The following is a 50,723-nucleotide window of genomic DNA, read 5'->3' on the forward strand; positions in this document are numbered from 1 at the left end:
TTAAACCAGGCGTTGGTTTCAGGTTTCTTTTTTGATTCTTATGAGATTATATGTGACTTTCACACCAGCTAGGGGAGGAGCTCGACACATATATGATCATGCTAATTGCTGGATTCATGTGTGTGTCTACATTTTGTATGAAACAACTTATGGACACTCATATCAGTCATTAAGGACCACTCAGAACTCAGTGCAATTTCAATCAGTCGACATCAGACCGGCTTAATAAGTCGTGCTGAAGTTGACAGTTGGTGAAGTTCTTGCTGCAGTTTTGGAAAGCCACACGGACGATGCCTTATGGATTTGATTTTGATGATGATGATAATAATTAGGATCCATTTGAAGATAAGTGTGTATTTATTTTACAAAAACTTTGTTTTGCATATTTGTGCATAAAATATGATGGTTAAAACTGCACATATGTAAAATTTAGTGTGCATCAATGGTCATGAACTTGAACAAATGAACAAAAATGACTGTCCAGTGATTATAAGTTTATTCTCTAACGTTATTTCGTTATGTAAAAAATTACCTTCACTTACAAATGGTATAGATTGATGGACATTGCCCATTGACTATTTTATCATATTGTTTTGTGTAGATGAGACTTATCCTCATAGAATCTGTATATCAAGCTTACTGGAAATCACTGTTCAAGTGTATTTAGCATTTTGTTTTTTACAGAGAGGATTCACAGCTGTCACCACCTTCTTTTCCTACCAGCCGCTAGATTAAAGACCTGTACCCCCTAATTCTAATGTTTTAGGTGCCAAATTATCTCTTTACACAGTGCTCTAGGACAGTTGCGTGCCTCATTGTACAGAAGATATTTTAACATTTTCTTCTAGAAGACATTAAATAGAGCCTGACTGGTTGGTCTATTTTATCGCTTACATGTGCTTATCACTATATATCAGTCAGCAAAACATCTGTGCATGTTTTCCGAATACACAGATTGAAACCTTTTTTTTACAGACATATGAGGCAGCAAAGGATACTTGGGTGTGATTGACTTGGTGTCATCATGTAGTTTGCCCAGCAGAGTGTGCTCCTACTCCATTTGTGCAGAGTGCTCACAGTCAGCTCTGTCTGCACACATGTAGCAGAGTGCATCACAGCTGAGCAGGCAGTAGAGGGCGAAGTCACAAAAAGTTCTAGGTGTTTGGCTTCATTGGTTTGCTATATTTCATGACTAGTTTTGAGTTTTCTGTTGATTAATAGTCCTGAATCTCACAAAGTGTGGCTGTCTCATGACAATTGGAGAATATGTTGTTCAGTAGAGGCAGTAGTGGAATGTACATTTATTGAAGTATTGTACTTTTTAGTACAATTTTTAGAGGTAGTTTCATTGTCTGCTTTTTTTATACATATACACAGTCCACTGCATTTATGATTTCTTGCTATTGTTACTAGTCATTTTTAGATTCATATTTTAAACTTAAAATATTGATCAGTTAAAATTAACCCTAGATTAAAAAAATAGAAAAAAATGCCCATCTTAAAAGTTCCCATTTAAATAAAATGCTTTTTTCTCATCATCTGCAGATGGCTGAAAAACGACAGTGAAATTACCAACATAGTAAAAGCATGAGATTGTGACATGCCAGGTCTTAGCTGTAGCGTCCACACACTTAACTGGTAGTACAGGATGGCCTTGCATCACAGAGGGCTGTAGATATCACTGGTCACTGGCAAGCTTAAAAGATGTGCCACTCTCTGGGCACTATCTTCAGCCAAGCAGAGGCTTGAAACGATCCAGGAAGACAGTGGCCTTCCTGATTATGCAACCCCTCAAGCCATCCCAACAAATTGGACTTCAACGTTACACATGATCAAAAGACTCAGGAAATGTTTGCTGATTGAGACACATCCCTAAAGAGTTTTTACACTACTACGACCCTCTACTTCATATTTTGGTGAAAGGGTTGTGCTTTTGCCACTGTAGAGCAACAGCCTCTACAGTGGCTGGCCTGTGCATATCCCTGCTGCATTTTTTTTTTAAATTTGTTTCAAGGGAAGAAGGTAGCAGAATTTGGGGGTGCTTAAAAGGAATACCCCAAAAGATTCTGTTTTAAGGAGGTGGGCAAGTACTCATTTTCTTCAAGCTTTGAAAATGGCTTTGAAAAGTTTGTGCTGTAGGTATCTTCCTCCTGGAGGACAGCAGCTGAACGATTGTTTTTAAATTTAAATTGCAATAGAGAGTTATATCTTTAAATAAACAGAAAACAAAAAATAAAACTGAAAAATTCCATACACAAATTATTATTATTAGTGGTAGTAGTAGTAGTAGTATTAATTAGGCCATAATCGTGCAGCCCCAAATCAAACAGGACACTGGATATTTCTAGTTGTTTTCCTAGTATAAATGATTAGTCGATACTGTATAGAGCAGGCATGTGCAAAGTAGGGCCCGGGGGCCAATCATGGCCCGCAGTCAGCTTTGTTTTTATAATATATTTATGGCCTGCTAGGATTGTCAGATACTGTATGGCTGTAAGAGTTGGCTTTTTTTTTTTTACATTAACTGCTGGTGTTATGTACCTGTAGATGTGACACAAAATATTACTTTCTGAATGATCTTGTGAAAGAGAAGAGCAAGAGTGATACGTTTTAAACTTAAATGTTAACAGACTTCATGCATTACTCATAAAAAGTCATGTTTAAAATGAACATGGAGGTTAATATTTGTATCAACTTCATGCAAACTTCATGCATTTATGTAACAACTTTATTCACCCAGAAGCCATCATTTTTAATACATTTCAAGAAAATTCAGCTGCATAAATGAAGCCTTTTCTAGTTGTCAGGTTGATCAGTTATCACATCACAACATCACCTTTTGTCCACATTTAAAGACACAACAACACTGTGCAGTCAAAGACAGAGTCCTCACCTGAGCTATAGCCAACACCTGTTGACACCTGTAAAAATGAAGTGAAGCCAGCAGAGCTTGCTCGGAAAAGTCTAACTTGAGTCAGCCCATCAAACTAAAACCTGAATTAAACCGTTTAGAGTGCACACCACGGCGGGTATGTCACTTCATACACTCAACAAAAAGAATGGACAAAAACACAATGAACAAAACAGCAACTTACCGTTAGGCCCCTGCTGACGACGGTTTAGGGACATGGGAAAACTTTAAAGTGGAAACTTCTTTCTCCAAAACGTGTCTTTTTCTTTCTTGTTTTTAACTTTTTTTATATTTGGACAAATATTCTTCATCATTATTAGACAGTTATGTACTTTCTTCGTGTTTCAACTGCTGTTGTAACTACGGCAACGACAGAAGCACCTGGCTAACGGTCACCAGTTAACACGGTCGCTCGTTAAACGGAAACACCGGGGCTGATTTATTGATGAATAAAGTTTGTTTAATCCGAGTGTTTGTGACAATATCCACAATTTGTATATCACTAACTACACAGCTAGGTTGAAACACGTAAATCCACACCTGCGCGGTAAATAGGTATATCCAGGTGTGTGCACGTGACGCGGAAGTGGGTCGGTTTGTTTTTAATATTATTATACCTCGTGCAGGCTCGGTCAACTAATTCAAGCAGGTTGTTCTGTGAGTATGTTGCAACATTTGTAAATAAATAAATAAATAAATAAATAAAAAAGAATCAATTGGACATACAAGAGAGGAAGAAGATGAAAACACATCTGTTACATCTGTGCAAATTGGGCACAAGGGAGAACACGCTGCCTGGTGGTGAGGGATGGACACACAGGTGTAACTAATAACAATAATGGGTGCACCAGTGCCAGGGCCCTGCTAAAGTGCATGCTGGCTCATTACCATTGCTTACTGGCACACATCTAAATGGAGCAGAGCTATCATTAATGTTATTAGTCACACCTGTGGTTTAACTGCCATAAGTCAAAATATCTGCCCTGAGAAGGTTCTACAGCAGGATTAAAAACAAAACAAAGCTCATGCATAAACACATACTGTACATACAGGTGTAACGTGTTTCAAAAACTCTGATATGATGTGTTTTGTGTGAAATAACATGTCCTCATTACATGCGCTCATACACACAGGTGCAATAATTAAATTTAGAGTACATTAAAGACAATATGTTTGGCAGCGTCGTCATTCCTGTCAGCAAAAGAGGGATTTGGAAATTATTATAGGGTGTTTCTTTACAGCTCCGAACATATTTCTTAATCATTAAAGAAACACAAATTGAAATTATTGAAATGTTTAAAAGCTTAATATGTCATAATGTTGATTTCTAGTGTTTGCTTTTGTGTACATTGTTGTATTTAGTTCTTTCCCTTCTCACTACAGTGAGTACATTTGTACTTAGTGTAATGTATTTTATTAGGCTCTTGTAGCAGAAATGCGGCTGGACTAAGGGGATACAGCAATTTTGTTAATAAATATTTATAGTGGTCCTGGTATTTTTTATTTTTTTATTTTTTGTTATCTAACTCAAGGATAAGTGGTTAGAAAAGAAAAATAAATGAAAATATTTTGGTTAATTAAATCCAATGTGAGCATAAGGAACAGAAGCTTAGGGAAATGAAGATGACACTAAAAGGATACAACTATGATGATAATGCTGTTTTTAGTCCAGGAATCCAGGAGCTACTTGAAAAGCATGACATGTGAAAATGGTATGATCTGCAACATTTTTTTAAAAACTATTATGTTAGTTAATAGTATGTTTCATTCCGATGGTGTGCAGCGTTTTGCAACAGCCTTGAGATCTTTCCACATTTTTTGGTGGCTTGGGTGAGAAGCCAATGGAGCAAGAAAGTGTATAAACAGAACACAGTTCTAAACACCCATGAATGCACCATGGAGTACAATTTGCACCATAAAACCTTTAAAGCCTTTACTTTCAGTGCTTTCTGATACAAGACACATTGCAAACTATTCATTAGTGCTATATTAGCAACTAATACAAACACTTTTTACTACTGTTTTGCATCTACAATGCCAATGCAAGTTGTGGACCAATTACACTGTCCACATTAATGATAGAAAACTTCATGTAACTAATGGCCTGTTTGGGTCTGCTACAAGAATGTAAACATGTACAAATTAATAAACTGTTGTTTTGTTTTTCCAGATGATAGAGAGGACAAATACAGCCAACCTGAACTCATTTGCTTGTGAATATCCAAGCTGAATGTGTGTATTTCTATTACAGATATATTATGTTTCTATCTACTTCTATTTCTATTATTCTGGGGTGTTAAATGCATATCATGTTTTGTTTGTTTTAACAGAAAGATCATCCACACAAACATATATAGTTTTACAGGGTTTGGATGTCCTATTTCAGAATTTCCAGGACCGTTTTAAACTTAAAATGAGCTTATTTTATGTTTAAAATAATAACATAAAAGTACTATCAACTATCAATTTGAGTGACCCTACATCAGAGCAAACTGATAAAGATGAAGACATCACTCATGCTTAAGCGTAGACCAGTATCTGGAACAATACTTCATCAGCCACAAGGGGGTGCTGCTAACCACACTTTTAATTTTGACAAAACTGTCAACTTTGTGTTGCTTTTGAAGATAGATGAGATCCTTTCAGACTTTATTCCAGGTTATCATTTAATATGTGTGTGTTAAATTATGCCACTCGACCCCATCCCAATCCAAAATAATCTGATGAGTAGAAATGATGATATTGTATTTTTATTATTGATTTAACCTCTGCCTGTTGCGGGAATGACTCTAGTCTCTACTTCTAGAAAAAGCTTGTCTAAAACAGTCTGGATCACAGACTTAAACATTACATTTTGTTGCACATGACAAGCAATAGACACAATACTATTTTCACCCACTTGATGGCAGTATAGACCAAAAGAAAGCGCTGACAATGAAGCGGTTCAAATTTCACCTAGCAACAGGGCTGCTGCTTGTTCATTCACACACCTACATGGTTACACGTGATGCCCTTCCACTTTCACATGTACAAACAATCCATCACAAGTACACACACACAAGCACACTCGCTCAGGTACAAATGCATATATATACAGGACGATGATTAGTACATAAAACCTTATTCGTCTGCAAACACTAACATGTATAGATAAACAGAGGGCCTCTGCATATACACACGAACGATAAACAATGGAATTCAAACAGGTGAAAATCATTATAGGAAAACAGAGCAGGCAGCAGTCTTAAGAAGAAGCTGTGTCCATGTGACACCAGGGCTCTGTCATACAGCCCACTGCTACTGTCAGCCCACATAAAGCCACTTTCAGCGTGAATGGAAACACTTTGATTTGGCTTTCAGGCCACGGTCAGAGTCAATGCAACAGGCTCTAATAGTAGAATTACTCCCACCACTTTTCCCTTAGTCTCCCACTCTCCTCCATTCACACTTGCCCACATCCCCCTCTTTTTTTCTCCTCCCTTCTCTTCTGTATTCTCCAGTTCTCCTCCCCTCTCCCCATTCCAAATAAACACACAGACCCTGTTTATTTGTCCCATTTTAGCGAACAGTCCAGTGATACTGGCGCTGTGCAAGAGATCAAAAAAAGAAATGCAAAAATCAATTGACTCGGCAAGTCCCAAGACTGCCATGCAGTAAACTGGCTCTAAATGGTGGCACTATGTGGCCCATCTTTTTTCATGGTTCTTCTTTTGAAAAAAATAAAAGCAAACTTTGGTGAATTTAGGAGTGCACGACTGTTGTCTGCCTTTCTCTAAAATAATGTCAAGGGACTTTTTGACTGAAAGCATGTGATTGGTTTTGTGGTATTATAAGTCCCAAATGGCCAAACTTACAGAAACCAAGCTTCTGTGGTTCTTGATAATGCTTACGGGAATGAATAATAGTTGTGTTAAATTGACTCCACTTTCTGGACAAATCCATCCAAACATCTTTTCATACATTTGGCTCCTTAGAGAGCTGAACTTCATCACGATAGTCAAATTTGTCAGGACCTTGAAAAGCCATACCCGCTGTAGGAAACAGACTAATTACTCCCGATCAATTAAGAGACCTAGTTTTCCGGTCTGCATGTGTGCTGGCGGGTGACAGACATATAAACCATAGAGGCCAACTTCCCCCATACTTCTAGGCTCTTTAATTAACTCTTTGATCTGAGTGCTACATAGTGAGCTCAGGCCAGAGGCAGCTCTGAGGGCCAAGGAGAGGATGGATAGCATTTCATATACAGTACACCACAGCAGGAAGAGAAGAAAACGCTGACATACTCCTGTTTGGATCGAAACGACAGTTTATATTCTTGTTTCAGTTTGGTATAGGGTAAATCCAGGAGAATTTTGGGGGGTTTACACTGTTTGTTACACTGTATAAAGCACTAAAGGTCAGCTCTATGCACGCGGATAGAAGATATAATGCAACTGTTTGTTTCTGCAGCGACATCTGCATTGTGGTAGCATCTTAAGTTTAAATGTATGTGCTATACACCTAAATTACAAGGCACTAAATGGGTTGCTCAGACGCTGTGTGTTACGGACATGACCGTCAGTGGAGTGTATTGGGATTTCAGTGGGTTGAAGTGAAGGGGCAGCAGATCTGGCAAGTTTTAAAAGAAGCAGTAAGCTCACTTTGTTGGTTGGAATTTGCAGCACCATGGAACGACTTAATAACAATGCGTGAAGCAATGAAAATTACACAGCTCCTGCTCGAAAGGAAAAATTAATTGCTCTCAGGTTGTACTCTAGAGAAGTTTGTTCATTGAAGCATGTGCGCAGAGACACACACACACACACACTTTTGGGGTAAGGCAGGAAACCACTTTTACAACCCCCGACCAACACACACACACACATATGCACACAGACACACAGGTGCACGTGGAACCTTGGCTGCAAGCGGAACCAGGCCTTAGGACTGGATGTTCAACCATGTGTGTGTGAGAGAGTGAACCTGTAGGTCTCCTGTGCTGTGCAGTGAAGAGAAGAATAGGGCCTGGGCCACATTCCAGCCCTGCCTCCCTGGGCGAGAGACAGTATTCAGCATTCCTCTGCCTGCCTATCAGGCCAGGTGCATTCCAGAACACACACACACGCACACACATTTAGGCAAAAAACACATAGTTTAACAACACACGTTTACGCTCAATCACAAATACAACCTGTGTAGGCATGTGCATTTGTACCTATGTGTGCATATAAGCACTTACAGGTGATCATACGGTATAGCTATGTGTATATATTGACTTAAAATAAGCAGCATGACAACCTAATATGAAATAGCATCAACTACCTCATTAACATTTTGCTAAACAAACACACACACATGTAAATATATGTAAGACTCACATATAGAACATACTGTACATGATCTCTGTACATACATACCTCACTCACATGAAACCATGTAGGCTTAAAACCAAGACAAACCAGCCCTGTATGTGCAGTGCTGCTGTTGTGCACAATATTATGTGAAAAGATGTTCTCTGCCTCTTTAATTCTTGTATGATTCAGTCATTTTTAATGCATGGATTTTTTTTTCCTGTTTGGAGGAGGCTGAGCTATTTAAAGAGCAGGGGTTGAATACACTGTGAATGTACAGCCAGCCTCTTTTTGAAGTTCATACGGTGCTGCGATGCACTGTGAGTCACACATGACAGTGCAGACGGGGGTGGAGTATGTGTGTGTGTGTGTGTATGTGTGTGTGTGTATGTGTCACCATCCGGGTCTTTTCTTTCATTTATCAGGAGATTTGCTTAGGTTCTTTTCTCTCTAGACAAGATATAAAATAGAGAATCCCGGGTTGTCTTCATGTGAACCAACAGGAAGAATAATCAAATCTTCTCAAGGGTGAGGAAAGTTAAGGAGATAAAAGGATGGTTACTGGGAGACAACTTCAGGAAGGAGAACCAAGATGGATTGATGGGAGAGGGAACAGGACCTCAAGCACAGCCAGTTTCATCTGCAGGCTTGGTCAAATGTAAAGGCACAACAACCCCAGAACAAAAGCTCCATTCAGTGTTAACGCGCTGCTTCCCTTCCACACTCTTCCACCATCAGACAGAGGAAAAGGTTGTTGGTTACATGCTATTTGACAGGCACGGGACTCCATGCTTGACAAGCCCTGAATCAGACCATTACTCTTTGGCATTCCTCCCTCACCGTTACGCTTACTTCCCCTATTCTTACATTCCCTATCGCTATCCTTATCCTTTTTCTCTGTCCTTGTCTCTCATCCTTCACCTCCCTCCCTTTCTTACCCTTTACATCCCCGTTCATGTCTGCTGGTAGTGCAAGCCAATTCCCGCCCTTCTCCCACTCACCCCTCCCCACACAGACAGACACACACACACACACACACACACACCCCAACCACCCCCCTCTCAGCCCACTTCTCATCCATTTCCATGTGGCGACTTTTCATCAGTGAAGTGCCTTCCTGGCCTGACTACCCCCAACCCACCTACTCCCTCCACCACTCACTGAATGGATGCAGCATTAAAGAGAGAGAGAGAGAGAGAGAGAGAGAGGGTTGAAACCATCCTTCCTTCCTCCTACAAGCGCCACCCCTTTGGCTGTCGCAGAAGTGGTATGTTCCACAGCGAGGACTGCAGAAGTTGAGAGAGCACATTGTTTGTAATCGGGCATTGCAGGGGTCACTTCCTGACTCGTGTGTCCGCTCCCTGAGCCCTGTGCCGATCCCTTCTCCACCCCCCCTGTTCTTTGTCTGGACAAACCCTGTTCTTCCCCTTTTGTGTAGGAAAGCTTCAACATCTGAAAACAATCAAATAATCTGGGCACAATGCGTCTCTTCATGGAGGGGTGCTGGTGGTTCCCAGATGAGCGGGAGGATTAAGTGGAGGAGGCCATAGGGGAGAGAAAGAGAGGGATGGGGGCTACACAGCTGACAAGGAGAGGGGAGGGGGGGACTTATTGTTACTAGATTTTTATTTTTAAAAATGTGTATATGGTTGCAGGTAGTTTTGAGTGAGAGGGATGTTTTGGGAACAGGGAGGACATCTGAACACTCTTCCGAGGAGTAATATGAGGAGTCATGTCTGACTCAGAGGTTTTACAGTCATTGATTCCTTCTCGTTTGATGCAGGATGGAAACGTTGCAGTGAAAACAACACAGTGAAAATTAATCGTTGTCTTCCCTCTTTTTACCACAGGAAGAAAAAAAAAACATGAAAGCCTCAGTGTGAAATTAATATTTGCAATGTTAGACAATCAAAGCATGTAAATGGTAACAAAAAATGATATTTACGACACGGTGCAGCGAGTAAAACTAACTTTGTAACCTCTGCGTGTTTAAGGATTACTTAAAGGACCAGTGTGTATAATTTATTGTCATCTAGTGGTGAGGTTGCAGATTGCAACTGACTGAATATGCCTCACCTCCCCTATCTAAGTGGGGAGAAGCAGGCCACATAACTTGTAGGAAAGATGAATGGGCCTGTCTACAGCCAGAGATTTGTCTGTTCTGGGCTGAAACATTGTGGCACAACATGGTGAAAGAGGACCTGCTCAGTCTGTAGACAACAATTCTTATTACACAATTAAATACTTGAATATTACATTCTATTTCTACAATATTCTGTTAACAGATTACCCTAAATCCTAAACACACTGGTCCTTTAGAGGGACTAATCAAAGATAGAAGGTCTATTCACTTATTTGCCTTGTTGCCGAGAGTTAGTTGAGACGATCTCTTGTCTGTACTCTAGTGTAGCTTTGCAAAAACTCTAAAAAGTGGGGGAAACAGCTTGCCTTTGCAATGCCTACCAGCAACTCAAAAGCACCCTTATAAACACATTATGTCATTTTTAATCCGTACAAAACTATACCAACAATACATTGTGGCTTTTACGGTGGGTTAATGTCTGGTCTGATTCTTGGCTGCACTAGTTGCCTCCCCCTGTTTCCATTCTCTGTGCTTAGCTAAGCTAACAAACTGCCATTGTGAGAATGGCATCAATCTTCTCCCGTAACTCTTTGCATGAAAGTGAAGGAGCGTGTTTCTCAAAATGTCAGCTATTCTTTTAGTGTAAGAAGAATAACAATATGATAGTAAAACACTGTGTCTCCAGCTCTGTTTCTTTGCTCTCCTTTTTTATATACATAAATGCACACAGACACAATCACCCAAGCATGCACGTGCCCACACACACACACACACACACACACACACACACACACACAAACTTCTTCTCCTGCATCTCTCATGCTGTTCCTTCTCATCCCCATGAGAATGGTAAATAGTCATCTGTAACTTCCCCTCCAACATATTCATTAATCCTTTCTATCCTGTGGGGCTGGATGATGATTACAGGGAAGCCAACTGAAGCCGCCCAAATAAACACCCCTCAGGCAGCAACAAAGGCCTGTCCACCTCACCCTAAACACAGCTTCCCCGGCTAGATCAGGTTTCAATCAAGCCCACGCACAACATGCAAACAATAGGAAGTAACAGAGTCTCGAGCACTGAAAAAGCTAACTGCGGCTGAAACCAATTTAGTTTCCCATTTTTGTAGTTGAGACGTTAGCGACTGGTACAGATTTACTGTAAGGCAGATCTCAAGCTTTAGCTGTAATCAAGCCAAGTTTCAGAACTAACAGCAAATGCAAAGTGGATTGACAGACGGCCATAGCCTCATCACACATTTAATGTGCAATATAAAATTGTGTAATAGTGATTTACCTTAAAGTACAGTGCTAAACTTTCAGTTTCAGTTCACTCTAAGCAGAAGCATTGCACACAATGTATTTCCTCCTCTAAAAACACGCTCCTTTGTGTTTTGTGCTCACATAGTTCAGATTCTAACCATTTACAGAACTTAAACAATTCCAGAGATGTGTGTTTCCATCAAGGGCTTTGCAGCCATAATGACCTTCCATCTGAACCAACATCCTTGCGCACGGTCACAAGACCAACTCTTTAAGCTTGACACACTTCACTCATCTAGTTATCCACATCCATCGCTCTTCTAAGACATTCTTGAAAAAAGAAAATCCCTTCATGCTGCTTAAATAACATCAAAGATTTCTCAACCAGTATTCTGAGGACGATTTAGCTACAGTATATAATAAATGTTTGTATCTTTAGTTCCACATCGGCCATATGCATACACACACACACACACACACCCACACACACACACACAGTCATAACGAGAGAGAGTTAGAACACAGCACATAGTCAAACATGCCTGAAGGCCCTCACACTTCCTTCCCCTCTAGCCACTACACCTTTTCTACTCACCACCCTACAATTAGCGTGCCTAAAAGTTGCAGGCTTCCGAGGCCAGGCCCACACTAATCATAGGTATGCATTGTTGTGTTCAGCTGCCAGGCCTTTAAAAATCAGCACCTCTTGTTTAAGCCACACCTCTTGGCCCAGACTGCCATGAGTCCACTGCTGTTGTCCGAGGTGGTCCCACAGACAAACTGGAAAAACTCTAGGGGTGTGTGTGTTGTTGAAGAATGGAATGAAACAGCATTGTGCCACAAATTCCAAGAACCTAAACATGTTTAAAAGTAGCTAATGGGGAGAAAAGAAAAGAAAGTAAATATAAGGCAGAGGATCCTGAGATTAGGTTATTTACCAAGAGCTGTCATCAGCCATCTCCGGTCCATTAGAAGCCCTGAGGTCTTTGCAGACTGTATGGCGGCAACTACACAGACACTGAATTTCCTCTCCATAGCTGCTGTACAAAGAGAGGCCTTCACTTCTCCTCTCTTGTGACCAGAGGCTGCCTGAGCTGGTGATCACATCACCTGTGTTTTGAGGTCGTCATCTGATTTCAGTCATCATGGTTCAATACTAGGAATGAATCTCATGTGTTATTTTGAAAAGAAAAGTAGTCATAGAGAGATGTTTCTGTGTGTGTGTGTGTGTGTTTTTTAATGCCTCGTCACTATACATACTAAATTTTCAGTTTCAGTTACTGACAAATGAAGAATCATGACCAGACATCAGATCACAATCTGAAAATCATTTCAGCCATCTTCCTACAGGTCGAGAAACGTCCTGTTTGTGCTGGACTCTGCTGAATGAGGTTTGTGTTGAACTAAACACATCCTTTTTTCTGCGGTTGCTTGTTGGCAATATAGGAATGTTGAGCTTGTTTACTGTCTTAAAGAGAATTGTGATGACCCTGATTGCACTAAGTGAGGGAAGCCAAGGGATGCCTCTGTTAGCTAAACATCCTGTTGCCTTGTTTAAGTACACTACAGTGTGTTGTGTTCAGTGTGTGAAAAACACAGGAAACGCACTAGGGCCATCCACATTTATAAGATGAGAAAGAAGGTTGGCTTCCTGAACTCTGAATACTCTAAAGAATACAGGCATGCTAGTGGGAAAATTCATGGTCATTGCTTTTTCTGCTCTGTTTGAAACAAGGGACACTTTATTTTGGCTTCTAAGCTTGATCATGTCAGCGGTAACCCAATTCAAAAAGGAAGAAGTGATAACAAGAGGCCGCATTTAGTTAAATGGAGACAGAGACGCTTTTCTGCAACTTAAATAAATTAGATTAAATAACATTGAGATCAGGCTGACATGTGTGTGTGTGTGTTTTTTTTTTGGAGAAAACAATCCCATGAGACATTTAACCACTGCTGTCGGGCAGTCATCAGGGTAGTAGCACACACCGCAGACAGAAAATCTAATCAGATATTAAAGGGAGTGTACAATATGTGTCAGGGTTGCACATGCGAGGGTTTGGTATGCACTGGATATCTATATACAGTGACACACAGAGGGATGTTTTATATGCTCTGCAACATAAGGCTGTGGCACAAGCTGTATGAAAGCCAGAGAAATACAAAGAAACTTCTCACACAACATGCTGTCACTATGACAACCAGGCAGAATCATTTAGCCTGATCTCTTGCCATTCCACACAGCACAGAAATCCAATAGCATTTAAGTCTTACGCAACCAGGCCACCGATTCGCTCTGCAAGGCTTTTAACACATTTGCAAATAAGATTCATAGGTGCATACATGGATTTTGTTTTTACATTTTTTTTGGTTACTTCTAAGGGTGTTTTATTTTGGAGGGGGTTTGGGGGTGCAAGGTGGGGCAGCTTTAACTACAGATCTACTTGTATGTATTTTAGTCCCCCCCTCTTTAGGCTAATGCTGAAGCTCAAAACCTCTATTCTTATTCTAGTACCTCATTTTTTATTCACCAATATAAGCTATCGCGTTACTGAAACAATACCACAATGTGCCATTTCAAACCAGCCCTTCAGTTTCAGAAAATATTATTTCTGAATTGGCTTTTGGCTTGAAGATATGAATGTGTTATAACTGAAGGACAAAAAAAAAGAAAAAAGAAAAAAGAAGACTCTGTGATAGAAATACTACCTTGGCTTAAGCCACATAAATCATGAAGGGGATCTAATGTAATTCCACGTGCTGCAGCGGATCGTTACTGTGTGTTATTTAAAGCATTTCCCCACAATTTCACATCATATATATATAAAAAATAAAAAGCGTTTCGGGGGGGCGGTCGATCACGGCGAAGCTGCTTAATGAAAGAAAACAACAGAAATTGTTAATGGCCGAGTCTGTGTGTGTGTGTATGTGTGTGTGTGTGTCAGCCCAAGTCCTTCCTCCAGATTATTTTCTACTTTGCGTGCTATCACACAGACTCTTCCCTCTTGTATCAATGCGTGATTGAAGGGAAACTTCTTTTGGGAAGTGCGGGGACTACTTTAGGTCAACTTTGGAGAGAAACGCAACCATTTGTCGCACACGGCGACACGGGAAGACAGCTTAGCTCAACATACGCCACTCTTTGATGAAACCCAACAAACTGCAGCGCAGCTCGGCGATGTTTTATCGCAGGAGTGTTATGTTTTTACTACGTCGCGGAAGGATCTAATTTTCTCAAGCGAGGGTCGACACATCCGCCCAGTTTTCCGATGTTTCATTCCCCCCGAGTTGAAAATGGAGTTCGATTTAAGCAGATGTCCACCAACTTCTCAAGGAAATCTCAAGTGTGTGCGCGTTTACTTCACGAGTCATCAGTGTTAATACTGCAAACAGTTGAACCCTCTTCTTCTTTTTTTTTTTTTTTTTTTTTTAAACTCTCCGGCTTTTTGGATGCCTTTACTGCAAATTACTCGGACACGTTGACGGAGCAAAAAAAAAAAAAAAAAAAAAAAAAACCGCTGTGTGTGTGTGGGTGTGTGTGTTGCTGCTGGCTGTGTGTGTGTGTGTGTAGCGTTTTTTTTTTTTTTTTTTTTTTTTTTTTTCTCTCAAGTGTTGTCCTGGACCTGAAGTTGGCGAATGGATGCTCGACAGCCAGCCCCATAAATAACCTGCCAAACGGCTACTACAGTCTACATTTTTTTTGTTTGTTTTTTAAAAGGATCTATTCAATTTTTTTTGTGCAAAGCGAAAGGATCTGTGTGCGAAAGAAGAAGAAGAAGATGATGCCGATGGCCTATTTGTTGTGGTCGGATTTTACTTCCAGGGAGGATAAAATGAATCAACGGTTGTCATTCCTCCTCGCGATTTAACGTTAGTGTTCCAAGGCAGCGAGGCTAACGTCTGAGCTAGCTCCTATCTTCCCCCTCCTCCTCCTCCTCTTCCTCTGCTACCCTCTCTTTGGTACTCACAGGGACGCTTAAGTTAGGCATGCCCCATCGTATATCGTCTACTTATTATCCGAAATAGGTGGTAATTCATACATGTGAAAGGGGGACAAAATGGTGATATTTGTGGTATTTTCTCCCGCCGTCGCTGCGTCGTCGATGCTATTGCTAGGATTTGGATCCCCGTGAGGAAAAAAATGAGTGAAGATTCAACAAATCCAAACAACGAGTGAGTACTTTTTACTTTTATACATTTATTATTACCACACACACACACACACACAGCTGCCTATCTTACATATCTTTTTTTTAAAGGTGTTAACACACACTTTTTACTTTTAACAGCCTGGACATTTCCAACCAAAGCGACGCTGCTTGTTTTCATCATCTTACTTTTCTTTATATCAAAACCATAAGACTCATAATAGACCACATAACAGTGGTAGTGTATGGATTATAATGTGAGTTTATAGGAGGATAGTGTCTGGAAAGCAATAGCACAGGCCCATAGTAACAAAAATCTGTTTATATAATTCAGCTAACTAACATATATGCCGTGATAATCAGGCCATATTATATAAATATAATAGGTGTATTAATGCTTGCCTGCTTATAATTGATTGAACATGCTCAGGATGTTTATTATTGCTCTATAGATGAGGGGATGACTCGTCGTAGACATGCACCCATGTCATAATCAAGTCTATTTTTTTTATATATATATACACGTCTGTTCAGTCCACCATAAAGCAGAAATGTATTGACAGTCCAGATCTGTATGTATGTAACTGTTCGTCCGCCATGATTTTTTTTTCGGAACACAATCATCGATTTAAAATCGTGCACATCATGTTTGCATTTCACTCCAGCCTCTATCTATCTATCTCTCTCTGAGGGCGAAAAACCTTCAGCTTCGAGCCGATTGCGGCAATGTCAACGTTTGGTTGGGGGGGGAAAGGAGAAAAAAAAAAAGCATGAAGATGCCATTTTTTTTCTCAATCACACTCATTTACATATCACAATCTCCATTCATAAAAAAAAAAAAAAAAAGACGCTTAAAAAAAAAAAAGGCGTCACACGCACGCCCCAAAAACATCCACACGATCGGCTGGTTATCAGTCGTGAATCCGTACGCGTGTTTTTTGTTTTTTTGTTTTTCGTGCACGTCGCGCCCATTTTAAGTCTGATTTTTCGGTATTGTTTTAATGGGCTGATCCCTTGTGTGCGCTTGTTGACAGTCAGTGAGAAATATCTGCTTCGGGAGGTGCTGCGGTCACATGATCCCCTCCATTCATAAAGTACCTGCCTGCCCATTCACAGCCACTGTACACTGTTTCGCATTGCACCGACGATCACACAATGATCACATTTCCTGCATCTTAACTGTACAATGCATCGCACGTAAACGCCAGCGCTCGTCTTTATTAGTCGTTTTATTTGACATAAGCGACGAGGTTTTTTTTATTTTTATTTTTATTTTTTTTATTCAAGCGACGTTTTCTTCACTTTATCTCCGAGCTTTCTTCTTCCTTCTTTTTGATAATGTATTTGTCACAGAGGAAGTCATATGCTCCCTTTCAGCCATTTACAGTGTCATGGCTTAATGTTAGAAACACACCCATGTTCCCCCCACCCCCCACCCCTCATTCCTTCTATCTTTCTGATTTAATGCATGGAGGCTTTGTCCTTGAACTACACTTTTTTTATTTTTATGTAACATATGTCATGCAGTTCTTCTTCCTCACATCAAGCCACAGCAAATAGATTACAATTAAACCATTCACGCTCAGTCGACTGCATATTGTTTTATGGAAATCTTTGCTTTTTTTTTTTTTGCAATTAAGTCACAGTTTAGCTTCAAATGTGTCATAACCCGAGCATAGTTGATGCCGGTGAATCTGAAAGGAATGACAACCTGAATTTGCTGGGTCTCCCCTGCAATAACCTCAGGGACTCCTTTTTTTTTTTCGAGGCCCCCCCCCAGGTCCCACTTTGGGATCTACTGCCACAGGCTTACAGATCATCAGTGGTGTGTGCAAGCCTTTACAGTGCATGCTGGGTTTGTTCCACACTGCATGATGGCAGCAGCTAAGATGGCGAAGTGATCCAAACATTGTTGCTATGATTCCACCACCTTTCTGGCTGTTGTATGATTCATAGTAATGGAGTGAACAGAATACAGAGCGTTTGCTCGAGAGAGTCTTCTTTCTAATCTCTTTCTAATGACACAGCTATTCACAAAGAAAGTCTGATTTATTATTATTTTTTTAGCCTCAGGGATAATAATCAAAATGTTTTTCACAGTTGTGTTTCCTTTTTCTTTTTTTTTTTACATTGTGACATTACACTCTTTTCCATTGATAAGAAAAAATCAGTTCTTTGATGAGTCACTTGCTAAACCCTAAAAAAAAAAAAAAGAATACGTGGAAATTATTCTGGTTATTTTTAAACCGTATGCTTCCGTGTACGTGCGTAATTAAAGGAAAATGTGTGTAGCCTGCATTGTAAACATTTTTGATTTGAAAACCTCCCCCAAAAAAACGTGTGAAGAGATAGTCCTGAAGTGGTTTTGTCTGAATGATGGGTGGTAAGCCAAGTTGGTGTACACACAGCACACCCCTTTGGCTGAGAACATGTTCCTTGGCCTTGGTGCAAACTATGTTCACAAGGCCGAAATGACAAGAAGGCACATAAAGCCTTGTCACATTTTGGTTTTTGCGTCTGCGCCGGGGATGTGTGTTTGGGTGTTTTTCAAGAGTATGGCGTGATGTAAGGCTAATGTGATTTTTGCAGACAAGGACTATGGTCATGCTGGGAAAGAAGTGGGAGATTCATGAAAGTATGTGCACGAAGCTTGCCTAATGTCTCGTTTATCTGAAATATTTATCTCAACCGAGGCAGTAGTCGGTTGGAGTGCAAGATACCGACACCTTTTTATTTGCGTACTGTTGATACTCTTTTACATAGGCATGCAAATGGCTTGTTTTCTGCTGAACTCCTTCAGCCTGCACCCTAAAGAAATGACAATCCAACAGGTGATCGTGTCGATTTTAGGTTGTATAGGCTTTTGCTCAAAATAGCCAAATGAATCCCTCATCCATTTTTATCAGCGAAGGTCAGTTGCCTCGATATTCCACTGAGCAAGTATCATGGTACGGCTTCGTTGTTTTAGATTCCTGCAGTACTGTGGTATTGTCTGTTGCCAGTCAGGTGATCCTCTGTGATTCCTCTCTCTCTCTCTCTCTGTGTCCTCTTCCTATCTGCGTGATTGATTTGACAGCTCAGCGTTTTATCTGCCAATGTGGGTGTCGTGATCTTATCACCTGAGGGCTGTTTTGCACTCCCATTCCTGTTGCAGAGCTTTCCAAACACATTCCTCCTAAACAACCCCCATCATGTCCTGAAACGACAAAAGGGAGACAGCTACTTCAGCTGTTAGGGCTAGTGCTTTATGGCCTGGGTAATTGCCTATATCCTGTGGCCCTTATGTTAAGCTAAATAATTTCCTGGAGCCTTTTTTTTTTCTTTTTTATAGATAGTATTATTTGGGGTTATTGCCGGTTGTTGGATATGACCTCCCTGAAGTCAGCTTTACTAGCTGAACTAGTCTAATCGTACAGATGTATCTTACCTTTGACAAAGTCTGCTGAGCTGAACACATCTTTGGTTTTGCTTCTGTATTATTTTGGGGAAGTGTCGCTTGTGACCACAACGCCTTACAGAGACTAATGAAATGTGTTATTGGAACGAATATACATGAGGGTACCAGCATTATACCTAACTGGTTGTTAGGTATGTTAGGTGTACGTGTTAAGGTGTAGTAGAGATCGAAGAGTCTTTACATGACATCTCTCTCAGCTTTCACCTTATTTATTAGGTAACTGCAAGATCCTAAAAGTTATTTTGCATAAAGAAAATGTATGCTTGTTCTATTAGAAGTCGTCGTATTGTTTGTGTGATTAATGACAACGATCCTCTGTATAACCAGAGGGCTTGGACTGTCTTGTAACCGAGACAAGCCAACAAACTGAACAGGCCTTGTATAGTGGTGGACTGTTCCATTCCCATGGCCAGATTTAGGCCTGGATTCTGTGTATTTTAAACCCGAGCCACTTCCCTCTTATAATTTTCATTTCCTCTTCAAGTATTTTAGGAGCGAGCATAAACTGGCGTAAATGTCAGCGGTGTATTTAGAGCGTATTTCAAACTTATTTGTAAGACAAAGACCTGGTGTGGATGTATCCTGTGCATGTAGGCTGTGAAGTCAGCCTACACTAAAAAACTTTTTTTTTTTTTGCTTTATGTGCGTCTCCATCACAGCATCCAGATAGCAGGGCTTGTCTTTATTTCTTTGTCAGGACGTGCCTCTGATGTTCACAGACCATATCTCAATGCCTCTAAGAAGTGCTTTTAGCACTAAGTGTCTGAATTGTGGATATTGTTTTCAGTCGTGCTGCATGCGGGAGCATGAAGGCTGGGCCTTGTTGTGAGCTCTTCGCTGCAGCTGGGCTGAGATGGTTCTTTCCTGCGAGGCCACAGACATAAAAGGGCACAGATGTAAATCCTAAACCTTGTGTCTTTGATTGAGTTTCCAAACACTTTGAAAACAGGAAGGGGTTTCTGTGTGTGTGTGTGTGTGTGTGTGTGTGTGTGTGTGTGTGTGTGTGCGCACACACACACACACACACACACACTTTTGTGTTTATTTCTCTGGGAACATTTGGCATGTGTTTCTGGGAGCGATGGGCCTGGATCCTAGATGAGTGAACTTAAGCAAACATAGCTTTGTGTTATCAAATAGATTATTTAATGATTCGAGTTTGCAAATTGGATTAAAATTGGCCTGGAAGAACATATATATATATTTTTATCCGCTCAGTAACTTTTGATCAGATCTTGTCCTGTCTCATGGCTATATTTAGGATTTGAAACAGACTTTCATTGGTTGGTGGAAGTCTGTCTTGATTCCTCCATCTCTTTTAGAGGCAGAGATTCAACGTAGAGCCGCTTTAATGTGAATCTAATTGATTTTCAAGATGGACCATAGGTTGGTTTCTGGAGATGATGATGATGATAATGTTATGTTATTCCCAACAACAGGGCATGCTGTGATGGTTTACAACTTGTCATAGCAGTTTCTCTTTACATCCATGGGCCATCATCATGGTTTGGTGGTTTATCCTCCCCAAGTTGCTCCTGAAATACAGTATTGATGGTTTCTCCCACAGTTAGACGGCTGCCTCGTTCCCTCAGCTTCCCGTCTACCCCCCCCTTGGTCTCAGAGTAACTGACGAGTAGACGCTCAGATCCCTGGGGACTACTCTTACATCAAAGAAGACCAGAGACGCCGCAGCAGGCGAAATTTGTGGTTCCCCTGCTTTTTTTTTTTCTTCTTTTTTTTTTGTAATGGCAAGCGCAAGGTTTTAATTTTCCAAATGCTTGTGGTTCAAATTAAGATCATCTCAATATGTGGATTTGATTGATGTTTGAGAATAGTTTTTTGGCATTTGATACACATGTGGGATCCTTTTGATTTATAGTGCCACGGCGTAGCGGCACCTCGAACGTTGTTGTTGGGGTTGCAGGCCCAATCCAGTAATAGAGGGGTTGGTTAGAAAATCAATGTTAGAAACGATGTCTGAACGAACAGTTTTGACGTTTATTTGTTGGTTTAGGGTCTATCTTTAAACGTCGACTCTACGGGCTAATTTGACCCACTCACCGCTGCCTGTGACGGATGCTACCAGAAGTGAGTGCGATCAGTTCATCTGTTTGTAGGTGGCGTTTCTTTGAAAGGATGGTGGTGAATTTGAAGTGTAGCTTTGCTATGTGGTGCAGCAGCACAGTAGGCTTGTTCTGTTTTTTTTTCCTGAGTCAGTTGGTAGCTAAGCTGAATGTTCTTGTGAGGGAGATGACTCACCAGCAGCCTGAGGTGTTGAGAGGAGATAGGGCAAATTTCTCTTTCACTTCTCTTTCTATAGTCAACGTATTAGTTTTCACTGCAGCTAATGTAATAGGCTTGTGATGCTGGCTGCCTGTTGGTGTTTCTATAGGCATTGTCCCCTTTTTTTTTTTTTCTGTTTTATTAATGGCCGACATGCAGCCCCTTCAAAAGTGTCTTGTTCTGGCCTTGTGTCATAATTTGCACTGCATCCATGTTGGGTCATGTTGGTGTTTGTTTTGGGTATGTCTGTGCCCTTGAGTTTGCCACTGGTTATTTAGGGGATTTGAACCGTGGCTAATTGGCCGGCTAGTTTGCACCGTTCAGATTAGATGCACTGCTGGAATCGACGGTCGAGTCCCAGATTGCATGTTATTCATTTCTTCAATGAGGCGTGATCGCAGTGAAGGAAACGGCACCGCTTTATCCGCCTACAACTTTATCTCCAAGTTTGCCATTTGTTCCTCTTATGTTTTTGTCTTGGAGGGGAACATTTTGGTAAATTACAATTTTTCCAAATTCTTGAATGCGTTCAAATATTACATCATTTTCTGCTACATTATATCTGCAAGCCTTGGACTCACATTGATCTTTTGGCAAGCTGATCTACACCGCACATGCCCAAGAATTATTGCGTTTTAAGTCAGGTTAAAGCTGTTTAGAAGATGTAGAAGTAGGCTATTTTATCAGTGATAACAGCTGTTGGAGATATTTTGGTAAGCGTAGAGAATGAGTCACACGCAGAGTAGCTTTTCACACCATCTTCCATTGCCCCCTCTACTTTCCTAGTGATTGCTTTCAGAGGATAATCTATAGAATCGGATTGTGATAAGTAGCTTGTGTTTATTTTCCCAATGATATTTTAATGATTCCCCACCCCCCACCCACCCCTCGAAAGTCCTACAAAACCAAAGTGGCCTAGTGGAGCTTGACCGAGCTTGACAGCCTTCCTCCGGTTTTGATACAGGGGAGAGCTCGGGAGGAAAAGGGGCGATGGAAAAAAAAAAAAAAAAAAGAGGTGGTGGTGGTGGTGGGGACTTTTCTCCCCTTTTCTGATGCTAATGAAAGGAGGAATGGTTTTCCAGCTTTTAGCTTGCAGAGTGTGTCTCCCCTGCAGCATGCTCCGCTGCCTGGACATTGTGGGAGGACAAAACTCCAGGCTCGGGATCCAATAACGTGAAATTTCAGCAGAGAAGCGGCCATTGTGTAGAGAGAGGCAGCCGGGGAGGGGTTGGGTAGAAGGGGGAGACGGAGCGGAGGAAAGGGAGGGTGACTTGGCGAGCACCCAGGGCTCAGGCCACATCCTCTCTCTCTCTCTCTCTCTCTCTCTCTCTCTCTCTCTCTCTCTCTCTCTCTCTCTCTTCTCCTCATTCCCCTCTCTCCCCCCCGTCCTGTCTTTCTTTCAATGGTTAGATTCTCCCCCTCCCCTCCTCCCCTTACCATACCCCTGTCCTCGCCTCCCCTCCACCACTCCCCTCTGGGGTGGGAAGCCCAAGGCTGAGACAGGAGCAAAGCATGATGGCATGCTGGAGCCCAGTGAGCCATGGGCCGGAGCAGCAGACAAACGGCCACTTTGTCAACTTAGGAAATGGTTGTCCCAGGATCCCCCTTCTCCACCATACACTGGAGCAGCCGGCCTCGAGGCCCAGGCCTGGCTGGTCTGCATGTGCTCCTCCATCACGCTTTCCCTTCTCTTAAGTCATGCTGTCTTGTTTGCTCTTTGCTCTCACTTTAAACGAGGTTTAAAATAATAAGACGCTGCGGCGTTACTTCTTTTTTACTGCACGTGTCATATCGTATAAACGCATTACAGGCTTACACACGTCCCTTTTTTATGACTTAAAAAGGCCATATCCTAATGCAGGTGGGAGCTGTTTACTGTCACCTTGGTCCTCCCTGTTCCCATCCACAAGCCCCCCCCCCACATCATAGTCCTCTGTTACACTCTCACCCCTCCCTCTGTGTTCCTCTCCTGCTTTTGGTCGGAAATGAAGTCAGTCATCCAGCAGAATAACTTGGAATAATCTGGAATGGGGGGCTCCTTTCTCCTCTATCTCTCCCTCCCCCTTTCCCCTCCCCTCTTTCTCTCCCCCCCTCTCACTCTCTCTCGCAGGGCCCAGGCCAGCTGATCTGCTTCCGCTCTCAATTGTGTGTCCAGTCGACTGTGTGCTCCCAGCAAGGGGCGTGGAGGCCAGCCTTTGTCTCCACTATCCCACTCTGAACTGTGTGTGTGTGTGTGTGTGTGTGTGTGTGTGTGTGTGTTGCAGCAGGTTGCACTCAAATATCTTTTTGGACCACGTACTGTTTTTACCATAAGAAAGGAAAGATTTTTATATGAGGGAGAAGAAGAGGAGCGCATGAAACCTTTCTATTGCCCTGTTTTTAAAGATGTTCTTGAATGAATCTAGTCGACTTGTTTGTTGTTGGTTGAGTTTAGTTGTCGGTCTGCAGTTTAAGAAGTTGGAGATTTGATTTTGAGTAATGACCATTTAACGGCATAAATGATCTGTTATTATTTTCGGTGTTTGACATCGGGGTGTTATTCGTTAGATGCAAAAATGCACGTATACAGAGTCCACCAAACTTCCTCTTTGGGCCCAGCCCCCCTCCCTGTGAGTGTCATGGTTGCTGGCATGTGTGTGATGGTAGGTCTGAAGGGTCAGGCCCTGGTCATTGTGCCCTGGTCATGGCTGAGCGACACCACCGCCTGCCTTCTGTTCACCCCAGGGACCCCTGCCTGATTGACAGCCCCTCCTGCACCCATCACCCGCATCCTTTATTGGGGGCCATAGAGGGGTGTAACAGCAGCAGTATTTCCCTCTTTTACTGCCCGTTATACTGCTCAAAAATGCGTTTTTTTTATGCTGCGGCTCTCATGTAAGCTTAAGCGCTACTCATGTGGCGCTGTTATAAAGTGTAACTAGAAAGGGTGTTTCTGCGAGGTTGCAAGGGGGAAGTTGGTTGTGGCTGGGTTTTTTTTTTTTTGGTCAGTCTCCCACAACTAGTTACTGTTCAAGCTCGGGTGTAGCGTGTGAGAGAGGAAACTACGACTGTGATGCATTTAGTGTCTATTACTGTCCAGCCCAAGTTTCCATTATCATTTGATCATATGTATTTGATTGTCAGGATAGATAATTTGAAGCTGTCCTTGAAATTATGACAATATCATCTAAAAGACTACCAGTTTTGTCCACTTTTCTTTGACTGATGGGGCTTGCTGAGAATACAGACTGATTGGCAGCGTTGATGATGAACAGGCAGTAGTGTGCACAGCTCAACCAAATTTAGTATCACTGAAGGATTTGATAGTCATTCAGCCTGACCAAAGGATTGTTGGATGTATTGACTTGTTGGGAGTCATTGGAAGGTCAAACCAAAGTTAATAGATCAGTAATATTAGAAACATGTCTTTATGTAATGACAGCAGCATGGTGAATGGCAAACTTTGATTTTAAACAATAGTAGTAGCAGATGTAACTCAGAAGTATTATGTAAAAAATGTTTTGCCTTGTTTGGGGGCAGCAAGTTGTTCACACAGCATTGACATGACAGTTTACACATCCATCAGTTGTAGAGCAACATTAGCTTTCATTTGGAGTCACGTCTCTGGCCACCTGATGAACCAAAGTCCAACATTTGCTCTATTTTTGCTCTGTTTTTGGTCTCTACCAGCTACTTAGGGGAAATATCGGTTTCTTTTAAGTGGTTCCACATATTCAGCTAGTCTCTAACTGTGTTTGTATGCTCAGGTGCTGAGCAGGTAGCGTACAGAGCTCTTTTTTTCCCCTTTCTTCTTTTAGAGCCTTTAGGCTGAAAGCGAGGCTATTAGAGCAGTGAGAGTGAACCAAAACAGTAAATGTTGTGGATCAGACAGTTAAACAGTGAGCCGAAACCTGCTATGAACCTTCGTAAAACCGTCAGGGAGCTACAGATTCGAGTGATCATCCCTTTCACATTGTCATATTGTTTTCACGTTGTAATACGATTATTATTAAAATATCTGTTATAGAGACACAGTTAAATTGGTTTGAGTTAGTTGCTGGTGAGAGAAGAGGGTGGGATCGTACATTTGTCTTTAGTCTGGAACAGAAGAGTTATTACCGAATTGGCCTGAGTGAAGTGTGTGCAGTATTTATCGTGTTCATCAGTCTTTGGAGGAAACTTTGGTCAACTATTACCAGGTGCCAGCATATCAAGGCCTTCACACAAGGGAAGAAATGGCTTTAGATTTAATGCTCACTGGCTCTTAGATTAATTACTAACCAATAACCTGGGCACTGAGGTTTGCCAAGGGTGTGGAAGACAGGAGGCCAAAGGTTAGCCTTATTAAGCAGGCCAAGATTTAGAGAGGAGAGGCAATAAAGAGGGAAGACACAGCCATTCTTCTTTTAAAGCTAACTGTGGAATATATTCCATGCTGTCAGGGAGTGGCATTTCTCTCCCTTAATCATATTTTTCACTATCATAGAAGAAAGTCTTTACACAACACTTTGGACCCTGTGACCTCATCCTTATTGGTCAATCCAGACATTGGTCAGAGAGCAATGTTACAGGAAGACATCCGGCAGTCATATTCTTTTTTCTTTTTCTCGCTGTCAGCTCTGAGATCTTCCCCGGTCTTTAATATGTTACCAGGAGTTTTTGCAAAATGCTGCTCTCAGCACACCCTGACCTTTGTCATTTCCGGTGGCCCAGTGCAAGCCTGTGTTATCTAATCAGGGAAACATCTGACTCCATGTGAAGGGACAGAGGGCCAGAAGAGGTGGGGGAGGGAGAGACACATGTAACGAGGGACTAAAAGGAGTAGACTTATGATGTAGTTAATAGTATCAAAGTGTGCTGTGACACAGTCTGCTGATAAACCGGGACCAATGTAACAATATTTTGAGTTGTATTGTGGTAGAGGTGTTTCTTTTCTTAACAACAGAAGATTTGGATTATTACACTATATGGCAGTTTGTGGCTGTTTAACATTTAAATGGTGACATATGCGTTTATGTTGCTGTATGTCTGAAAAAAATCTGAAACTTTATAATTTTTTTTCACATACCGCCTCACGTCAGTGATCCGTTTACCTCTGATACATTGAATCGTTCATATCTCCCTTGCGTTTCACTCCTGATTGATCAGTAAGTTCTCCTTCAGTTACATAGATCATTTTATGTCTTAAATATAACCGTCTTACAGTGAAAGATTAATGAGACATGTAAGCAGTATGATTGCAAATAAGAAAGGATAGAGCATGATGTGAACCTGTCATGTGGTGTCGGCTTTGGCGTAAGCCTGAAGTTGGCCTCATGGTCAGTCACCCTCAGACTGAGGTTAAACATACACTGGCGGCTTCACACTTTAGAACTTGTAGCCAAGAGTCTGTTATGTCGGGCTCTAAAAACCAAAACATACATTTAATCCAGAGGTGAATCGTCTGCTTTGTTCGTTCGCTTCTATTTTTAGATCTGTTGCAGATTTTAAGCGAGCTTTGTGCTCGTTAATAACTTGTCACCACCCAGATTTTCCCATGGTTTCATTTGTTTTATTTAATCCTGGCATCAGTGTTTGTTCTAACCCTGAAAGTGTTGGATGAATGTGATGTAGACATTTTAGACACTCAGTGTGTTCCTCACTACACAGTCACCAACTATTCTGTTTAGGCTACGTGTCTTGTAGGTCTTGTTTGAGCTGTGTTGTGTTGGCTTATATTTCATGTGTACTTCTGATGATGTATTTGTAATCCAGGTCACCAGACCCGAAGGAAAAGATCATGATACGAAACTTTAAATGCTGATTACTGCTGATTATGTTCACTAAAAACATTGTTTTGTCTTTTGCTCTTTCCCGCTCTCCTTATTCCCTACACCCTCCTCGTCTTCCTCTTCCACAGTGACAGTTATGCGCGTGTGAGAGCAGTGGTCATGACTCGGGATGACTCCAGTGGTGGGTGGCTTCCCCTGGGGGGCGGAGGCCTTAGCTGTGTCACCGTCTATAAGGTCAGCCGGGCGGACGACAGCAGCAGCACCCACAGTGGAGGCAGCGGAGGAAGCAGCAGCAACCTCAGCCCGTGTAGTCCCAGTCCTAGTCCCAGCCCCAGCCCTAGTCCCAGCCCCACCGCTGTGGAGTTCCACATCAAGGGCGAGAGGCTCAAAGACAAATTGGTAAGGAAACCGCTACATCGTTTGAATGTTACGCTGCATCAATTCACATTAATACCGTACATGTAACTAGCATATTGATGTGTTTATTTTCTAGTCATTTCCTCTCTTTCATGCACGTTCAGGTGCACAAACCCAGAGATGGAGCTTAGATGAGATCACCATGAGCCCCCCTTTTTCCCAGACTCCCCTCTCTCTGTCTCACTCGCACACACTCACACACACAGGAAGTGGTTGTTTGGCTTTCCTCCATGGCGCAGGTATCTGAAAATAGGAGCGAACTGCGTGATGCTGTGATGCATGATGATATCATCAGGGAGAAGGGCAGATTACTCAGGAGAAAAGAATGTGGGATGAGGGATGTGGGAAATGCACAAAGAGTCTGGAAGGGACCCAAACGATGGAAAAGGGGCTGGAAAGTCGCGCTCAATCCGGTTTTCCATGAGAACACAAGCGTTTGCCCACCTTTTTACAAGCATGTCCTCTCTCTTGACGTGTGATGTAAAGACTGTACGTGTCTGTAAATTAAGCCAGGAAAATATGTTCCTGGTTATTCTAACGGTAAAATAAATTCCGGTTGCGTACGTGTGTAACACGCTTTATAGTTGTCAGGGGAAAATGGGCTTTTAGAGTAGCTAATATTTCTCTTTGTGACCTTTTTTAGTTAGACATGTGCCCTCACAAACCAACTATGTTTGAGATAAAGTGTGAAAGCCATTGAAAATGTATGTAGAATTATGATTTAAATCAAAAAGCATTGAATTATTATGCAATTAAATGTGTTGCTGGTTTTCCTTTCAAACTCTTTTCAGTCGCTGTATTGTGATATGGGTGCAGCTGGGTCTGTAGCTTCATGCTATGTTAGTGTTTTGCCATAAGCGATGGCCTGAGCCTTGGGTCTGTGAACCTTACAGAATCAAACAAATAATTACACACACATATTGTCAGTAGTTGCAGTGGAGCCAGCAGTATGGGGCTTCTTTCACTGATAGCAAAATGTCTAACATGGCAAGAAAAACCTCACATGCAGCACTCCGCTGTGACTTTTATAAGTGATGAGTATATGTAGCGTCTAAAGGGCTGTACATCAGCGTGAACAGCGTTTTTTGTAGATACAACATGCAGTGGAACATGTGGAGCTGACGCATTACTTAGTCTAATCACGAACATAATTTAACAGTTTGTCTAGTTATTAGTTTATTTTATTTTCAGGCACCATGTACAACATGTAGACGTACAAACTCGTAAAGTGTATGGGGCATGTTGTTTTCTCCGTGTCTGTAGGTTTAATCCTTATGGCTTTTGTCGTAGTTGCTGTAAAGCTCATGACCTTCTTGTCACACACTCATGCTATGTTGTAGATATAAAACAGATCCAGTAGATGCACTGGGATAATCCTGGTCTGTGGTAATGAGAATGTAAATCTGTGTGTGTGTGTGTGTGGGGGTGAGAGTGAGAAAGAGAGAACTGTCTGTCAGATGTCAGGAGACTGAGAAGGCCACCATGATGATCTGACATTAGAGGCTTGTTACAGCAGGGCGTCTAAATCACCTTTCTTCTTTGACTCAACACATTTTATGTGTGCTTTGTGTTTACCGCATGTTTGTGTTTTGTGCGTTGCTATCCAAGCGTGTGTGTGTGTGTGTGGCACAGGAAAGGGTGTGACGGGAATGCTGTTGTTCAGACAGGGTATAGACATGGCTCAGAGACCCCGGCAACTCTTCTGGGATGTGGTAAAACACCCCTATCACCGCCAGCGTCTACTCCCAGCCACCAGAACAAACACTCAGCCATATGTAGGTCTGTCGGGATGCCACCCAGTGTCGCGGTGTTGGCTTCAACCACAGTGCTACCGACAGTCTGAGGGCATCAGAAAGAGGAGAGGCAGTGGAGTGTCCATGAAAACAACAGCAACAGACAAAACCACATAAGAATATGTTATCCAGAGTCAGAAAAAAAAAACACATATCAGTACTTGTTACCACAGTGTTGTCTAAAACAGTAACGTCAGTGTTTTGATTTCAGAGGTAAATGAAAGACCATAATTATGTTGTATGAGTGATGTTGAAAACAGGAAAAAAGAGGCCTCGGGAAGAGCTTCTGAATGCTGTTCGGTTTGATTTGTTATGTCTAAAACTCTCTTGTTGTCTTAGGGGGGGGGTATAATTTCAGTGTTTTTAATTCAGCCAGAAATGGACAGAATAGAAAAGCACGATGACACCACCACCACCACTACCACCCATCAGCTCTGAAAGGAACCTGAGCTAGACGGAGAGAAAGCAGATCAGAGATGCAGTTATTTTGAAATCACAAAGGCACGATTTTTGGCTGGTAGAAATGAGGTGATCGGGGTGCATAAGAGATGAGATGAATCAGGGAAAGGGATGTGTGTAGTCAAAGAGCAGGAAACAGAGGTGGAGCCAGATAGACGGGAGACGGAAGAGGTGGAGGGGATCTGTCTATAAGCGCAGTGATGCGGCACAGAGTGTACTGGTGATGACTCAGCTGGCTCTCCATATAGCTACCAATCACTCTCCTCCTTGCCCCCCCACTCCTCCTCTTTCTCTCTCTCTCTCTCCCCCTCTCTCTTTCACTCTGATTCTCTGACTCTCTTTTAAAAACTACAGCTCTAATTGGCTGATGATTACTTACCGTACTGGCTATCGGATTATAACAAATCTCTGGCTTAGCTCTCACCTTGCTTCCTGTCATTTGTAGTCCGTGATGATTGATACAGCTGTGACTGTGCTGTAGTCCAGGCTTACTGTTAAACACATTGCCTCTGGGCAAGGGCCCTCTCGCTACAGTTGTTTGTTTCTACTGTTAAGCTTTGTCATGTGATTGTTTTGACTTATCCATGCTAGAAAAATATGGTTTCTTAGCTGCAAGTCTCAAAATGTATGTTAATTGCAGCTGATGCCTTTCAAAGTTGGTGCTTTTAATGCAGGCTTTCATGCTTGTATTTTGATATTTTTGATACACCAATTCACAGCAAATTACCTTTTAATGTCCTCAAAACAAATAATATTTTATTCTAGAATGACTCAGATTATATAATAACCTGTTATTACAAACGTATTTCTCGAAATGTCTTGAAATGATTATCAGATTGTAATTACAATTCTGATGGCAAAGGCTGCGTTCACAGATTACAGCCTCCTTTCTCCCACTTGGTTTCTTTCATGCATGTAAACGTAGCCTCTCTCCATCTTCCCTCATTTCCGCTCTCACGCTATCTCTTCACTACTCTCTGCACGTCTCACCTCCGTCTGTCTCCGCGTCCGTTCTTCTCCTTCTCTAACATCTCCAAGCCTCTATTCCATTTCCATCTCTCTCTCTCTCCTTTTTCTGTCAGGGTGGCTCCTCCTCCTCTCTTTTCTCTGAGCGCAGTGTGGAATGCGGTGTTAAGTATCGTCCTTCCATGCAACTGTGATACTTCCTCCTCTGTCGGCCTCGCTGTGCGCTCACCTTACCTGCTCCGGCTCCATTCAGTCTCGCCCTCCACAATCAGCCCCAGAGGCACAGCGGACCCACCCCATCCTACCCCCTTCCTTGCCACCCCCATACTCCTCACATCCATCGCCTCTCATCCACTGGTTCTGGGTAAACACACAGGTTTAACCTTTGCCCCCCTCCCCCACCTTTTTTGTGGGAAGGCATGTATGCAATCGTGACATGAGGACAGATACTGGGAGACACATCTTCCAAAAAAAAAAAAAAGATGTTGCGGTACACTTGCAACCGAGTGTTAAAAAAGCAACTTTCGCTCAGACGTTCAGAATGAAATGTAGACCTGTGTGCACCCTCTCTGACACACATATCACATGTCATCAACCTCTCACACAGCTGCCACGTATCAGCCTCTTAAAGTGCGTGTGTTGACTGTTGTCCAGATCGACGGCGAGCCATGCCATCTGCTTTCAGTTGTCGAGTATTGGTTTGTGACCGTTATCCCCCCCCCCCCGATGCGAAGATGTGCAGCGTAGAACTTGGGTCATTGAGCTTTTCATCACACCGGCTCCTGCGCTCACGCATTCTCTTGCGCTGATCGCCATGCGCACGCTCACACATTCACACCCCATTAAGCCACCTCTCGTGCACGTCGGTAAAAAAACCTCAAAGACTGTAATGGCCGTCTCTCATTTCATTTAATCTGCCTAGAGGAAGGCCGGGAGGCGGCCCAGTAGCCCTGATTAATAATAGGCTTTGGAAACACAGTCTCTCTCTGCCACACACTTGGGCTGCCTGGCTCCAAAACATAGTCAACCCCCCCTCCTCTTTTTTTTCTCTGCCACCACCACTGCTTTCCAACTTTATCATCATCTGTAATGAAAACCCCACCATTTAGAATGTGTTTTACAAATTATCCAAAGAACTATGTGAAATTATTGGGTTTAGGATTATTTTTTTCCCCCCCGTTTTCTATTTTTGAAACTTGTGTAGTTCCAGATGCAGGCCTCCGCGCTCAGCCTCTTTCCCTCTATCCCCTTACTCATGTTGCTGTGGAATGATTGAATGTGACACATTTAAACAGCTTAGGGTGAGGAGTAAGATGATGGATTTACATGTGTGTTTCCCAGTGAGTTTCGCCTTCAAACCTTTTTAAATGAAGCAGTTTCCAGTCTGCATATAATCAACTTTAGCTCGACCAAATGTAACTTCAACGTCGTTGTGAGCTATTGTAAAACTCTTCCCGTGTGTGTGTGTGTTTGTTGTCAGGTGGTTCTGGAGTGTGTCCTGCAAAAAGATGTAGTATACAACAAGGTCACCCCCATCTTCCACCACTGGAGGATCAACGACAAGAAGTTCGGACTGACTTTCCAGAGCCCAGCTGACGCCCGTGCATTTGACCGGGGCATACGTCGGGCCATTGAGGACATCAACCAAGGTGGGTGTGAGTGTGTTGGCTGGTAGTTAAGGGTGCCTGCATGTGCGTGTGTGTTTTTTCAAGTTTGTTTGAGGTTGCTAGAGGTTGCACTATACTGTATGTGTTGGCAGCCATCCAATCCGTGTAAAATAATATGGGTGTATGTGAATGAACATGGCACGCATTCTGAGTCTACAGCCTGTATTCTTTCCTGTTTGTCATTGGCTTTGTAATGGTTGACCTAGCATCTGTTCTAGGAGAGATGCACAGCGTTGATTAGCGTTGATGACTCCACCCCCACTGCTACCTGCTCACTCACCCAAGAATTAACCCTCTTGCGTTATCTTATCAGCGCCAGCTGCCCAGATAAACTCCGCTTCCTGTAGAGACTGGCAGGGCAACGCCGTGCCCAGACAGTGGGTGATGCAGGATGAGGGAAGGAGGGTTGGTACGAAAGATAGGGGGGGGGCAAGAGTTAGAAGGGGTAGCAACCTGAGATTGGGGCAGAGCTTTACTCAGGCGAAACTTGACCAGGTTGGGCTTTTGTGCGGCCCAGACTTGTATGAAGACTGGCTAGTCTAGTCTAAAACAAAAAGGTAGGGTTTGGTCTGTCTGCGCTCAGTGTGGCATCCATACATCTTTTTAAGCTAAACTAGATATTAAACTTGGGTGGAGTTGAGTCTCGGGAGTTTAGTTAGCAGCTTTGGGTCCTGATAAGCATTATTTTTTAGTACTGTGCCAGAGGTTGCAAAGTCATCCAATTAGCAGGAGAATTGCCAGCTCAGCAATCTGCCACCCAGCCCCGTGTTACACAAGAGGCTGGCTGGCTGGCTGGGAAGCTATAATCTCCTTTACTCTCTAGACCTGGAAACCCTGGGGAGCATAGAGGAGGTACAGCAGAACATATCGTAAAAGGCTTATCACCGCTAGGCATCAGTCGCTTCTTGCCCACAAGCGTTTATCTGAGATTTGCACTTCCTGGGCACAAGTCCACACATAGTCGAGGTAAAAGGTAATCATGGGCAACAGCTGCAGTGCTGGCTTTGCAAATAGCTCCCTGCCTGTGAATTTTAGTTGAAGATGGAGAACAAAGGGTCATGGATTATGACAATATATAATAATATATTATACACATATCAGGGTTGCTTGGTTGGTGTGAAAACTAGTTGGCTTAGGCTGTTTTACTGAATAATAGAAACTTAAAACTGGAAAACTGAATTGACAGCAAACATTTTCAGTTCATTCATTCATCACTTTTATGCTAAAACGCCCAAGGTTTGCTACTCCTAGCTCCTCAAATATTAATATTTGCTGTTTTTTTAGTTGCTGTGTTTGTTGGAGTCTCCTTGGGTTTGGGAAAACTGTGTTTTTCTGACATTTCATAGAGCGGACAATTAACAGAGAAAATAATCTGAAGATTAATCAATAGTGAAAATAATAGTTGGTTACAGCCCGAGTTCTCATAAATGGGATGCTTTGGGAAGAAGGTTGAACATTTCTGATGAGCTGGTATGCAGTGTTGATGAATCACACCTCACCCAGAGGCTGTACAGTTTCTGTCTGCTAGTAAACGCTTCAACTCTTTCCTGTCAATGTCAGCTACAGCAGGTGATGGTGAGTTCCATCTCCCCAGTGCCTCCACTCTTTCTCTCTCTCTCTCTCTCTCTCTGTCTCTGTCTCTCTTTCCCCCGCTGTCCTCTCCTGCCTCTGCTCTCCTTTCTCTCCTGGCATCTTCTGTATTCTGCCAGTGTTGTGTAATGCCTCTCTTCAGCTCAGGCAGGCAGGTTCCTCTGTATTCCTGTTGCATCGTTCTGCTGCTGGACTGCTGCGTGAATGTGTGTGGGGAGAGAAGAGGCAGCGAGAGAGAGAGAGAGAATATGTTTTAGCCATGTGTATTTGTGTGTGTGCGTGTGCGTGTGTTTGTGTGTGTGTATATATCAGTCTTGCAGTGCTCTGTTGCCATGGCAACGCCGGGCACATGGCTCAGGCAGCTTCGCGGCCCAGCACTGCCAGAGTCGTGCTGCAGGAAGCCTCTTTCTCTCTGTAGTGGAGAAATGCACACACACACACACACACACACACCTTTTCTCCATGTGATTCAGACAGACGGAATGATGGACTGACTGGGACTAACACAATCCCAGTGAATTCTTCTGGCCTCTCCGTGGCAGAGAGACGGCACTACCGTGTATTGCTGTATTCCCTTCCTCAATACAGACTGACTGACTGACTGACTGATGCCTCAGTGCTTCAAACAAGGCCTCAGTGATCCTAATTAAGTGAACCTAAGTTTTAAAAAGAACCTCTTGATGCCCCAGGTACAAACAGTTTCCCCTTCATCCCGATGGAAATGGTTTCATTCTTGTTTTCTGCAGCATTGCCAGGACCATAGCCCCAGACTAATTTTTCTCTTCTGTTAAGTTTCTTGAACAGTGTTTTCTTTTGTCATGGGTATTCTGGCTTCTGCTGCTGCTTGGAAAAAAGTGCTACCTTTGTTTTCATTAGACATACACGAGTACTGCATGTACATCACAATACTAGTCTGAATATTAGTACTTGTAAGATAATAATTTCAGTAAATATTACCTCATTTTAATCATGCAACTGGAAGTGCACATATACAACGGCGCACATTGAACTCTCACAATGGAGTGTGGCGATTCCACTTTGTTGAACATAATTAAAATGAACAGTAAAATCTGATACGGTATATTCAGTCGAACTTGTAGGTACTCTTTTCATCAATGACAATAATGCTACGATGGACACAAAAAAATGTCACCCTGCTTTAGTAGAAAAAGTGTTTAACAAAACAGCACTTTGTGTTAAAATATCAGTAACATTAGTGTCCTTCCTCGGGTTACACCATCCACAGTTTCATTCTCTGTGGTAATGAAAAGCTGTAACACGGTCGGCCTGATAACTGAAACATAAGCTCTGACTCCAGCATCAGCAGACGAGGTGTTTTGGATGCGGAAATGGCACATGGCGTTTTAGCAGGGGTCGGGGTTACATTATTCTAGACATGCATATTTCATTAACTTCTGTGTGCCCCACTGACACAAAGCAGCTTTCATTTCCCTATTAAGCTACAGTCAAGAGGAAAGCAGAAGTCTTGTCCTATTCTGGCCTGACAAGAATCAGCGATGTAAATCCGTTGGCACAGACACGCTTTGCAGGGCAGATGTCACCCACTGAGAGTGGAAGGGTTTACACACAATTTAAATTATACATAATCTTAGAAATGTAGCTACTGTTTAAAAAAATATTACAAGGAAGTCCAGGAGTTTGCTATGCGATCACGATTCTGCGCCCTCTAGTGGTAGAGTTCCAAAAACTTGTATTTGTCAATGAAATTTAGAGTTCTGTGTGTGTGTGTTTGTTTTAATGTCATAGACAAGAACGATACATAGATTGTGTTGTTAGAACTTTATATATCAACACTTATTAAACCATAACAATGCCTGTATTAGTTTGAGACTATGAAATGATCAAGTCAAGCCTCTAATTTTTTCCCCGTCTGGGTTCTTTTCTTCTCTCTTCCAGGTTGTCGGTCGTTTGGGGAAGGTGATACTCCCGAAGATGGACTAACGGTGAGTTAGACTGAGAGTTTCTGGCTAAGAGTTTTAGTATGAACATAATGTGTGCGTGCAGACGACTACATGTTTGTTTTTATGACTTTGAGGAGTTTAGTTTTCTGTGTGTTTTTTTTTTTTGTGCGTGTGTGTTAGGCCAAAAACTAAAATTAGGTGTCTTTGTGTCAAGGAGTAGGAAAATCCATGATTTATAATGTTCGCCTAGTGTAGGGTTGTTTTTTCACTTAGATTCATCACTCAGCTCCCCCTCTCTATTAAATAGAAGGCAGGTCATAGCTAGAACCTGAGCCATATGTTTGAGCCGTGATGTGTCCCACCCAGGCGCTGACACCTGCCTTTGTTTTCCAACAGTTGTTCTTGGAGATTTACAGGTGTTTAACCAGTGCCAGCCAGACCCTGAGGTGAAGCTGGGTGTTGGCCAGCGAATGTGCTAGAGCAGGCTTTAGCTGTCTCTATCAATCTGACTTGGTAGCTGTCATTCTTGTTACAATTGATGCCGATGAAATAACTGTTGCCTCGGGAGCTGATTGTTCAAAGGCAGCACGGTGTAAACGCTCTCTGATTTCAATGTTCTCTCAACTGAATGTGTTCCTTCATGAGCTGGGCCTCTTTTTGTTGACAGGTTGAGAACTGTTAAGGTGCGTTACGTTAAGAATTGCATTTATCTGCCCTATTCCTGACATGTGGCGCTCTATTGACTGCTGACACGTGTGGTTAAGAATGCTGTGTGCTCTTAAGCAGAGAAAGGCAGTAGGTATACAGTTCAAGTCCAACACACCCATGTTGATTTGTTTTAGATATCAGGCCTGTTACAGGAACGTGAAGTCACCTGTTCTACTTCTGATTGCAAAGTAGGTGAAAAGACACCTTTGTTGGAGGAATGGCATTTCTTGTAGTGCAAGCTTACACTGAGTGACAAGAAGTCATGCCATTAGTGCTACCTTTGTGATACTTGTAACTAATGACTGTTGACACTGTGTCAGAGAGGTGTTGATTCAAGTCTGGTCATTTTTTACGCTGTAGTTTGTGGTACAGCTTCAAAACAGACGAAAAAGAATTGAGTCAGCACACAAATAACTAAAATGGTAGCCTCAATGTGTATCACAGCGCCCTTGTATAGCATTGCATGGTGTTTTGTAGTTGCTGCTGACTCTGAAAGTTTTATCTTTGACACCACACTGTACTTCATATGACTGAGGTTTAGGCTGTAAGTTCACTGCACTTGTCAGAGGCCTGTCATCACCTCTGACCCCCGCCTGGTATCTTAACATCTTGCGCTGTAGGACGGACCGGAGGAGCAGCGAAGGAGGGCGAGCTTACGTTCCTGTTCCTGTGGCAAAGTTCCTCTTTAAGGAATCAGCCTGAACATACAGGAAATCCAATGGCACCACTGTTGCTAGGCAGCAGGGGGTGGAGGGGATGGGAGGGGAGTGGGGAAGGGGAGGGGGTTGAGGGTGATGTGCAGCGGGGGTAGAAGTGGGGGTGTTCACAAGGTTCAGTGAGTGAGCCACCGAGGGTGTCACCATGGTGATTTGGCATCCGAATGTTGCGGTCGAAGACCTGGGCTACAGAGAAAGAGAAGTGAACCAGTGGCAAGAGCTACAGCCAGAGAAACTAGCACATACCAGCACACAACAAGGTGCGATATTGGCCGTGTTGCTTTATACTTCGCCATGAAGTCGCACCAGTGTTCGCACAGATAAACCTTTAGGTTTGTGTTATCGACTGGCCTCGGTTTAGACGAAGGAGATGGGTTCTAAGTAGCCATGACCTTGTTGAGAAACCAGACACCAGAGTCTCGTCAGCATGGGAGGTCACCATCAAGCCTCGTTTAGTTCCTTGATTAGATTCAGACATCTCTTGGTCTTTACTGGAATTCATTCTTGCCTTGCATTGCTACAAGCGTTGGTGTGTGTGTGTGTGTGTGTGTGTGTGTGTGTGTGTGTGTGTGTGTGTGTGTGTGTGTGTGTGTCAATGTACATGCGTTCAAGACGGTCTTCTCCACCCACATCCTGCCCACTGAGGCTCAGCACCCACTTGTATGCCCTTCACAAGCTTTACCACATTCTTCCTCTCACTGAGAAGCACACACACACACACACACATATATACTATATGCACATGCAACATATTTTACCCATATAAAAAAAAACGTGGTTACACAATAACCCTACTCAGCTGTGATGACCCACTGCCAGGAGTTATGCCATACCACCCCAGTGCTTCCTCTAGTACAAAGTAAAATGTGTTTCTTTTTCTTTTTTCTCCTCCAAATGCCACAGGAAAACATCCCCATCTAATTTAGCTCTGGCAGGAAGTTTTCTCTTATCAGTTTAGTACACAGAGGTTTTGTTGGCCAGTTGACTTTTTTTTTTTTTTTTTTTTTTTTTACAGTCGCACTCACAGACCAGCAGAGACTTTCAGACTGGTTTGGTGTGTCTCAATCATGCTCCATAAAGCAGCCAGGATCCAGGACAGACAGAGAGAGAGAGAGAGAACAGTTTAAAGGAATACTTTGACATTATTTGGTAAATGTTGCTGAGAGTTTAAAAAGAAGATTTACATCGCTTCTTGTATGTGTAAAAGCTAGCTACAGCTGGTTAGTTTAGCGGTAAGATAACCAAATTCAAATGTAAGAAAATCTGCAAAGTGTGAGCCTAATTAACATGTTATATCACTTTGTTTTAATTAGTACAAAAATGTTTCGGTTTTATGGAGGGAGGTAGGTGTGGGAATTATTTTTTTTGGCCGGGCGAGGCGACCGTCACTTTTTACACTTCAGTTTTTGGACATCTTAAACAAAATGTAATGTGTTGATTAGTGAGCTGTAGAGGTGTTTTTTTATGTTACCTTTACAGAGCCAGGCTGGCTGTTATGTTTATTCTAAGCTAAGCTAAGCAGCTGTTAGCTGTAGCTTGATATCAACCCTTCAGACACAGGGAAAGCATTGATCTTCTTATGTAACCCTCAGCAACAGAAGTGTATTTCCCAAAAATGTCAAACCATTTGTTTACAGGGATACGTGGGGAGTAGCCTGGAACTTGGCTGTACTTCTTTTTGTTTTAAAGTTAACAAGACACAGAGATGAGCGCTAGTCATGATTTGCCTCGTTTAAGCCGAGCCCTATTTCCCCGAGTGTGAGAAACACATGTAAACAGACATAAACCATTCGGTGTTTGTGATGACACGTTCGAACATGCACATCGTCTTCCTCTTCTGCATTGTTTTTCTCCCCGTCGAACGCAGACGTCCAGCGTGTTCTCCTTGTTTTAAGTATGTGTGCTGATCCCCCAGCCTTCCCTGTCCTGAGCCCCTGTGCCTTTGAGGGCGGAAGTGCATGGATCCCTGATGTTGGTCCGGAGCCAGGTTGCCCTTGGCTCCCACCACCTCCATCCTTCGTCTCCTCTCCTCTCCTCTTCTCTCCTCTCCTCTCGTCCCTCACCCAGCCTCATCTCTAGGGTCAGCTCAGCTCCAGATTGGCCCCCACGCATGCCTTTGAATGGTGGGGCTTAGGCAAGCGCTTTAAAAGGAAGCCCAAGTCTGTTTCCCATTTCACCCCCCACCACCCCTACCCCAAACCCACCCCCTCGCTCCTTTCTTTCTTTCTCTCACATACACACACAGCTGTCATCTGGCTTTTTAAGTTCTGTGCTGCATTTCTCCAGCTGGAGCTGGTTTATGACATTCCCTCAGCAGACTCTTTGGCCTCTCGCTCTCTTTCTCTCTCTGACACACACACACACACACACACGCACACGCACACGAATACAACACAGTCATTTTTTCCTGTTCTGTTCTTTCTCTTCTCTCCCTCCACTGTCTCCTATTCCTCACATTCCCCTGCAGACTCTCTGGATGTGTGTTACACCACTTGGTATGTTTGGAGGCAAAGAAGGAGCACGCATACACACACACCATGTGTTAGCAGTCTGGGTGTTGAGGTGGAGGGGGGGGAGCAAGCGGAGGAGAGAGAGAGAGGGAAAAAAGAAAGAGAAAGAGAGGGAAAAAAAGAAGTCAAAGGAAGCATCTCTTAGCAACCACAGGACAGTAATTACTGTAGCAGCAGCTGGGAGCAAACCAGATTTCCGCTGTGCGTTAAAGCACTGGCGTGGGCTACTTTACACACGGCACTGACTAACCAGAGCCAGCAGCCTCCTCCACACGCAGAGAGAGCGAGAGAAAGCGAGATAGAGAGAGAGAGAGAGAGAGAAAGCGAGATAGAGAGAGAGAGAGGGAGAGGGTGGGAGAAGAAGAGAGGAGGACTAACCCTGCCTTGATGAGGTCGGGGTGTGTGTGGGAAAAGAGGGACAGCTAGCCAGTGTGTACAAGGCTGGAATATGGTTGGATCGAACTTGTACGTGTGAAGATGCCTCGGCGCGTGTCCATGTTTGTGTATTTCTGAGCGGAGACAGATAATAACCTTGAAGACATTTTTTTTTATTTTGCAGCTTTTATTTGAATGATATTCAGCAGGGCTGCATTGAGAAAGACGGCACAATAAATTCAATTTCGAGAATTCAGTCTAAGTCTAATCCTGCGTACTTTCATGTAACCTGCTGTTTGGTGCTGGAAGTTCCACAGCCCGGTTGCGCTGAAATAATGCTGGACATGAAATATCATCACACGGCTCTCGATGTAATAACTGACTATCCTCCCCCATCTCTCATCACCTCTGCACGCATGATTCATGAATAGCCATCACTTTTGATTTTGTTGCCATGAGTACTAAAGTATTGGACTGTTTCTATCGGATCTATATCTATTTAGTCAGTGTTTAGAAATACAATTTTGCTGTGTTTTTTTATATTTTAGAACGTGTGGCATTCACAGAGGTGTTATTTATAGACATCTCATACTGATTGATGTCAACACTTAGCTTCCCTCTCGTAATTACGAGACTGTTTGGCCTGAGGTGGAAGGAATACTCGTACAGTTCCCAACATTTCTCTCATTATTTTCGCTTTTTTCAATAGTTTTTCTTTTCTTTTCTTTTTTTTTTCGTGTTTGTAGATTTTGCATCAGTCAAAATGTTTGTGGGAACACATGCAAGGCTGATGGGAACTCTGAGTTCTTAACAGAAGGGGCCTTGAGTCATCACCACACAGCACAGTCATTTGGCCAAACGTGGGCGCAGGATGCCCCCTGGTGGTTACAAGTGGAACACACACACACACACACACACACACAGGCAGCCTACACACCCTGAGTCAAAACAGTTGTGGTCATGAAAACTGAATTGATCGACCATTAGAGCTTGTGACAGTAACATAGAACGTGAGATTGATGCCAAATAATCTCTGAATCATGTAAACACACAGTGTTTTTTTTTTTAAGCGCGTCCCACTGAAAGGAAATAGAAGATGTGATAGTGAGTTACCTGTCGAACTTGACCTGACTGCCTTCTGTATTTCTCCAGGTGTGTGATGAGCCTCCTTCTATCTGTACACCAATGAAAGAGCCCTTCTCTCCCCTGAACAACGTCGTCTCCACCGAGCCATTCAGGGGCTGCTATGTCCGCGCCCAACCCTTCGACGAGTTCCCCTCCAGCAACCGCCGCTACCTGCCTCCACAGGTCAGCCTCTCCACCAATCACACCCCCTAAAAAGTTACCATCTGATTGTTTTGAAAATGTTGAAATCTGTCTTTGTTGGAAGTATTTCTTATGTTCTCTGTTTCCCTTCTTTCGAAGGTCTCCTTTAAGTCAACTCGTCATGTCAGTTTTCACATGGACGAAGAGGAGATTGTTCGCATCAACCCACGCAAAGATGTGCTCATCCGCGGCTATGAGGACTACCGCCACCCTGTTATGTGGAAACAGGAGGCTGACCGCGAGGACCTGGACTACCCAACCGCCTTCCACAAACTGGACAGTAAGAAGTGCGAGTACCTCTTCCCCGAAGGCCCCGGTGGGGACTCCCACTCTGGCCCTGGTATGGGCATTGGACCAGGTATGGGGTTGGGTCTGGGAAAGGACACAGCAATCAAGACTCAGCCCTCGCCCCTGTTGAAGAAGAAAGGCCGGCGGCGGCGAGAGGACGGCGAGCGTTCGCGCTGCATCTACTGTCGGGAAATGTTCAACCACGAAGACAACTGGCGGGGGCAGTGTCAAGACGCCCCCGACCCGATCAAGCAGTGCATCTACAAAGTCAGCTGCATGCTGTGCGCCGAGAGCATGCTGTACCACTGCATGTCCGACTCCGAGGGCGACTTCTCGGACCCCTGCTCATGTGACACATCTGACGAGCAGTTCTGTCTGCGCTGGCTGGCCCTGGTGGCGCTCTCCTTCATTGCGCCCTGCATGTGCTGCTACCTGCCTCTGCGCGCCTGCCACCACTGTGGCGAGGCCTGCCGCTGTTGTGGGGGCAAGCACAAGGCCGCGGGGTGACCTGAGGACGGACTCTGGGACACCCTCAAAGCTAGCTAACACAGGAAGTGAATAAAAGCGGAAAATTAAAAGCCGGCATCCTTTTTTCATTCCCTCTCAGACGGGGTGATATGTTGTTGATCCCCAGCTCTGAGGGCTTTTGGAGATTTCAGTTTGTGTTTGTCGCCGACAAGCAGCAGTGGAGGACAAACCATATGCTTTGTGGGGGCTCTGAGCATCAAGCTAAGTTCAGGAGCTTAATCTGAGGAGGAGAGGAGGCATCAAGATTAATAGACTTGGAGATGTTACTAAACACACCTGTACACACACATACACACACACACGCAAATACAACTCTCTCTCTCTCTTACTCTCTCTCTCTCTCTCTCACATTCATGCATTGACAAAGCCAGGCCACAAACGTCAGAACTCGACTACAAGTAACGTGTAACTTTATGAAGGAAAATTTGTCTTTTTGTACAGAGAGCGACAACTTGATGACGAAAAAAAAAAAGAAAACAAAACTATTCTGCATTCAGAAAAAAAAATTACTTGCTGTTTGAGTATGCTAAAAGGGATATGTTCTTGCTTTTTTGTGAATTTACAGTTGGGTAACAGTGGCCTTTCCTTCATGGCTTAAGCATTTGCTGACAATGTAATTACTAGACAGAGAAAAATGCACTAGAAATGGTACCCCCCCCCCCTTTCTCTCTCTCTCCCCTGAGTAAAGGTAACCCTCTCAAATTCTTGTGGTACATTAACCACCATATTTAGTGTAATTTTAACATTTGAGAGATGTTGCTGTGGTGGATGTATGGCCAATTTTTTTTTATTTTTGGTTTTCCTTTCCATCGAATGTTTAGAAAAAAATCCACACACAAAAAAATAGTTTTGGCTTGTTTTTGAAGGTACAGCTTGGTATAGCTTTTGACATTCAGTTAGAAGATGCTAAAAAAAATGATAACTTTCCTTTTCCCGAGGTGATTTTTTTGACTGCATTCCAAAATAAAGGGATCGATTCCATGATTAGAAGGGAAAGAAAATGGTAACGACCTTACCATGCGGAGTTCCCCCCCAAAAATAGTTTTTCCACATCATGAAATTAGCATTAGAACCTCTTGAACCATTTATAAAAAAGAAAAAATTGAAACTAACACATGACAATTTCATTCACTTCAGTGAATTTCAGATTTTAGTCCAGTTGTTTACTGCTGTAGTGAAATTGTTTTGAGTTTTTTTTCTTTTTTTTTTGTTTCTTCATTGTTATTTTCCTGCTCTTTTTTTTTTTTTTTTTTTAATAATTATTTTTGAAACAAAGGCTGAAATGTTTGCTCAACCAGCAAGTTTTGTTTCGGTGAGTATAGGGGTTACGGTGCTCCTTGGTTAAATGATGAGGCACTTAAATTACTGATAGGCTATTCTTTTTATCGAGAATCCCTCAGATTATAAACTTAATTTAGACTTAATTTGACATTTGGGGGGGAAACCCTCCTGAAAGCACTGCTCTCCAAGCTTTGGTTGCAGCACCCTCTCCAAATTTCCATATTTGTCCCATGATTTAGTGTTTTTCTTTGTTTTATTCTCTGTAGTATTGCGTTGTTCCTCAAAAGTTCACTCCTTCCGTATGTCTTCATTTAACAGGCCCTGAATGAATGAATGCATTGTTTCAGGAATGCTGAGTATCTTAGCTTTAAAAGAAAAACAAAAAAACATACAGATGTTATGTATGTGTACGTGTGTGTGCGAGTGTGCATTGGTATTCATATGCACTGTTGATTTGATGTCTTGAACGTCACCACTGACCATGTGATTAAGGCTTTGTCTCGTTAACGGCACAAACCGGCGTCCTGTTTCCTGAAGTGTCTTTGTCTGTTGTTTTAAAGGAGTAGTTCAACATTTGGGGGAATTCACTCCTCTGCTTTTATTCTGAAGGTTGCATAAGAAGATTGATAGAGCTGCCTGTTCGAGATCATTCTAGAGCAAGCGGCCGCTTAGCTTAGTTTAAAAACTAATTAACATTTGTTACATGTAATTTGTTTAATTTGAACAAATAGAAGGTCTGAGGCTGAAAGATGCATGGCCACACATAAAACAAGAAATTGTAATCGTTACACAACAATGGTTTTTGTGCAGATTCAAACATTAAACATTAGCAAGGGGTGGAGGTAGGTAGACGCTGTTAGCTTTGCACAGAGCACGGCTAGCTGTAGCCCCCTGTTTCCAGGCCTAATGCTAAGCTAAGCTTGACCGGCTGCTGGCTCTAGCTTCATATTTCACACAGATGTGAGCGTGGTATCGATCCTCTCATCTGATTCTAAGCAACAAAGCAAATAAGCGTGATTTCCAAAATAAAATGTCAAACTACTCCTTTAAGATCTTTTAGGAAACGGGGATTAGGCAGACTGTTTGCCAGAGTTCAGCTCATTTCCCACCTGAAAAGAACAACACTTAGATCCAAACAAAACTCCCTAACATAAAAAAAAACAGTTTGGACGTATGGCTGCAATAACTGAAGTTGTCCCTAACTCTCTAAGGCCATTGGCATGCTTTGAAATGAATTATGATTTCGCTCAATATTTAACAGCAGATTTGATACAGCGTCTCTTCTCACCTCCCGTCACTCCTGGTTTAAAAAAAACAATACAGTGGCACCTCGGTCTCCACATTTTATTATTTTCCTAATTCCACCCCGACCGGCGCTCCCTTTACTTTCTATGCAAACTTGTTAACGTGGGAAACACATTGACCTCTCTGCAGACTGAGTCAGTGACGGGACAGGACACTTTAACATTATATATATATATATATATATATATATATATATATATATATAAGAGATAGATAGATATATATAGATATATACTCCAACCAGCCCCTGGTACCAAACTCCAAACACCTGTAAATACTTAACACTATATTTAAGTTCTGATAATAATCCCAGCTTTTTTTGTCTTTGAAATTTTAAAGATAGAGCTGTATTTATCGTTGCTGTCAGCATATACTGTAGCTTCAATTGACAGCATTATGTACATAGGTCACCTTTTAGTATTATTTCACATTGAAAAGTAGAGGGCGTTTGTGATGGAAATGACTATTGAGCTTCTAATAGAGTTTCTCTCTAGTTTTGTACGGTAGATGGAAGGATAGTGCTAACACGGTACAGTAGTGGCAGTCCACTTGTTTCAAAAGTTTGATATATAAATATATATATAAATATATATATTTATATATATATATTTATATATATATACATACATATAAAGCTGCTAGATACAATCACTAATTTTATTGTGTTGACAGAGAAAATCAGCTATGAACGACTGTTAAACCCTAATTCTCCAACAGCATATAACCATGACGATGAGTTTTTAAATGTTTGATTGCTCTGTGTAATGAATTGCACACTTGTGCATGTGTGTGTGTGTGTGTGGGTGCGCGAGTGTTACTATATACGTGCGTCCTTGTGTGCCCACGAGTGTGTGTGCGTGTGTGTGTGTGTGTGCGTGTACTGTATGTGTGTTAGTTTGCAGTGTGTGTGTGTGTGCGTGTGCGTGCAGGGTTGGTGTGTAACCAAATGTTTGGTTGGTTGTCATTCTCCCATTATAATTGGATTGCCCTGCATTATTGCAAGCTGAACCAAGGTTTGATGAACCTGATTAAAACTTGCTGGCTGAGAAGCAAAATGTAGGAACGTGCATTTATACAAAGTGTAGAGAATGCTGAAATAACACTTTCTCATTCTGCATTAACCAGCACAGTGCAACTTCCTGTCATGTACTGTATTATATATGCAACATGTGTCTGTCTGCTTTAATATATATATTTTTTTGACCTGCATTATATAATAAGACTTCAGTTTTAACCACTTTGCTGCTAGTCTTTTATCCTCTTTCAAATCTTGGAAATTGTGCATATCTTTGGGAATGCATACGAGTGTACATTCTTGACATTGTGTAGATTAAAAAAAGATAAAAAGCTATATAAACCTGTTTCTCTTCAGTGTATTGTTTTAAAAAGGTTACTTTTCACAGCAGTTGAGTGGTTATGTTTCAATTCTCCGATGCTTTGGTGCACTGATGATACTATATGTAAGCTTTTTTTCATCTTACAGCGCTTGATGTAACATTTATGTGATTAGTTCTAAATAGTGGAAGACATTTGTGTTTTGAAACTTGCAGTATAAATGGTACTACTCTTAACTATTCTGTAAACACTGCCTGTTTTCTTTCTTTTTTCTTTCTTTCTTTCACTCTCTCTTTGTGCATATTTCTTTTTCCTGTGCATCCTTTTTCGTTTGTTTTTGGGTTTTTTTCCTTGAAGTTTCTTAGTGCCATCGGCTTTCACATCCTGACAACCTCAAAAAAGTGCCTCACGTCCATCCTAGTTTCCATTTTATAATTTAACATCTCTCGTTCTGGTTCTATTGGTTTCTACACGTCTAGGTATTTCTTATCATGGTTCGAGAATACCAAGTATATGATGTAAAATTTATAGTCCCAATAACTCATGTCATAGTTGTATTTTCTTTATACAGATGTAGCTCGTTACTTTTCATAAATATATAATGTAAATATGCATACATATGTTTGTAACTGTTTTTATGTTACATCATACACTTGTAATTTGACATATCAAATAACATTATCATAATAAAATGGTGAGTTTTAATCTTTTGCTGTGCAGGCGTCACTGTGTTTTTCTTTCATCGGTCTCGGTTTGGAAGCTCGAAGGTGTGCAGGCACAAAACATGAATGAATGTTGTGCTGTGAAGACAAACTAAGTGCACTGTGGTTAGAAGATTTAAATATCGGGGCGGTGTTAAGCTCAGCTTAGCTTTAGCCCCATGTGCGAAGGCTCAGTCCTTGCCCAGGGTTCGAATCGGACCTGTGGCTCTTTCCCGCATGTCATTCCCCGTCTCTCTCTCCCCACACTCCTGTCACTCTTCAGCTGTGTCTATCAAAACATAAAGCTTGAAAAGGCCAAAAAAAATGCATTGGAAACCTTCCATCTGTCAGTGTAAGTATACTGTCAATATATTATACATATGTCTGCATCGCTGTCCATCGCTGTCCTGCGAGAACAATATATCAGATCTATAAAAACGGATGTTTTTGACTTTGTGACGATGCATTTTCCAGCTAATCCAAGAGGTTTAAAAAAAAAAAGTTAATTTAAGAAGTTTCAACCCATAAAGGAACACTTCATCTTTAAGTTTATTTAAAAAAAGAATAACCACATTTGAAAATACATGGTTTTCACTGGACAGGATGGGTGTAAAAATGTGTCATTTGAAGCTGTCAGACAAATGTAGTGGAGGAAAAAGTACAATATTCGACGCAAGTTTTATAAAATGAGAATACTCAAGTAGAGTACAAGTACCTTAAATTCGTCCTTGAGTGAATGTACTGCACTACTTGTGATTATGTAGAAGGAGATGATGATTTATTGACAGAGAAGCTACTTAGCCTGACCAAAGTCCATTTCCATCCTGTAACAAAAACAACTCTAATCAGTGACCTCTTCTTTTTCATCACAGCAACATGTGACTGTTAGTTAACTTTGAATAAAAGCTAAAAACAAGCAACAACTGAACTGATAATAATTTTGACAGTTCAGACACTAACTTGTGTATTTACCTTTTCATCTAATTTCTAAAAATCTATCAAATGTTCCCGATAACTGTACTCAGTCATTTTACAGATGAATATTTTACATTCAACATGAAATGAGGTCATAAAACAATGTTTATGTTCAGGATAATCTCCAAATGTGAACTTTTAGGAGTTTAGGAAGCCTTATTTTGACTAAACTTTTAAGTATACTAATACTGATAATACTTCAACTGCTTTGAAAGCTTGTAAATCAGAAATCTGGACACTCATAATTTCAAAAAAACATTTCCAGTTTTTGGTATTTATTAACACGCCAATAATTTGATCACATGATTCTTCACAGTTATCAATATTACTTTTGATACTCAGGTCCTGTGTGAAGGATTTAGTGCTGTGATTGCAAGCTCCTCACATCACCCTCCTGTTTTAGAGATAGTATTTAGTTTGTCTGTTCCAGGCTACTGTATAGTGTTGGGAAGTTAGAGTCTTTTAACTGATTTGGATCACTTACTCTCGGACGGTAAAGTGAATGAATCTTTTTAGAGTCATTTCGTTCATTCACCAGTGCAGCGCTGTAGCCCTCTTGTGGCCCGATGTAAATGTAACAAAGACCGATCTATTTGTGAGGGGGGGCTAGAGGAAGCAGACAAAGTCCTCTGCTGCATTAAGACACGGCATTGAATTCAATGCTGAAGGAATCACTCCCTTAAATTTTACAGTACTATCAGATAAACACGTGCTGTGGGAGTTTCTGCAAAAAGACTTATACTTCAGTTATATATAAAAAAAATTGGTCAAATAGAAGAGGATCCTGTGGACTATTAAATAAACAAATCACTCACTGAGACATTACTCCATCATATATATATAAAAAAAGATTAGTTCAAATTGAACAGTTCGTTCACGACCGACTCGCCACTTCTACTGTAGAAACACAATGTTTCAATAAGCCACTGTAGATATAAAAGGCTCATTTTAAAGATACAAAACAAAAATATTTTTTTACAGGTATATACATGAAACCACATTATTAAAACTTTTATTTATTGATTTATTTATTTAGTACCGGGGCGGAACCATTGCAGCGGAACCTTTAGACTGACAGTCGCACGTTTCTCCCCGGCTCACTTATGCATCCGTAAGAGCGAGGATGCGTGATCGCCCCGCAGGAATGAATGGGTGCGGGGTGCGCGCGTGTTGACGTTCGTTAAAGCTCGCGGACATGGAGTGCGACATTCTGGACTCGCTGGAGCAGCTCGGGTGAGCTCGTGCACTTGTCCGCGCGGCGCCGTGTCACGGTCACCGTTATATGTTTGAGTGTGTGTGTGTGTGTGTGTGTGTGTGTGTGTGTTTACAAACAGCTGGCAGGCTGCTGTGACGCGTTATAACGCATAATAACTGTAATGATTTAGTCTCACTGATGCCGCTTGGTCTCCTCTGTCTCCGGCCTCAGGTACGGCGGCCCTCTGCTGGAGGAGAAGCCGCTGCTCGCAGCTGCACAGGGAGGCCTGTCCTCCCCGGAGTATGTGGACCTGTGCAGGTGGCTGGCAGCCAGGTTGAAGCCGCTGTGTGACCTGGAGGAGAGCATCACTTCCAGTCCAGGTGAGACACCTGCACACCTGATCTGATGCACAATAGTGTCACACACACTGAGCTTTTGTTTTTGTTTTTGTCCATAAAAATAAAATAAAATTGATCAGAAATACATTTTAGACATTGTAAATAAATACTGTAGCTGGAAACAGCTGAAATATCTGCATAGGTGTACAGAGATCACTCCTGTGTTCCAGTTGCATGTTGGGTTTGCAAATCCAAGTTCAGAATCAGAATCAGAATCAGAAATACTTTATTAATCCTCGCAGGGAAATAGTTTTTGTTACAGCAGCTCCCAAACATAGCAAGAAAACAAAACTTTAACAATATACACCTATACGATATCCTATTTTAACACTATATACACATGTATAAATAACAGTTAAATAAAAACCAGTAACAGTAAAATTGTTAAACCATTGTTAAAGTGCAGCATGCATGAGAATATTGCACTTATGTATTGCACAAGCCAGTTCGATGGCTACTGGACTTGACTTGGAGTGTCAGAGAGAGTTCATCTTGTTAAGGAATTTTCTATCCTTAGGTTACACGAGGTCACGTGTGGGCCCTGAGGTCCTCATCAGTGTTAGTTGTTTGGCTTTGATTGGGAACAGAAGGTGCCAGTCTATCTCAACACTGTGGTGGCCAGGGTCGAAGAGACCTATTGCTGCCTTCATAGACATAATAGTTAGTTTGCCGTTGACAGACATCTATATATATAATAACACCTGCAAGAGTAAAAACATTCTCTTTGACTAATTCTGGGCGTGTAGTATTTGTGGTGTTATCTTGGAGTTTAAAGTCGATCCACCAGGATGAGTTGGGCAGAATTTGAGACCGACTCAGGCACTTCTGATGAACTTTGAGAGTGTCTCTAATTCTCCTTGGGCCAAGTGTCAATAAATAATACAGCATAAGACATCAGAGGCTCCTGAACACTTTCTTCCTTCCTGACCTCACCATTGACCTTTGACTTCAGCAATTTCTCCACAACAATCATTTTAAATTTCTAATAACTGGTCATTAGAAACACCTTTTGCAACCATGGTAGCGTAGCTGAAAACTGTGCTG

General features: G+C 42.2%; 2 protein-coding genes across 2 annotated transcripts in view; both read left to right on the forward strand.

The window, feature by feature from the left end:
- Positions 1 to 15,171: 15,171 nt before the first annotated feature.
- spred1 (sprouty related EVH1 domain containing 1) lies at positions 15,172 to 42,961 on the forward strand. Its single transcript, XM_027274694.1, has 6 exons — positions 15,172 to 15,759; positions 27,353 to 27,623; positions 32,340 to 32,508; positions 36,034 to 36,080; positions 41,500 to 41,655; positions 41,773 to 42,961. Exons 1-6 carry the CDS (start codon positions 15,728 to 15,730, stop codon positions 42,466 to 42,468), a joined length of 1,371 nt encoding a protein of 456 aa, XP_027130495.1. The 5' UTR covers positions 15,172 to 15,727; the 3' UTR covers positions 42,469 to 42,961.
- A 6,202-nt stretch (positions 42,962 to 49,163) lies between these two features.
- Positions 49,164 to 50,723, forward strand: part of fam98b (family with sequence similarity 98 member B) — a 9,808-nt gene continuing 8,248 nt past the window's right edge. The window contains exons 1-2 of the mRNA XM_010737404.3: positions 49,164 to 49,319; positions 49,513 to 49,661. Of these exons, the coding sequence (XP_010735706.3) occupies positions 49,282 to 49,319; positions 49,513 to 49,661 (187 nt within the window). The 5' untranslated portion in view covers positions 49,164 to 49,281. The remainder of the gene's footprint in view (positions 49,320 to 49,512; positions 49,662 to 50,723) is intronic.

This window comes from Larimichthys crocea, chromosome XXIV, assembly GCF_000972845.2.
Source record: "Larimichthys crocea isolate SSNF chromosome XXIV, L_crocea_2.0, whole genome shotgun sequence".
NCBI lineage: Eukaryota > Metazoa > Chordata > Actinopteri > Sciaenidae > Larimichthys > Larimichthys crocea.

Excerpts from the sequence above, each read along its gene's own strand:
- spred1 (XM_027274694.1), top strand. The coding sequence starts at position 15,728 with ATGAGTGAAGATTCAACAAATCCAAACAACGA. Across the intron at positions 15,760-27,352 it reads TCAACAAATCCAAACAACGA|TGACAGTTATGCGCGTGTGA; the intron begins GTGAGTACTTTT and ends CCTCTTCCACAG. Across the intron at positions 41,656-41,772 it reads GCCGCTACCTGCCTCCACAG|GTCTCCTTTAAGTCAACTCG; the intron begins GTCAGCCTCTCC and ends CTTCTTTCGAAG.